Source organism: Sceloporus undulatus, chromosome 3, assembly GCF_019175285.1.
Source record: "Sceloporus undulatus isolate JIND9_A2432 ecotype Alabama chromosome 3, SceUnd_v1.1, whole genome shotgun sequence".
NCBI lineage: Eukaryota > Metazoa > Chordata > Lepidosauria > Squamata > Phrynosomatidae > Sceloporus > Sceloporus undulatus.
In genome coordinates, this window is record NC_056524.1 from 74,754,709 (window position 1) to 74,826,797 (window position 72,089).

Genomic DNA, 72,089 nt, shown 5'->3' on the forward strand with positions numbered 1-72,089 from the left:
TGCTTTTTTCCACCCCACATTAGATTATAGGCTCTTGGTACTTGACCACATGCTAAGCAGAAATTCAAGTGATGTGCATCTTTTTATTCTATGGAGGTAGAACAGTGAGAAAATAAATGTACACTTCATTTATTTCTGCCTGCTATACATTGGTTGAAGGCACAGGAAAGAATAGCCAGTCTAATCTCCTGGTATATATACATTATTTTTATTATGTGTGCAATTAAAATCTAAATGGACTTCCAGTTGGAGAATGGAAGACTGAGCGAGGGAGGCCCCTTTAACATCCTGCCCCCTCCTCCAACCCCAGACCAACTAAGCTTGGCCCATAAAGCCTTGGGCTCCCATTCCCAGCCATGGACTTCCAGAAGGACTGAGAGTAGGAGGCTCCTTTAACATCCTGCCCCCTCCTCCAGCCCCGGACCAACTAAGTGTAGACATCAGCCCGTAAAGCCTCAGGTGATACTAAGAAGAACATTATCTTGTTGCTAATTTTCAGTCTCCTCCTTTTCAGGGTGTTAAATTGTAATCTTTTGTTGCAATTTCTTAACTGTAATGTAACTTGTGCTGTATTTCCTTTATTATTTCATTGTTTATTGGCATCTGCTTTGTTATTTTTTGGAATGAGGGGTTGGAAATGGGGATTTCTTTTCGATAATTATTGATTTGAATATAATCTTCTGTGTTAGGTTTTTGTCATTATTGTTATGATATTATTATTATCATCATTATTATCATTATGTTTTTGCTATGTATTGCTATATTACATTTGTTTATTATCTTATGTTTATTGTTATTGTTTATTGCTATTGCTTTGTATTATCCCTACTGCCCAGATTCCCAGTGATTGGGTGGGATATAAATTATTATTATTATTATTATTATTATTATTATTATTATTATTTGTCAGAGATAACAAACAATGGATTTTATCAGACAGCAGAAAATTGGAAATTTAAATGGGGTTCATCCCGTGAAAATTGCACAATAACTATTAAATCGCAATTAAGATTTTCAGACACAGGAATAAACAGGGAATAACCAGCCTATAAACATCAACAAAGCATTGTTGGGATTTTCCCATACATGATTTGTTGCTGTTTATTGCTTGGTTATTCACAGGTTAATGCCACTTTAATTGCTTTTCACATCATGTGAAAAGCTTTATCGCAATTGCGTGATGTTTCTGGGATATTCCCGTGATAATGGCCATTTAATTGCAACATAGTGTGAAAATCTTAATTGGGAATGTGCGATTTTCACAGGATAATCCTTATTTATACTTTCAATTGTCCTTGTGTGACAAAGTGCCAGGTTTCTGAACTGCTGCACCAAGCACTCTGTCCCAGATGCCTTTTTTCCCTTGGTACTTGTCACTGAAATGGCAGTGCTGACCGTACAACAGTATGTATGAGAAGCAGCACTGTTTGGTAGGTCAATCTGCCCCTGGTGTGTTTGTTTAGGATTTTGCTTTATAGTATTCAGGGTCTGTTCTCATCAAAGTAAGACACATGGCCACACTTTCCCCCTTTTGCTTCAGACAGGGGAATTAAAAAATTGTCTTCTTTGCTAGATAGGGCCCCTGGAGCAGTTCACCTGTCAAGATCCAGTTTGCTCATCTGACTGTATTCCACTTGGCATTCTAATTACACCTTGAAAGGGTCTGATTATAAACAGCCTTGTGTGTTCATACTACCTATCAACTTAAAACAACATGGCAATTAGAATTCCTTTTGTGCCTGTGATATCACTCACTGGCTCTCAGTTGGCAAATTAATAGTCACTCAACAAATCTGGCTGCTGGATAGTTGTCTAATTGTTTTTTAAGCAGCTCTTTCTCAATATAGCATTGTAATTTTTTTTTTTAAAAAAAAGACTAGTAAAATTCTCCCCTCACCCCCCAAAAGTGGGCTTGTTCATAGGACCTATAGGCGGGTTACACACCGCCAAAAAATACGTATTCCATACATATTAGGGTTAGGAAGGGGCGGTGCTTCCGCACCCCCCCTAACCCTAGTACGTATGGAATACGTACAATATGGCAGCGCCCCTTCCACATGGGGGCCACCATATTGATGTAGCGGACGCTGTGCGTCCGCATGTCACGCAGAGGTTATGACATCACGAGTGCGCCATTGGCACCTCGCAGCATCATGAGCGCCGCAGGAAGAAGCTCCATTTTAGAGCTTCTTTTTTGCTCCGTGAGGGAGTCGTGCGGTGTGGCTGCTGCGGCTCCCTCACGGAACAAGCGGCGGCGGCAGCAGACCGCCGCAAAGCGGCAGTCTGTAACCCACCATAGTCATGTTTATCTAATATCTGGATCCTGGTCTTTATTTGGAAAGGAAATCTCTTTCAGATAATACTACAATCATCCCTTCCCTTATGGCGGGGGTTGAGGGGGGATCCATTCCGGACCCGACTACATAAGGGAAAAAACATGGAAGCTCAAGGCCCATTCAAGTGAATGGGGCTTGTGCCCGTGGCGGCAAATGGTGCACATGCCATTGCCTTTTCTGCCACACGGTCTAGCTCAGATTCTAGCATTTGCTGGAAGCTGCATAAGGCATGCCCACGTATGACACGGGCTCACTGTATATGGCTTGAATCCAGGCTATGAAAAACACCATACACACAGCAGGTCTACACATGGATGAAGGAGAAGTGAAGATTGGAGGAAGGAATATCAACAGTGTAAGATATGCAAATGAAACCGTACCACTAGCACAAAGCATCAAAGATTTGAAACAATTATTAAAGTAATTACCTAACTCAGAGAAAAAAGTACTAAAGCAAGCTTGCTGTTGAACATCAAGAAAACAAAAATAAGGACCACAGAGCTACAGGAATTCAATATAGACAAAGAAAAAATTGAAATAATTAAACATTTCTCATACCTTAGATCAATCACTACTCAGAATGGGGATTGTGGTCAAGCAATCAGACATCTAGGGTCTCAAGCAGACTTGGCTAAAAGAGCAGCCAGAAGCTACTCCCACCCTGATAACTCCCCATTTGGTGCAGGACTGCAGTGATCAAACACATTCCTTTTTGTGCAGAGTATGGACTGCCTTAGGCTGATCTGGGGACATATGTCATCTGAACAACCCCCCCCCCCCAAATCAGCCCAAAGGTGACTCTTTTGGTCCATCTTTTTTGGCCATAATAATGGCCCAGGACATACCTCTTTGAAGGTCCAGGCTGGCGGCAGCAGTTTTTCCACTGGAGGGAAGCCGCAGCCACCAAACCGTGTGGTTTTTGCCAACAGAAAAACCCCCTGCAAAAAGTGGGTTCTTTCTACACTGCAGTGGCGACATAACGAGTGTGTCACAGTGCGCCACTGGCACACTCATTATGCAATTGCTGCACGTAACAATGGTGGTGCCTGTGTGTACAGGGCGCTGCCATTTTGACACCCTTGTCATGTGCTAGGGTTGAGGGGTGTGTGGAAACGCTGCCCTGAGGCAACCCTAGCACATGACAAGGGCATCTTAAAGGGCCAGTATGTACCAGGCCAATGCTAGGAAAGGTGAGGGCAATATAAAAAGAGGAAGGTAGACTAAATCAAGGAGGCCACAAGCCTGAGCCTGCAGGATCTGAAAAGAGCAGTAAAGGACAGAGGGGCTTGGTATCCCATTCAGGGGATCGCCATGAATAAAGACTGATTCAAGGGCATTAAAAACAACAACAACCAAGCTATTTGGAGCACCATAGGGCCCAAACAGACAGGCCAAAATAAAGTTGCGTTGGGTCTCTTTGGAGGTATGCTGTCTAAATGACACACACATCTTAAGAGGCCAGAAGCTGCACCAAAGCACCTTAGGACTGGAGCATGGCTTTGGCATGGCTTCCGGCCTCTTGGGATGCATGCATCATTTAAACAGTATATCTCCAAAGTGACCCTAAGCAGCTTTATTTTGGCCTGTCTGTTTGGGCACATAATTTTCCTTTAAGAGTCCATTGCAGCTCTCTTAAGATCTTCAGGAGAGACCCTTCTCTCTGTCCTACCACCTTCTCAGACTTGTTTGGTGTGAAAAGGAAAAGTGGCCACTCCCAGATTTTGAAATTCTTTTTCCAAGGATAACTCCCTTCTTGCTCTCCTTCTGGCAAGTTTAAACAATTTTATGTCATCAGGTGATTTAATCAGGCTTTTAGAAACAGACTGGAATGGACTTTCAGTTGTGTGCTGTTCTTTTTTTGGTTTGTGTGTAGTCTTTAATCAGTTTCAGTTGTTATAAATTTATTGATTGTTTAATTGTTTATTACATAAATTTCATATTCTAATTTTTATTGGTTTGTATAGTTTTTAATCCTTACTGTTTTTATAAGTTATTAGCCACCTTGAACCCCATTGTTGACAGAAAGGTGGCATATAAATGAATAAAATAATTGAATTAATTATATTACCAAGATGTGCCCCAATCAGCAAGAATATTTCAAGCAATGTGGAATAGCCCAGGCTGCTATGTGTGGATCAGCATTCAAAATGTACTAACATGAAAGAAGCACAGAAAAAGAGAAAGGGTTGGTTGCCCAGAAGGTTATTGGTTCTTAGCTCTTCTTTCTTCCTTCACAAAAGGTTCCTTCATCAAACTTGGTGTTTTTTCTCCCACTCTCAGCTTTTTGGCAGTCTTCCCATCACTATCCTAATGACTAAAGAGCCTCTGAAGTGCTAGCTCAGTCTTAGCTCACCCAACCTTCTCTTTCCCTGCAGGAGAAAATAGACGCACCAAACTAGAGGCAATGTTAATAGTTCCTTGTTTATCGAAAGAAACCAAGTTATCATCTCCTCATTCTTTATCCTTTCTGTTCTCCCTTACTTAATCTTCCAGAGTTTTACATCATGGGTGGAGCAGTGGAAATGGAGAACTACAGTTATCCTTTCATATTTTCAGCCATGGATATTATTGCATGCACCTTATCCTGTCTTTTTCCTGATGGGATACATGCATGTTTAACTTCAAAGACAGGTCATTCTTATCTCATTCCCCCCATATGCAGCCCATATACAACCCTTGCTTATCCCACAGCTTTTCAAGGTTGGGATTTTCCCATCCTTGAAAAGCCACGGGATAAGCCCGGGCTGCATACGGGCTGCATACGGGAGATAAGGCCCATGTCTGAATAGCAATAGCAATAGCAAGTACATTTCTATACCACTTATCAGTGCACTGAAGCACCTCCTAAGCAGTTTACAATGTGTAAGCTAATTGCCCTCCAACAAGCTTGTTATTCATTTTAGTGACCTCAGAAAGATGCCAGGCTGAGTCAACCCTGCACCCCTGGCTGGTACTGAACTCACAGCCTTGTGGTTTATGAGTGAGTGGCTGCAGTACAGGCATTTAACCACTGCGCCACCGGGGCTCCTTGAAGTTAAACACACGTGTATCCCATCAGGGAAAAGACAGGATAAGGCACGTAGGATAATCTCCTTTGACTTTTGTGGGTTTGATTATTCATGGATTTGATTAATATGTTCTCCCTAAGAACTTCTAGATCCTCCAGTGTGATTCTGTCATCAACATCTGCCAGAAGTCATGCTGGAGGATGTAGAGATTACTAGAGAGAACACTTCTCTAAGCATTTAAAGCTCCTCCAGTGCAATTCTAAGGTCAATGTACAGCAAATGTTGCTCACAGCTTTGTGTTGGAGGACCTAGAGAGGTGTCCTCTCAGTTTCAAAAAAATTAGGTTTCTTTTTAATTTGGGCTTTTTCCACATTCATGGGTTTCCTGCATTCGCAGGACTGTAGTTCTCTCTTGCCTGCTAAGGATACAAAGGAAAAAGGGGGGGAAAAGCAGAGGTTTCTGTATAGTATCCTCTTGCTATCTACATACACAGAAGTGTTCTGGAGATTTAACATAGGCACTGAAAGCTGCCATTTACAAGCATGTGAGCTACAAATGCATGGGCAATGATTATGGAGGCTGGAGGAGGCTGGGAACTATAGTCCAACAAAATAACTTTTTCAAGCTCTGATTCAAGCAACAAAGGATACATCCAGGCCTTAAGAGTTTGGCCACTGTTGTTATCAGAATTTGCTGCAATTGTTTCCATTTTATGGAAATAAGTATTTGCTTGGGGAAAAAGGGAGGACAAGCAGGGAGGGCTTGGAGTGAGTTACCAGTGCTTGATCTGTCTATTCACACTCTCTCAGAAAGACCCCAAACTTCCTGTGAGCCTTGGCTAGTGAAGCTCAGAAGGAGGAGGAAAACCACTGAGGTGAACTGGGGACAGTTCCTCAATTAGGAGAGTAAGGCAACTCTTCATGTGAGAAGCTGTTTTTGAGTTTTGAAGGATTATTTCCCAAATAAGCCCAACAGGGAGGAAAGAATGAAGAGGTGTGAAGTACTAGCACACAACACTGTCCTTTATCTGTCTTCCTGGGAAAGAAAAACAACTTTTTGCAAATCAAAGAAGTGGGACACAATGCCTTGGCTCAGTAATACAGCTAGTGCTGGGGTGGATAAAGTATGGTTTTTAAACTGTTATTTCACAGGGAAAATAACAGTTTAACTCATTCATAACGTTGCCTCTGACCCATAGCTTCTCTGTCCCCAACCCATCCCTTTTCATTCATGGGGGAAAGACATGAATGACCTGATAATTGCATAAGTCCCCAGGTGCAAAATATCACTCTCAGGGCAGTTGCTTGATTGCCAGTCACATGGTGTCAGTATCTCCTCCTTCTCCATCCCTTTCCCTCTTGCTATTCCAAAGGCCTTGATTACCTTTATTTTTTTTCCTGTATCTCTATTTTTTTTAAAAAAATTTAAGACTTAAATGGTTGCAACAGAGCTCCAGAACTGCATGGGGGAAAGGGGAGGAAGGAATATCTTAAGATATGATACATAGGGCTTAAGGTAGTGTGGTGGGGTTATGGAAGAGGAAGATAGAGTGATAGGGCAGCAGCCTTGGTCACACAATTGAGAGAGGTGTGGTGATGGCTGCCTGGAAAGCAGTATGTTACCATTTTATTGTTACAGTGGGCCCTTAGTATCTGCTGAGGTTTAGTTCCAAGATTCCCCATGGATACCAAAATCCATGGATGCTCAAAGTCTCCATATCTTCAGTCTCTCTCTCTCTACAGGCTCCTTCCCTTCAGACTTCAAACATGCTCTCATTTCCCCAGTTCTGAAAAAAACCTTCTCTCGACTCCTCCTCTTTGTCTAGCTATCGTCAGATTTCTCTTCTTCCCTTTCTTTCTAAGGTTTTGGAATGGGTTGTTTATTCTCGCTGTCTTGAGTTGCTTGAAGCCAACTCCATTCTTGATCCCTTTCAGTCTGGTTTCCGCCCAAGGCATTCCACAGAGACAGCTCTCACTAAGATCTCAAATGACCTTTTACGGGCCAAGGCTGATGGCCTTTACTCTGTTCTCATCCTTCTTGATTTGTCTGCAGCCGTTGACACCGTTGATCACTGTCTCCTAGTTGACATATTCTCTGACCTTGGGTTCTCAGACTCTGTTCTCGACTGGTTTAGATCTTATTTGTCTGGCAGCTCTTTTGCAGTGGTTGCAGGTGGACAGACTTCATCCTCTGTTCCCTTATCTGTGGGTGTTCCTCAGGGCTCTGTTCTGGGTCCCCTTCTGTTTTCTCTCTACACACTGTCCTTAGGTAAACTCATTAGCTCTTTTGGTTTTTCCTACCATCTGTACACCGATGACACCCAGTTGTATCTTTCCACCCCTGACCTTTCTCCAAGGCTTGAACAGCAAGTCTTGTCTTGCCTTACAGCTGTCTCGCAGTGGATGCACCATCGGCGTTTGAAGCTCAACATGTCCAAGATGGAGCTTCTTGTCTTTCCTCCTAAGCCCACCCTTCAACATTCCTTTTCTGTCTCTGTGGACAACATTTCTATTCAACCAGTCCAGCAAGCCCGCAGTCTTGGTTTTATCTTTGACTCTTCTCTGTCGTGTATCCCTCAGATCCAGACCACAGCCAAGGCTTGTAGATTCTTTTTATACAACATTGCCAAAAGCCGACCATATCTCTCTGCCTCTACTGCCAAGATCCTGGTCTATGCCCTTGTGGTCTCATGACTCGATTACTGTAATGTCCTCCTGGCTGGGCTTCCTCTTTCTCACCTCCATCCTTTAATTTCTGTCCAGCATTCAGCTGCACGCATTATCACATCCGCCCCTGCTCTGACCACATCTCTCCTGTGTTGGCATCCCTTCACTGGCTCCCCCTCCCTTTTCGTATTCAGTATAAGCTCCTGCTGTCCACGTTTAAAGCCCTCCATGGGCTGGCCCCTCCTTACTTATCAGACCTTATTTCTTCTCACCTTCCCACTAGGGCCCTCTATTCTGGTAGTCAAGGTCTGCTGTCCCAGCCCAGGATTTCCTCTGCCCCATCTCGGATTTGCCCCTTTTCACTCACTGCCCCTCACTCCTGGAACCTTCTTCCCCCACAAACAAGAGCCATCTCTTCTTTAACCAGTTTCAAAATGGAGCTGAAGACCATCCTGTTCAGAGAAGTGTTCCCAGGCATTGCATAATTGTCACTTGCTTTTTGTTGTTCTTTTGTTGTCTGTTTTATTGAATCATTTCCTGTATTGCTATGTATTTTATATGTATCATCCTACTAGAGAGGCCCGTTCCCCACCACCTTTCCCTTCTCCTTTTGTTTCGTGTCTTTTTAGATTGTAAGCCTGAGGGCAGGGAACCGTCCAATTAAAAAAGATTGTATGTACAGCACTGTGTAAATTTACAGTGCTTTATAAATAAAGGTTAATAATAATAATAATAATAATAACAACAACAACAACAACAACAACAACAATGGCATAGTAAAATGGTGTCAATTGAAATAGTAATAGCAAAAGCAAGTACATTTCTGTATCAGTGAACTAGCACTCCTTAAGCAGTTTACAATGTGTAAGCCAATCACCCCCAACAAATTGGGTATTCATTTTACCGACCTATGGAAGGTTGAAGGGATGAGTAGACCCTGGAGCCTTTTCTGGGATCAAACTGGGCTGCAGTACCAGCATTGAACCACTGTGTCACCAGGGCTCCTTAACACTCCTTGTTAGCTTATAAAATGTTAAAATCAAGGTTTGCCTTTTAGGAAATATATATTTAAAAATGTTTTCAAGCTGTGGATGGTTGAATCCATGAATAATGAATCCTTGGATATGGAGGGCTGGCTGTACTACTGTGACTGCTGTAAGAATAGGGCTTGTGCAGTAAAGACCTAAAATAGCTGGAGGAGGAATCTTGTGAAACTGCCCATTATGCCTCTAGATGGTGCAAAGGACCTTTCCCATCTTAGGGGGGAAAAGAGTGGGGAGGAGGTGTCATGGGTGGGCTTGTGCAGGCCCATACCTCAGGGAAGTTATCCAGCCCTGGTTGTTAAGAGTGCTGGATTGGGAGCACCAAGATACAGGTTCTTGTCTCCCCTAGGCCATGAAACTCACTGAAGTCTCTGTCATTTTTCTTCAGTTCACCCTACCTTACACAGTTGTTGTGAGAACAAAATGTAGAGAAGGAAGCCCAAGTGAACTCACTGGAGGAAATATGGACTATAAATGTATGCAATAAATAAACAAAATATAGGGTGATCATTTACATACTGCAGACAATGCTGCTCTGCCTGGCATTCATATTGAGAAATATACACACTGAGAGTGATAAAACCAATACCATTCTTAGTGTAATTTAAGTATAAATACAGTACATCCAATGGCAGTGAAAAAGAGCCTGACCCATGTAGTGTATGTCTGCTGCAGAGTTATTTGCCAGTTTCATCCTTGCATGCAAGGATAAACAATTTATATTGCTTTTCTCCCCAACATGGGAAAAATATTTCCTAGTATTCCTCACCATCAGCTATGCTGGCTAAGGATAAGGAAAGTGGCATCCAAATCTCAGAATGACTACACAGTTCTCACCCCTGCTATAAAATTTTACTTGATGGACTGGATTGCTAGTAAGTATAATAATTAAGTGAAAGGGGGTTGGAGATGGAAGCTAGTTGATGATGAAGCCAACCCTGATGAGATCATCAGTCAATATTATTAAATATTAATTGTAAATCTAACCTGCTTTCACTAATTCCCTACATAGAAAGCACTCCCTCCCCACTCCTTGTTAGCTTATAACTCAATAATTCTTTACTCACCTAGAGTTACACTGGCCATATGAGGATTTTTTTTAATGACATGCAAATTTGTGAAGTGTGCCATATGAGGATATTAACTAGAGTTTCAAATACATGAAATCTCCCTGTTAAATTGCAAATTGGTGCTGGAGCTATCTATGTTCATGTGTCTGTGGTTGAATCAAATACTAGTTCCTGGAAATGGAAGTGCTAGAGCCACATCATTGTTCATAGTCCCTGGAAGAGAGTGATTATTTCCATCAGTGCAGAGCCATATGCCAACTGTACTTGGGCTGATAAAAACATCCTCAACCAACCCATATAATATGATGTGTAGGGTACATCCTGTTCATAATTCCAGTCAGCCATCTGCTCTTCACAGTACTCCATTTCCCAGTGGAAGTTCCCAGCTTTCCATCTTCCCCTCAATAGTCCATGTTCCAGGTGAACCAGTGCTTGCTAGGCAGTGGGGGCAGTTTCCTTCTTCATAGGATCCCCCCTCACAAAAGTTATTTGCATTCCCAGCTTGCTGATAATATGTCAGTATGCAGGGGCATCACTAGGTGGTGCAGACGATGCTGAGTGCCCCAGGTGACTCTCTAAAGGAGGGTAACACAGCTGCTCCCCAAACATCTGCCTTTTGGCAGAAATGGGCCGTGGTGTTTGCCGGCATACCTATAAAACACTGGAGCTTAGTGGAAGATATGGTCTGAATAGGGCGAGGACCAATGGGAGTAGAAAGGAGAGGCCACAGGGTTGTTGCTTTTTTTAAAAAAAAATTTTTAAATGTAATTTTAATTGTAATTTTAAGGATTTTTTAAAAAAAAAATCTTTAAAAACATCACATCTTACCTATTTTTCACTTTAACCACATGAAACTATGTACATCAAATACATTTCGGCTGTGTGTATGATATTGTAATTTAAAAGTATACTTTTAATTTTGCTAGCTGTGTATGTAACAATTATTTGCCATAACATTCAGTGACATACAGCAATTACAGTTTATGAGTAACATTAGTACAAAAAAACCTTACAAAGGATTCTGTATGATGTAGTATGGGAGGAGGTCAATGGGGGATGACATAAGTTGCTGCATCAGGGGATACCAACCTTAGCAGTGCCACTGACAGTATGGATAACACTGTCTTTTTGGCTACATCAAGACCCACAATCCTAAATAAGGCTGCCATTAGTACACTCTACACATGTGTTTTGCAGTACCTGTACTACAACTCCCAAATGACCTAACCAGAATGACCAATTGTTAGAGATTCAAGTAGTTGTACTAAAGCAATACATGGTGAACCAAGTTTAAGATGTGCTTAAACATACAATCCTGCCTCTGCATATCCTGTTGCTGAATCCCCTTCTCTGACATCTGCATGAAACCCCTGCCTGGAACTCTGTCTATCTGGAAATAGAATGCCATATATATCGGAAAAGACAATGCAAAAATTTGCTGTATCATGAGCAATGGCTAGTATCAGAAATGGTGTTCATCAGGACAATGCAATGCCTGCATGTTCAGAATGGCTTTTCATATTGTATTTTAGATGCAGAACACATGCATCTGAAACTTCATCTGAGCTCACACCTTCAAGACAGTCTCCAGAGCATTTTCCCCTCTGAAGCTTGGAACAATGTGCATAATAGTCAGATTTTTAGGAGTGCATACCTCAAAATTGGAGTCTGCCGTGTCAAACAATAGTATATGATAACATGCATGTACAAGGACTAAATTCTTTCTAAATGTTAGGACACAAAGCAAAAGATTGAAAAACCATATCTCTATTTTTTCAAAGAAGCACACCATCCATATTGATTTTATCTTTCCAACCACAACTGATAAATACTGAACAGCATTTTTCTTACATTTTCATCCTACAAATTGCTATCTCTGTTTCTATAGCAACTCCTTTTGTTTGTCACTTGCAAGCCACACTGGAAATAGCCTATTTTGATGAGGAGGGGGAAGTCTGACAAGACTTTGATATAAATAGTTATAATAATCCTACAATGAATATAAATCCCACTACAAACTCGAATGAAGAAATCATTTGTCTGATAAGGAATGCAGAATGGAATCTTGCAATGGAGTTTTAAAAATATAAATGGACTTTTATACAGTATATAGATTTCATTTTCTTCCCTGCCATTTGAACTGTAGGTAAATTACATTATGGCCTGGTGTTCGCACATATGTGTTTCAGCTTAGTAGTGTAGATAGACTGTACTATGAGAGCAGTTATGCACATCATACAGCTGTGGACTGCCAGCTGTACATGCAGGCCAGGTGCAGAGTTTCTGGGTACCTAATGCAAAATTCAGCTAGACTGAATGTTTTCCTTAATGCCATTGCATTTATTGCATAACCCAACCTCCATTAATTAATCTTAACAATATCTTAATTATACTCAAGGTGGGCAGTGTGGTAGGAATCAAAGAATCAAATTCATGGCTTTCTTTTCTTGTCCTTTGTATTCTATTATATGTGACTTCTATTTTTATGCTGTACTATCAATGAAAAAATTAGCTTCTGTTCTGTCATTCTGTTACTGGAAAATGAAAGAGGTTGTACATAGAAATCCTCAACTAATTCATGACTTGGCCCAGATGGCCTTCCAGCAATTTATTCTAAAAAGATGAAGGGAGTTCTCATAACACCATTGAAAAACACCTTAAATAATATTTCAATACATGGTGTCCTGGAATCATGGAAAGATGCATTAATTACATTAATTCCGAAAGAAGGGAAGGACAAACACAATGTTAGAAATTACAGACTAATTTCCTTAATCAATACTGACTACAGGATCTTTGCTTCAATATTATCAGAGAGATTGAAAGAGATTGTAAAACAAGTAATCCATAAAGATCAAAATAGATTTATTCCTAATAGATACATTAAAGATAATTTGAGAACAGTTTTAAATATCATTGAACATTTTGAATATCATAGCAATAAGAACTATGATATTCACAGATGCAGATAAAGCTTTTGACAGAGTAAGTTGGCTTTTTATGAAGGAAATAATGAAAAGGATGAACATGAGGGAACAATTTATTAATAGGATCAATGAAATTTACAAAGATTGAAAAGCTCAAATACTAATAAATAAGGGAAAAACAGAATATATCAAGACAGGAAAAGGGACCAGACAGGGTTGTCCACTGTCGCTCTTGTTATTCATAATTAGCTTGGAAGTTGGAATAATAGAATAAGGGAGGAATCTCGAATAAAAGCTATTAAAGAATATACTTTCAAGATTAAAGATTTCATGGATGATACTGACAGTTTTTTGGAAAATTCCCTAGAAAGTATAAACCAATTATTAACTATACTTAAAGATTATGGTTTAGTTTCTGAATTAAAAATTAATCATGATAAAACATCACTTTTATCTAAAAATTTATCACAAGCAGAAGAAAATGAAATTAAAGAGATCACAAGATTTAAAGTAAAAAACAAAGTGAAATATTTGGGCATCCATTTATAAAAAAGTAATATAGATTTGTTTCAAATTAATTACGTTAATTTGTGGAAAGATCTAAGTGGAGATATGGAACATTGGACAAAACTATGTCTCTAATTCTTAGGCAGAGTGGCAGCCATCAAAATGAGTATCCTCGCAAAACGTATGTATTTGTTTCAGAACCTTTCAATAATATCAGATTTTAAGTGTTTTGAGAAATGGCAAAGGGAATTATCAAAATTTTTATGGGAAGGGGGGGGGGGAAGCAAGAATAAAATGGAAAGTTTTGACAGATGAAAAGGAAAAGGGTGGCCGTGCCTTATCCGACCTTTGATTATACTATTACGCTTCCTGTCTAAATTGGATTGAAAATTGGGCAAATCTAGAAAATGAAAGATTGTTGAAATTAGAAAAGTTTAATTTAAGATTTGGTTTCCATGAATTCATGTGGTATAACAAACTAAAGTATAACAAAGATTTTAACATCATTTTATAAGAAGATACTTATTGAATGTTTGGTTTAAGATAGAAGAACAATATTATAAGGAGCTACCCGCATGGATTTCGCCACAAGAAGCCTTTTTTGGCAGAACAAAAATAAAAATGAACCATGGTTAAAAAATACTGATATTCTATTGAAAGTGAACAACAATGAATATAACATGAAACCAATAGACCAACTATATAAAGAAAGATCAAACTACAATTGGTTTTTGCATCAGCAGTTAACAGAAAAATTTAAAGTAGACAAGAAAAAACGAGAATTACAAAAAATAGGAATGAAATAGACAAGATATTTATAGATAAAAAAGCACAGATATCTAAGTATTATATCATTATTATTATTATTAATATTATTAACCTTTATTTATAAAGCGCTGTAAATTTACACAGCGCTGTACATACAATCTTTTTAATTGGACGGTTCTCTGCCCTAAGGCTTACAATCTAAAAAGACACGACACAAAAGAAGGGGAAGGGGATGAGGGCCAACAGTTCTTCTCTACCTCTGAGGCCTGGATCAGGGGAGATGGACTGGAAGGAGGACATAGCAATACAGGAAATGATTCAATAAAACAGGCAACAAAGGAACATCAAATAGCAAGTGACAATTATGCAATGCCTGGGAACGCTTCTCTGAACAGGATGGTCTTCAACTCCGTTTTGAAGCTGGTTAAAGAAGTGATGGCTCTTGCTCGTGGGGGAAGAAGGTTCCAGGAGTGAGGGGCAGCAAGTGAAAAGGGGTGAATTCGAGATGGGGCAGAGGAAATCATGGGCTGGGACAGCAGACCTTGACTACCAGAACGGAGGGCCCTAGTGGGAAGGTGAGGAGAAAGAAGGTCTGATAAGTAAGGAGGGGCCAGTCCATGGAGGGCTTTAAATGTCGACAGCAGGAGCTTGTACTGAATGCGGAAAGGGAGGGGGAGCCAGTGAAGGGATGCCAACAAAGGAGAGATATGGTCAGAGCAGGGGCGGATGTGATAATGCGTGCAGCTGAATGCTGGACAGAGATTAAAGGATGGAGGTGAGAAAGAGGAAGCCCAGCCAGGAGAACATTACAGTAATCAAGTCGTGAGACCACAAGGGCATGGACCAGGATCTTGGCAGAAGAGGAGGAGAGATAAGGTCGGATTTTGGCAATATTGTATAGTAAGAATTGGCAAGCCTTGGCTGTGGTCTGGATCTGCAGGATACACGACAGAGAAGAATCAAAGATAAAACCAAGACTGCGGGCATGCTGGATTGGTTGAATAGAAATGTTTTCAACAGAGACAGAAAAGGAGTGTTGAAGGGCGGACTTAGGAGGAAAGACAAGAAGCTCCGTCTTGGACATGTTGAGCTTCAAACGCCGATGGCGCATCCACTGTGAGACAGCTGCGAGACAGGACAAAACTTGCTGTTCAAGCCTTGGAGAAAGGTCAGGGGTGGAAAGATACAGCTGGGTGTCATTGGCATACAGATGGTAGGAGAAACCAAAAGAGCTAATGAGTTTACCTAAGGACAGTGTGTAGAGAGAGAACAGAAGGGGACCCAGAACAGAGCCCTGAGGAACTCCAACAGATAAGGGAACAAATATACTAAAAGAAATAGATTTAGAACAGGAAGTTCTTAAACATTCATTGGTGAAACGGGCTCAAGATTTTGCAAAGGCAATTAGCTTGGATTTTTGGGAAAACACCTGGAAAAACACAAATAAATGTACCTTATGTCAAAATTACAAAGGCCTGATCCAGACGGCCAAAATAAAGCTGCTTCAAGTCACTTTGGAGGTATGGTGTTCCAATGATGCATGCATCCTAAGAATCCGGAAGCTGCACCAAAGCTGCACTCCAGTGCTTAGGAATGGAGTGTGGCTTTGGCGCAACCTCTGGACTCTTAGGACCCATGCATCATTTAAATAGCATATCTCCAAAGAGATCCGAAGCAGCTTTATTTTGGCAGTCTGTAACAGGCCAAAGAAAACTTTATTAAGATGATGTACGAATGGTACATGACTCCGAAACTTAATATCATTTACAAAACAGGAAATATTATTTGTTGGAAGTGTAACAAATCACAAGGTACTTTTATACATAGCTGGTGGAACTGTTATATAACTCAAAATTATTGGAAAGACATACATACTAGCAGGGACGTAGCCGGGATTTTGGGAAGGGGGGGTCCAGAATAAGTGCCACCATTTTAATGGGGCTTGGGTGCAGCAGCGCAGCAGCACTCACCATTCATTTTACCTAACGGAAGGGGGGGTCCGGACCCAAGGAACCCCCTTGGCTACGTCCCTGATGGAACGATGGAAATTTTACAAATAAAAATTCCATTTGATCCACAACTATTTCTATTAATTATGACAACTGTATTGGATATTAAGACCGAAAAAAGTACGTATTATTTTGTACATGGTAACAGCGGCGAGAATTTTATTCACTAAGTACTGGAAAACAAATCAAATTCCAACAGTAGAATAGTGGATAATAGATACTATGAATACAGACATTTTAATTGCAATAATAAAAGATAAACCAAGGCAAAAAATCTATGAAGAATGAAGACTCGTTCATATTTACACCTGATTTGTAGAAGAATCTCGTCCAACATATTTAACAGGTAGATTTCTGGCCTCAATTCGAATTTAATGTTCAACATATTCTCAGTTTCTCTGTTTGTATTTTTCGAATATAACTTTAGCTCCGGGCATCTCCACCATGGATGAATCCACGATCCTGAGGCATTATGACACTTCCAACAGAAAAAGAGCCCTCCCTCCAGTCCATCTGCCTTGGTCCAGACCTCAGAGGGAGAGAAGAATGCTGGACCTGATCCCCTCCCCCCCTCACCATTCCCTTCTCCTTTTGTGTCGTGTCTTTTTAGTTTGTAAGCCTGAGGGCAGGGAACCATCTACTATCTCCTCTGTTGTAAGCTGCCCGGATTCCCAGTGATTGGGCGGCACATAAACAAATCCTATTATTATTATTATTACAGTCAGCCCTTCTTATACACGGATTTTTTATACACGGATTCAAGCATACATGGTTTGAAAATGTTCCAAAAAAAGTATAAATTTCAAATATCAAAGCTTGATTTTCCATTTTTTAAAAGGGACACCATTTTGCTATGTCATTATATTTAATGGGACTTGAACATACACGGTTTTTGTTATACACGGGAGATCTTGGAACCAAACCCCAGCGTATAACAAGGGTCCACTGTGTTGTTGTTGTTGTTGTTGTTGTTGTTGTTGTTGTTATCTGATCCTGCTTTGTAAATTTTTGCTATCTTATTGGGAGTTAGGTACCATCTATGCTCCGTCTTCCAATGATTCTCTCAAAGATTTGGGGATTTCATAAATTTCTTTGTTTTTTCTCTTGCTTGTTTCCAACTGTCCAATAAAATGTTATGTCCTAGATCTGGTGCCCATTTAATCACCACATCTGTTACTAGTTCTTTCTCTTGCTCTAAATTCCTCAATTTTTTTTTATTTTTTATTTTTTTTTATTTATTTTTTTTTTTTTTTTTTGCAATTTTGTGGTTTTCTGTGTTTTGTCTTCTAATAAAATATTGTCCAATTCTGTTGCTTCATCTTCAAAATCTTGTGGTTTTTTTAAAATCTATCTTGAATTTTTCTTTTAGTTGTAAATAAAAGAACCATGGTACTTTTGGGTCAAGTTGTTTTAGTGATTCTATTGGTTTCAGTTCATAGCTTTCTGTGTCTTTCTTGTATAGGATGTCTTTGTAAGTTAACCACGACGGGATACAGTCCGCCCAAAAAGGGCAGTCTCCCGCCGCCCTGGTTTGCTGCACGAGGGAGCCACAGCAAACCACGCGGCTCCCTCGCGCAGCAAAAAGTGGGTTCTTTTTGTGGTGCTGTTATGATGCCGCAAGGCGCCAATGGCACCCTTGCGGCATCACAAAGGCACCGGGACATACGAATGCTATGCATCCGCCACGTCAAAATGGCAGCATCCTTTTGTACAGGTACTGCCATTTTGACACCCTTGTCACATGCGAGGGGTGAGTCGCGTTTGGAAGCACCACCCCTCGCACGTCACGACGGTGCCCCATAGGGCCCGTCTATCCAGCACCCACATATCCAAAGATCTCCATCTACCTATTATTGTTGCTTTATAAAGGCAAAATCAGCTAGTATAGATAGTAGTAGCTGTACCCGGCCACTCATTGCTGTGGCTTAGTCTGGTTAAATGGAAAAGAAAGAAAAGAGACAGTGCACATTTCTGAAATATTTAATTTTACAGTACTTGTGGGTGTACAATATTTGTGTTGTTCCATTCTCTGTGTAGATATAGAGATTGTCTGATTTGCCGACTCTAGAACACGCAACATATAATTGTCCATGTGATAATCAATCCGTGTCTAGATCTAAACCGCAAAATTCTAAAGATTGGCCCTGAGCTTTGTTGATGGTAACTGCAAACGCCAATCAAATTGGGAATTGCAATCTCTTAAATTGAAATGACATATATGTTGGAATCATAGGAATGCAAGGAATGAGGACATCTTCATATTTGAAAAGTCCTGTCAAGATTGCTGCTTCAACAACAATGCCCATTAATTTTCTTACTGCAAATCGTGTGCCATTGCAAAGCTTTGGCTGGTTGATATTGCACAACATGATAATTGGAATGCCGATTTTCAATTGCAGTATGTGCGGTGGCATTCCTGGCAGATGGAGTGAATTCAAAAATTCTGTTGGATAACTAACCACTTCATCTGCTTCCACAATGGTGTCAATGGACTTGTATGTGACTGCTTTGCTTTGAATGTTAGACTGAATAACATTGTTAAGTTTGTAGATGTCTTTGTTCTTAGCCGTAAGAATAGCTTATTCACTCAGCCAATCATGATTCTTATAACTGGTTTGAATATTGGGAAATATTTTTTCAACCAATTCTTCTTTTGATGTCACTAAACTGCAGAAGTTATTAGGCAATGAAATTTGTCTTGAGGTCACATCAACCGGCATCTTTCCATTCCCAATTTCCAGCAATTAACGTGAGAATATTTCATCTGATCTATCCTTTTTCAGGTGGACACGCATATTTGTAGTTGATTTTAATGTCTTTACGGTAAATTACTTCCTCCACTTTTTTTAATCTACCCAGCTAAGAAAAACTGTCTTCTCTGTCAGAGGCTGCGACTGCACTACAGAAATAATGCTGTCTGGCACTGCTTTAACTGCCATGGCTCAATTATGTGGATTCCTGGGATTGATAGTTTGTTGTGGCACCAGAATTCTCTGGGAGAGAAGGCTAAATATCTCACAAAACTTCAAATCCCAGAATTCCATAGCACTATGTCATGTCAGTTAAAGTGGTGTCAAACTACATTATTACCGAAATGAAGATTACGCCTATGACACCAAATTATGCACAGCACACAATAGCAATGGTTGTGCTAGCAAAGGATGTTAAAAATCACAAGGAACTCAGAAATATTAAATTGCAGTTTGAGTGCAAGAGAGAAGAGGTAAGCCTGTCATTGTTTCTCTCTCCTAAAATATCATTATGTCTAAGATCTACCATATTCTCCATGACATGCACCTTTCTATTCAGAAACTGCCTACATATGTATAATTTCCTAAGTATTACATGAAAGTCTTATAAAGACAATTATTGGTCTCAAGAAGAGTAAGCTCACTGAATCAAAGCAGCTTGTTGTCAGCCCTTGTTTCGGAGAGGGGGCTGTCTATTGTAGTTGGGATTAACAACTCGTTTTAGTTTGGGAGTGGAAATTACACAATTCTCCACATGTTGGACTACAACTTTCAGCTTTCCTCACATTTGCTATGCTATGTAAAGATAATAGGAAATGCCATCCTGTAATATATGGAGGTCTGCATGATTCCCATCTCTGATTTAGGTCTAGGTTTCTCTGATCTTGAAATGGCTTGATTTTAAGTTTAGGGAAAGTAACTTCAACTGCAGCACAGAAAGTTGCAGTTCAAATGGCAAAAATGGGAAAGCCCATGCCTAAAACTTGCTCTGTGGAAGTCTTGAAAGTCACACAATCTAACTAAATAACTTGATCCTTTTTAATGGAATCTTTAAGGTGTACAAAACAGATGAATCAGCAATCTTCATGGTCTATGACTCATTTTAAAACATAGACTTCACCTATGAAAATGGCCCGCATTAAAATAGTTGTGTGATTTTTAAAAAAAAAAGCTCTCATACATCTTTTTATTTAGTTTCCTCCATATCATTGGGATCCTTTACTGTGACAAATACATTTATAAACTGCCTCAGGAATGTTTTGTTCAGCCTCCCAAACTAGTTAGCAATTTAATCTTTCCAGAGAGGACATCATTTATATTCCAAATATAGGCAAAGTTAATGCTATTGTAGGTATTTGTTTGGAAAAAGTGATACTTGGTATCCCATTAAGATACATTCTGAATATGTTCAGCAATATCACCCAAGTTTCCTTCAAATATTCAGAAACAGCTTTCTTTACCATTGCATGCTGTGGAAGAATCTTTGCTGACCTGTGGCCCCACCAGATGTTTCAAACTTTTCAACACCCATCCACTCCAGACAGATTAACTGCCAGTAGTCTAGAATAGTGGCAATTGCATCAAGATATATGAAGGCAAAGGCTGGAAAAGGTAACCACAGAGAAAAGAAAGTAGATTGATGATTGGAGTATAGCAACTGAAGGGTATTCCTTTTTGAAAAAAGAAAAGAGTGACTAGAAAGGAGGCTAGAGTAGTGTTCCATACTTTGAATTTTTTTTAGATTAAAGCTTGCACAATTCCCTACCCAGTTTGGTCTCTGGCCACCACTTCTAAAGAATTCTGGGAGCTGTCATTGTTTTTGAGGCTCTAACAGTATCATATATAATAATATACACAGATAAATGGAAACCTATGGCCTAAATTGTTGTGTTGGTGTATACCTTCAAGTCATTTCTGACTTCTGGAAACCTTAATGCGAATCTATCATAGGGTTTATTGGCAAGATTTGTTCAGATGGGGGTTGTCTTTGCTTTCCTCTGAGGCTGAGAGAGTGTGGCTTGCCCACCTGTGGGTTTTCATGGCCAAGTGGGGTTTTCATGGCCAAGAGTCCTAGTTTAAAGATGAAACACTACACCACACTGACTCTCATAGCCTAAATATAGGCTATTTCAACTTGAGTGGGAAAGCTAAGGTCAGACAGAAGTAAGCAGTTGAATGATGTGATAACAATAACCATTTGCCTATTTTATTAGCTTTTATTAAGTGGATGAAAAGAAACAGCAATGGGGAGGGCTGAGAAAACACTTGCTATATTTCATACGAAGAGACTTTTCAGGCCAGCAACTGAGTCCAAGGCTGCATCTGCACTGCAGAAATATGGATTTGACACTACTTTAACTGCTATGGTTCAATGCTTTGAAATCCTGGGATTTATACTTTGTTGTGGCACCAGACCTCTCTGACAGGGAAGAATATCTCACAAAACTACACGCCCCAGAATTCTACAGCATTGAGCCATGGCAGTTAATGCAGTGCCAAATTGCATTACAGTGGGCCCTCTTGGTTTTGGTTCCAGGATCCCCCATGAATACCAAAATCTGTGGGTGCTCAAGTCCTATTAAATACAATGGTGTGGTAAAATGGTGTCTCTTATATGAAACAGCAAGATCAAGGTTTGCTTTTTGAAATTTATATTTTTGGAATATTTTCAAACAGTGAATGGCTTAATCTGTGAATAAAGAATCCATGGATATGGAGGGCCAATTGTATTTCTGCAGTGTAGATGCAGTCTAAGCAAGGCTGGCTCCTTGTTATGTCAGTAATGTCAACTAATGGTACTTTAAAAATGCTGAAATGCTGAAAATATAACACAACATAAAACAGTTTAAAAACCAACAATCACAAAGATTGAAATGAAGCCATAAACTGGCAGACCGCAAATTTGCCCAAAAATGCTTACATTGAGAGCAACATTTTAATGTTGTGCCAAAATAAGGCCAATGTCAGCAAACAATTACTATATATACTCATGTAGAAGTCTAGACATTTTAGTTTAAAAATTGAACACCCCGAAACTTGGGTCTACCTATCCATGGGTCAGTGTAATTACTGTACTGTACTTTAACTCTTATTTTAAAAGGAACCATCCCCTTCTCTGGTTGGCAAAAGGCAAGAGTTTAGTGATGAGGTTGATTTATAGCCTACCACAATACTTCTAATCTTTTTGAATGTCTGGATAGTAAAATAACAGTGTGGTGGCAGTTTTTTGGTGCTTACCCTCAAAGGAGAGCCTAGAGGAATTGCGCTCTGAAGGATCTGAATAAGACATTTGTATTTGTCAGTTGGTCTGAGTTAAAATCAGGCAAAGTTATCATGTTAAATCTAAAGGCTATAATCTGCTAATTAAGATCCGATACAGACGATACAGAGGACTAAGCATCCTCATGCTCATGGTGCCTGGGCACCATCTTGGCACACGCTCATTCAGATGGCGCACACCATGATGATGTCACTTTGGCACAGCACTCAAACGGCGCTGCACCAAAGGGGTGTTATCAAGCCACCTGGCAGCGGCTATAGCACTGCTTCGCAAGTACAAAAAGGAGCTGGAAAAACAGGCTCAACAGGTACCTCTTCATCCAGCCAGCCTTTAGGGTGAACACACAGTTATGTCTGTGGCAATTCTGTAGATTCTTAGGCATAATTTTCCTTTGTTTTGTCCTTTACATCATTTGTTACATGCCCCTAAGTTCTACCATCAAGTTATCCAAGAGTCATATCCAAATCCACAATTTTGGACCCAAAATCTGCCAATGATTTATACATAGTCAAGTATATATGGTAGGTCTCCCTAGGGAGAACCTTCCACAATCAGGAGTGGTGGCCAGGAAAACAATATACTGTGCCACATGCTATAATGTCCACAAACCTTTTTGCAACATAAATAGAGACATCCACTAACACTCAATAATGTGTGTAGTTATAACAGCTATTAAAGGCACAAGGCCAAGGGCAAGTATTTTGTTTTTATTTTTGTTTTAAATAAAACATTTGCAATGATTTGATTTTCCCTGTCATGCAGCATAGACCCCTTGCTAGGGGCATGGGCAGGATGGGTATTACAGATTACAAGGAGGGGATAGAAGAACATGAAATACCACAGGAAGAAAAATAAAACATCAGAAATCCACAGGTGCTGTCCAATATTTATAAGGCAGCTAAGTATATTTGGTATTTCAAGCTGGGCCTCTTCATCAGGGACAGAAAACCAATGCCATCTTCATTGTTCCAGCCAAATTCAGAAGGGCCTTTTAATAGATTCTTTTTCAGTGAAGTGAGGAAACTAACTTCAACCACAGTATATGTGTGTGTGTGTGTGTGTGTGTGTGTGTGTGTATGAATGGATAGCTAGCTAGCTAGCAGAGAAAGAGATAGATAAAGACACACAAACAGGCACACACAAGCTTTCTTTTGCTGCAAAGAAATACATATCATGAATGCAGAAGATACCTCAACTACAAAAAAATTCCCTCCATGTCTTTTTAGCCCCATTCATGGTATACATGGATTCTGAAGAGGAACAAGACTAAAATACATGCACATAGAATCCATGTTTGATATGATATTTCTGCAGGTTTAATAGAAGTACTGGATCTAAGGGTCAGACTACAAAATACAGTAAATACATAGGTCTGAATCCAATCGCTAGTCCCACCTAGAGGAGATAATATTGATTCAGGGGCTAGACAGCCCGCCCCGAAAGGGAGAGCTGGAGGCACCCGTTTTTGCTCCTGAGGGATACCTCAGCAGCCAAACCATGTGGCCTCCCTCCGCACCAAAAAGAGCCCGCTAAAAGTGGGTTCTTTTTGGTGTGTGCAGTGAATGCCATGAGTGTGCCATTAGAGCACTGTCATGTGTCAATGTTGCAAGCACGGCGCCACGACGTGTGGACACTGCACCACACTTGCATCATCATGGCGGCCGCCATGTGGACGGGGCTGTGCTGTGATGTCACCACTGCCACACAGTAGGCTTGGGGCATCTGGTCGCTCCGCAATCCTGAGCCCTAAAATCAGCCCCAGACTGCCGCTTTTCGGCAGTTTGTACCAGACCCCAGTTCTTAAAAAGATGGTAAATGCTGAAGGATTCAGTCGGTGCGCTCTAGGTTTAATTAGCAATTGGATTTATGCCATAGTGGACAGGTTATAATTATGTTTAGTCCTGATCTGGACCGGGATCACCATAAACAAATAGGAGCCATTTTATAGCTCCCTCCAGCCCTCTACTCATAGTCTCCCTCCTGTTCATGCATGATGATTAAAAAGAAGAAGAAAAAATCTCCACCTTCACCTGATACTTACCTCACCTTTAAAACTAAGAGTGGGATAAGTGCATCCCCATTAGATTCTTGGGCCTATTTCCAGAAATTATTTTACCTAAAAACAACCCAAATGCCACAAACTGCTCACAAATGTGGTGATTTATCTCACAGCAGCTAAAAATGGCTGCAGGAAGTAAAGTGGCTACCAGTACACCTGGACACACAGGCAGAGCCTATGGGGAGCGCGGCAGCAAATATTGGAGCCTATCTCAACACATACCTGTTTGAGACCCATACACTGAGGGGGAGCATAACCTTCTCTACAGTCACATGCATACCTGCAGCTATCCCAATATGGCAAGGACAGTCCTGAGTAATCTCTGTTACTGCCTCCCCCCCCCTTTCAGCTGCTTTTTAAATATCTCAATTTCTCCTCCTCTCACTTCCTCCACTGTCTTCAGCATATTTCAATTGCTGAAAATTGAGTTCAAGCTGCACTCAGGGGCTGTGCACACTGGCCATAAAAGGCTGCCTGAGGGTGGAGTCTGCGTGTGGCATCCACATGATACACCCCGACTCCACCCCAGGGTGGCGTGATGCCACACACCACACGGTGTGTGGTGTGATGGCACTGCTCTGGTACTGCATCCACATGACGCAGTGTCAAAGGAGTGCCCTAAAGCTATCACGCCTTTTCCAGGGCACAAAAAGGAGACACTTTTTGCGGCTTCTTGTTGCGCTCTGGAAAGGCCAGATTGTGGCTCCAATCTGGTGCAGTTGGAGGTGGCAGCAGGCCACCCCTTAGGGGAGGTCTGCAAAGCCTCTCAGTTAACATGAGAGGACTGCCTGAAGGAAGAGGCCCCTCCCTCTTCAACTGTCACCTGGGCCACAGAGGGAGCCATCAGGCAGACCCAGCAACATCGGGGACTGCCTGAGAGCTGGTGGAGGACTACTTCTGCCGCTGCCCCCCCCCATGTCACCTGGGAAGAAGCTCCCCAGAACTGCGGAGGACTGTCTTGCCGCTGTGGTGGCTTTTTACCAGGGGGGAGGGGTCAGTGAGAGAGGGGTGTTTTTATGTATTCTTAATTGTTTTATTGATATTTGCTGTGAACCGCCCTGATCTATGGAAGGGCGGTATAAAAATAATAAATTTATTATTATTTATTATTAACTCATCTGAAAGGAGAACAGAAGGCAGAACTTTTCCCTTCCAAGAGGCTCTGGACAAAGCAGGAAATAAGAGACTGCAGTGCATTAGGTATGAATAGCGGTAAGTATGTAAAAAGTGCACTTTGGTTCTTCACTTGTTTCACTTGCCACTGGCCACTTGATGAAGGACAGCAAGCAGGCAGGGCCTACTGAGTGTATACATGATAAAGAAGTTGCCTGTTCTCTGTGCATTTATTATGTCTTTTCTCATATTAAAAATATATGCTGGAGAATAACATTAAAAGAAGAAGAATTCTGAAAGATTTAAAAAAATAGCTCTGCCAATAAAGAATACTGAATCTCCCCTAATCGGAAATGTGTGGTGTCATAGTGAAAATTTAACTCTTTCAATTGTAACTTCTATACTTAATTAATCTCTGTCTAAAGGCTATGCTCTTGTTACTGAGATGTATTCCTTCATGTTACTAATATTCTCTGGAGGTCACCTGAAGACTGTTAACTATTATCACTGTATAGTAGTCTAGCCAATTATCTCCAAAGGTTTTAGGAAGGATTATTTATTATACTCTGTTCGTGCAGTTATTAAAGAAAAAACAAGTCTGCAAATTAATTTAGTTTCCTTAGGGAAAATTCTAATTCTATGCTCAAGCACAATGAAAATTGGAATTGATTATTTATTTATTTATTTATTCCTACCCTTTCTCTCTCTCTCTCTCTCTCCCTCCCTTAATTTTTATGCAAGATTATTGGTTTTTCAATTTACAAGACTCTATGTAAAGTAAAAAATACACAATACAGTAATGCTGAGTGGTACAACTGCTTTTAACATGAATGTATACTCAAGCAGTTTCATGTTCATGATTCAGAGTGCAGTGTGGAGGAGCTGTATATAATATACAATGCATTCAGACAACATAGAGAATTCTAAATGTTGTGAAGAAACCATGATTGTTTACCTGACTAGTCAGGGGAGAAATCAGCCAGAGTGCCATGTTTCAAGGGACCTTGAAACAGTGGTACATGCACTGGTAACCTCTCGTCTAGACTTCTGTAATGCAGTCTACTTGGGGCTACCCTTGTATCAAGTTCGGAAGCTTCAACTAGTACAAAATATGGCAGCCAGACTGGTCACCAGTTCTTCAAGGTTTGACCATATAACACCTATTTTGAAAGATCTTCACTGGCTCCCTATTAGCTTCCGGGCACAATACAAGGTGTCGATTATGACCTATAAAGCCCTATATGGCTCGGGTCTGAGTTACTTGCGGGACCGCCTGTCCCCATACAATCTGTCCCATACCCTTAGAACATCAGGCAAGAATTTATTAGAAACTACAAATCCCAAATATGCTTCCACTTCACAAAGAGCCTTTTCAATAAGGGCTCCGAGATTGTGGAACAGCCTTCCTGAGGACATCTGACTGTTGCCCTCATTAGAGATATTCAGGAAAGCAGTGAAAACCGAACTATTCCATCAAGCATATACAGATATGTTATAAGATAATGACTGACATGGCCCTGAATGAGATGCTGCTGATTTGCCGATTGTATTGTATTCTGTATTGTATTGTGTGGTTATCTTTAACCATTAGTTAACATGCTGGATCTAATCGTCATATTGGTAAGAGAATTTTAATTATATGTACGGTGATTTTTTTAGTCTGTAACCCCGCTTCGATCCAATTGGGAGAGGCGGGAAAACACAAATAAATATTTTATTTATTTATATTTATCTCCTGCTGGATCTGGACACTATTAAAAAACTATCCCAGGAGAAAGATGGGGTATCAATTTGATAAATAAATAAACTACAGAGAAGACCTGCAGTCAGAATTATTTGCCAGTATATTATTGGCACATGGACTGTAGTTAGAAGAATTTTCAAGAAATCTGGTATAGGATGACATGCAGACCAAGGCATACAGTCACAAGAGTCACAATCTATCTGCTTAGAAGATGTTAATGCAATTCCATATTTACTCAAAAGTAAAAGCCAGTATGATGTAGTGGTTCGATTGGTTTGGATTACAACTTTGGAGGCCAGGGTTTGAATCCCTGCTTGGCCATGGAAACCCAGTTGGTGACCTTGGGCAAGTCACACCCAGTCAGTCTCAGAGGAAGACAAATGCAAACCGCTTCTGAACAGATTTTGCCATAAAAACCTCTCGATAGGTTGACTTTAGGGTTACTATATGTCCAAAGGGACTTGAAGGCACACACAAAAATAACAATTCCAGCTGGGTTCAACAGACTTATTTTCAGTTTAATGAATCTATATAACACTAGGCTACAGGTTTATTTCCACAGAAATAAAACATGTTCAAGTTTTCCAGATTGTTCTTCCTATGTGTCAAAATGTACTCAAACATGTATCAGGAATGAAAATTTACTCCTCTTTTTATTTCTTAATTATTTATTTGATAACAGGGTTCAAATTATGGGGGGAGGGGACTAATGGCAGTTTAATGAAAATTGCACATTCAGTATTCCAAATTCTTCTAATTTTAGCCTTACTCTGCCCCAATTTAACCTTTTGAATGGTTTTAAAGTGAGGCTGGAGAACTGAGGAAGGCTAGGCTAGCTAGACTCCTGAGGTCTGCAACTCTTCATCACAATCTGGTGCAATAAATGAAATTTTGCAAATGAAAATCTGAGAAATGGATTTTGCAAATAAAATCTGAGATAATGCATCTCATCAAGGACCATCTGTTAGAATTCCAATACATTGTAAAATATATACACAGCTACATTTAGGAGATATTTCTGTGATTTCATAGCCAGAGCTTTAGGGTGTACTTGCTGATTTTCTAAAAGGGATAAACAATTTATTCTAAGAATAGATTTTAGATCAGAAACTGTCTCAGCACAGGCTGCTTAGTAACCCAATCACAAAAAAGGCTAATAGCAACTTAACAGATAGTGAACAGGGTGGGAGAGACAAAAGACAAAAGAGAAATAAATTGCAGCAAGGCAAATGACTTGAACAGCAAACCTTCCTGCAGCGCTGATATTTTCATGTCCCTAGACTCCTAATTTATCTAGCTGCTTCTATTTTATTCACTTTCATGCTTGTTACAAGAGCCTGTCACCAAATCTGCTGAGTTTTGTTTGGCTGCTTTTGCAGTGAAACATCTGACATTGTGAATTTAAGATGTTGAACTTCGTGATCAGAGCCCTAGATAATTAGTGAAAACTAGTAATTTTCTAATATATCACCAGCTCCACACAAGCAATTTAGCTTCTTTAAAGAAATACAGTAGTCATGAATCCAAACATGACCCAAATGGCCCACACCTTTGCAAGTTTTCATCACTCCTTGATCCATAGTTTAAAAGGTATCCCAGTAGCAATTTTGCCTGAACATTCATACAAGTGAGTCACCAGGTTCAACTGCAAATTAACATTTTGAATAAAATATCCCTATGGCCCCTCTTTCTGCTTTAATGGCATTTTCAAAACAGAAATCTATGTCTGTTCAATGTTATCCTTTCGGCAGCCAATATAATCTAAATTATTATGTCCTAATCTGTTGCTCCTGCATGTTGGAATGGACTCCCTGAGGAGATCCGTCTCAGCTCTTCCTTGGAAGTTTTTAAGAAAGCGTTGAAGACTCACCTATTCCGCTTGGCATATCCCCCTGATCCTCCATAGAGATAATTATCCTCCTACCCCATCATGTTACGAGTATTTGTGATGATAATTTGTAATTATGAGATTGTAAAATGTGAGATTGTGAGATTTTAATTTGTTTTTATAGGATATCTTTATATGAGGTTTAGTGGAATGTTTTTACTGTATTTTATGCTGTAATACGATGTGCTGTACATCTGTATTTGCTTGTGAACTGCTTTGATCTCCCAGGAAAAGCGGTATAAAAATAAAGATTTATTATTATTATTATTATTATTGTTATTGTTATTATTTCCAGTGGCTCATTCTGTTGTTTATGATGATTAATGGTTTTGTAGAGGTAAGTTAGCTAATAAACATTGCTGGTCTATATTTGTCTTATTTGAAGTGCAATCTTATATATGCTGATTCAAATGTTAATTCTCACTGCATTCAATGAAGCCTACTCCCAGAAAACAGTTACACAATGTATTCATTCATTTATCCATCTATGGCACAGTACAGACCACCCAAAAAGGGCAGCTCTATTTTTCCACCAGAGGGAAGCTTCGGAGGCCAAATGGAGCAGCTTCCCGCTGGCGGAAAAAGAACCCTCAAAAAGTGGGTTCTTTTTCTGCTGCGGCAGCAGTGTAATGAGCGTGTATACAGGACACCACCATGTATACAGGGCACCAACATTGTTAAGCCCTTGTCGTGTGCAAGGGTTGCGGGACATGTGGTCACTCTGCCCACAAGGCAACCCTTGCACATGATGAGGACACTTTAAAGGCCCATCTGTACCGGGCCTATATTTCTCTTTTTCTCAAGCCAATTTACAAAAATGAAAACAAGTGCAGTTAAAAGCATTTTAAAATTGGTTAAAAGAGTATATATAAAACCTCATTAAAATCCCATTGCAGTCAGTTCCTAAAACCCTGTTGGATTAGGAAAGTTTTCACTTGCCGGCAGAAGAACAAGGACAGAACTTCCCTAAAGAGGAAGTCCAAATTCTGGGAGCAACCACCAAGAAGGCCCCTCCCTTATATCCACCAAATGTGCTAGAGAAGATAGTGGGACTGAGAGAAGTTCCCCCTGTAAAGATCTGAGAACTCAGGTAAGCTCATATAGGGAGATACAGTCCTTCAGATATCTTGGAACCAAGGTGTATTTATATAAACATGAAAAACATAAGAATACTGGCCAGAAAGCTTCCAACATATAGATAACAGATGGCAAAGTACAATGCGCCCGCGTCATACACAGGCGTGCTAGATGCGGGTTTGAGCATACGCTCAAACTAATGGAAAACCATGCAGGAGTGCGCGGGGCGCAAGGGGCAGCACATCCCATTGGAATGAATGGAGTGTGCACCCATGCCTGTGCCACCACCACATGCACGAGCCCCATTCACTTGCGCTATTTAGTTTACTTGGGGGGGGGGCGGAACAGATCCCCCGCATAAGCCAAGGGTGCACTGTAATCAATCAGTCAGTGAATTAATCAATTGATCAAATGTCAGAGAGCAACAAATGATCACTGTGACATACAGGTAAATGTTTACAACACCGTTAATAGATACCACTTTAACTATCATGATTGTATCCTATGGGATCCTGAGCTATGTAGTTTGGTCGGGTAGTTTGAGGTCTGGAGCTTATGGGGCAGTACAGAGTGCCCCAAAGGGATGGCCTGCAGCTGCTTCTTTTCATGCTGGATTGGGGCCAGGGCAGTCTCTCTGGCAGCCCTGTGGCCCCAATCCGGCATTTTTCTGGGCCATGGACATGCCGCTTCTTCATGGCTTAGTTGCTAATTAGCTTACTTGCTGTTCACCGCTATGATCTTTGGAATAGCGGTATATAAATAAAACATATTATTATTATTATGGCCTGGAAAAGGGGTGTCCTTGGGGCTTCATGCCCCCCACACCCTGGCCCTACAAGGGAGAAAGGGATGGCCCCTTTCTCCTCAGGATCGTTCCCGCGGCCATGCGGTTGCCACAGGAATGATCTGTTCCCCAAGAGGAGCTCCATTTTGGAGCTCCTTGCAGAGACACCACCAGGCCACCATAAGCTGCCTGGAGCAGCGCAGAGGTGTCACGCTCACATTGTGCTTTTTGGACGTGGCATGTGTGTGATGTCATTGATGCGCACTATGTATGGACAACGCCATGTAAAGATGCCACTGTCCATATGTATTAGGGTTGCAGAACATGCAGTTGCCACACGCTCTGCAATGCTAATTTTGGTGCCAATACGGTGTTTTTGGCCTGTGTGTACTGGGCCATAGTTAAGAGGACAGTAGACTAGAGCTCTCTAGCAGAAAATTCTAAATATCTCACAAATTCCAAGCTTCCACAAGATGAAGCTATGAGTGTTAAAACTCATATCAAACTGCTACAGCTGGATAGAGTGGATGCACTTTAAAACCATAAGGTGGAAATTACATGCTTGTTAAAAAAATCCAGACAGGAAAAGAAGCAGAAGATACCAATCTGTAGTTCCTGGTAAAGTGATACAGAGTGACCACAGCCATTCATCATAACATTTGAGTAGAGGTTTCTTTTTGCATGGGAACTGGAGAGTTTATTAATTGCATTTATAAGGTCACCAAACTCCAGTATTTGAAGGAGGAAATGCTGTATAACCATTTGAAGATCAAAGCGGTGGTCATGTCCCCCAGTCTGATTTTTTGGGAGATTAATCTTACACAGAGATATATCCAATCAAGGAGCTGCAGCTGTGACTAAAGTAGCAATTGAAGTTGGGAGCCTTTGATTTCTTTAGAAGATTTCCCATTTCCCACCCACCCACCCCCACCCTCACCACACAGACAGCTTTCTCAGAATAGCTTCATATAACACTCTGTAGTTTGAGTTTTGGTCATTTGAGTGAGATTTAAACTGTCACAAGTCCTAAAGACTTCATCATTCCAATTTTTCTTAAAAATGGAAAGAACAGTGGCAGCCTTAAGCCCTTGTGAAGATATTTTCCCCTGACATTTCTTCAGCAGCATTGAATCAAGTGCTCTTGCAAATTAAATAACATAATTAGAGCTGTGTTTCTATCAATGTAAATAACAATATATGTAGATTTGCATTAACCTACACTTATGTGTGCACTGTATCTTCCCTCCTCATTTCTTTGCTTTACACCTGTTAGATTGCAGGGCAGAAATTTTGTGGCTGTTTTATACACCACTTAGAAACTTTAGGTGCATTGTGAGTAAATAAATGAATAATCCATGTGCAAATAACATGTGCCACTTCTGAAAAGAGTGCATGACATTACCCTGTAGGCAGGATAAAGGATGCACATATTTCTTTGTTACACAAACCCAGTTCCTTTATGCCTGCTTTCCGATATCCAGATGGGATGTCATCTCACTTCAAAGAAATAGCTCTTTTGCCACTGCATTTATATGTGAAACAGTTTTCTGTATTTTTTAAGCTATGTGTTGAAGAAAAATGCAGTCTCGAGTTACACCTAGAAATTCTGTGTTTCAGAAACAGTGGCACGGACATTAGATCACCAAGAGAAAACACACTATAAACACAACAACTGTATATAAGATATAAGAAACTTTCCCTGATGGCCCTCATGTCTTCTCAAGCATTTTTGAACAGTTTATGGTCAATACAGAATTTTCTGAGGGCCTGGAAAGGGCTATGCAGACCGGCCATTAAAGTTAGCCTGGGGGTGGAGTTGGGATGTGGCATCCATATGATGCACACACACACACCAACACCACTCCCATGGCAGCATGATGCCACGCGCCACTCCACTTGACACACAGCATCACGGTACTCCTCTGGTGCTGCATTCACACAACGCAGTGCCAAAGGAGCCCCTTAAACCCGCGGTTGTACAGCTATCATCCCCTTTCCAGAGCGCAAAAAGGAGCCGCTTTTTGCAGTTAAAGTGGGATAATAGTGCTAAAATTATATAGTGAAAATAAGCCTCCTTTTTGCACCCTGGAAAGGCCAGATCTGGGCTGCAGCGCATGGTTGCCATGGTCTCGATCCAGCGCAGCTGAAGGCAGATGGAGGCTACCCCTTAGGGACAGTTTGCAAAGTTGCCCATCCAGCAGCCAGCACCTGGATTGAGCGGGCCTCAAGGCCACCCTTCTCCAATATATGTATGGCTTTTCTGTTTACATTATCTTCAAATTTGCAGCTTATCTATATAGATGCAAATTGAGAAAGAATTACTATAGTTTCAATAAAAATCAAATACATCTCACTATACCACAGACAATTGGCTAGGAAATCTAGGTGCTGTTGACAGGCAGTCTTCAATGTCATATTCTCTCTTTCTTTTGAAACTGAAACTAGATAGCCCTTCAAAAGATGACCTCTTCAAACAGAAGACTGTTCTCTGTAGGACATATATCCACTCTAATGCCACCAAAGATTAATGTGAATGACACTGAGGTCTGGTCAGGGACAGTGCTCCTTATTTGGGAATACTACTTCACACACCCTAGTGAAGATCACAGAACATGATGTTGACATGTTAGAAAATTATGGCGGGATACAGACTGCCCCTTTGGGGCGGCCTGCACCCGCCCCTTTCCCTGACGGATCAGGGCCTCAGCTGCCATAGCAGCAGCCCTGGAGGCCCCAATCTGCCGCTTTTCCTGATCTCGGGAAGCAGCAAAATGCCCCGTGGCCTGGAAAGGGGTGTCCTTGAGGCTTCATGCCCCAAGGACACCCCGACAGTGGCGGGGAAAGGGAGAAAGGGGCTGCCCGGCCCTTTTCTCATTGTATCGCTGGCTTGGCCTTTAAAAGGCTGCACCAGCGATACTCACGGCGTAAGGAGCTCCAAAATGGAGCTCCTTCTGGCACCACTGAAAGGGCGCCATAAGTCCGCGCCACGCCGTTTGACTGCAGCACAGCTATGATGTCATAATGTCGGCGCCCATGTAGACAGGGCACCGCCATTACAATGCCACGGTTACATGCTAGGGTTGCGGGATATCTGGAAAGGATGCCCCAAGGCAACCCTAGCACGTATCCAGGCCGGCACTTTGCGCCAGTCTGGATACCGCCTATGTTTCCCTTATTAGCACTTACCAGTAGATTGTTCTGGATTAGCAGGTGGAGGTTAAGATTAATGATAGCAGTTTTTGCTTCTCAGCTCACTGATGTATGTCAGGTCACTTTGCTCTGACCAGTCAAGAACAGTGTATAATGTTCTAATCCCTATTGGTAGCTGGGAAATTAGCCAAAAGTAGGTAACTACTAAAAAGATGTTTGAGAAATACCCAGGGCCCATTCACACTACACAATTGTAGCACTATTATTCCACCTTTACTGCCAGGGCTCCATACTATGAAATCTTGGGACTTGTAGAAATCCTGAGGCTTGAGGTACTACAGTGCTCTGGCTGAGAATTTGTAATGCCTCTCCATCCATAGGATTGAACTATGGCAGTTAACATGGGATAATAGTGCTAAAATTATATAGTGAGAATAAGCCTCCAGAAAAGCAACTGAAGACATTGTCCCTATTAAAATCTCCCTACACAGGAGAAGGCCTTCTTAGAGGCTACTCCCAGATTCTGGAACTCCCTTTCTAGACAGGACTGGTTCCTTCCATGGTGTCTTTCAATTTGCTTTCGAGAACAGATTCTTTGTGAGGAATGGACTTTGAAGAATTGTGCAGTATTGCTTTTAAGTTTCATTTTTTTTTAAAAGAAGGGTGCTAAAAATTGTTTTAATGCTATTAAAAATTCAATCATATGTTAACTGCTTTTTATTCTATTTGTTGTAATTTTTTAAAGATGCCTTGGACTGGAAAAAAAGGCAAGATGATTGAGAATGATACTGATGATACAAGAAAAAAGTAGCTCATATGTGAATGAGGTAGCTTGCTAATCCAAGTGCTTCTCTGGAGTGTGGCATACCATACCTACTACAGACTTCATCTGTAAGGAAACTACAATGTACTTCCCTTTCACTTTGGACTAGAGCTGTCTTAGCTCTATGTGCCCTCAGCAGCACGTAGAAAGTCCAAGTGCTGCTGTGTTTAGTTTCCCATAAAACTGCAGGGAGGTTATGATACCCTCTTAGAATTGTGAGAGTGAAGTGAACATACATGTAACTTAGAAAGAGCACAAGCCCCATGTCTTCCTAATCCTTCCCTTTACTACATAATGTTTTCACCAGGTGCCATGACAAGACTTAACTGTAATGAGACTATTGGGGAGGCTCAACAATTTTAGTGTTCCTAATAAGGGCAGAATAGATACAGAAGAGCACTAAATGTTTTATGACACCTTACCAAGTCCTGCTTCTTCCTGGCTTATGTTTCTTTCAGTATTGTGTCCAATATTTTCTTTCCTCACTTGAATTGCTATTACAGCTGAGCACAGGATGAAATCTGATCTGGTTTAATCTCTCCTCTGCTCTCCAAAGTGCAAAGGGCTAGTTTCACTCTCCACATCAGAAAAACACATACTTAATTCCCCTGGTGCTCCAGGATGGTCCTGTAATCATAAAGATAGTGAAAACAAATTGTTTCACCCCAAAGTGCCAGGCATGTGATTGTGTTACTGCAGCTGATCTTTCAGGAGAGGATGTTCTATGGGTATTGAAAGCACAGCCGAGGAAACGTTTTTTAAAGCTGCTGACGCAGTGCCTCACAAGACAGGAATACAGAAACCACAAAGAAAAGAAAACCCAGCTATGATTGTAGATTGCCACAGAGAGCTTGATCAGTGTGTGTTTGCACATGCTATCTCTCTCTTTAAAAGGATGAAGGAAAGGGGAAGGAAAAAGGAAATTTGACAGCACCTTTAAAACTAACTGGTTTTTATTTTCCCATGGGTTTTTGTGGATATAAACCCACTTTTTTGCTGTCTTGACACCTATACTACACTGTGCTGAGAAAGATGATGCTGAAAATTGTGACTGACATCCTATTAGTGAATTATGATAGTGTAACAACAAGTCCGATTTACAACTCACATTTTTGGTCCCTTGAGGCAGTCTGTTCTAACCAGGAAATAATCAAAATCTCACCCCATCCTAAATCCTATATTGTAACCAGCACAGCCCCAATATGCACTTCCGTGTTGTTAGAGTATGGGATTGATCATGGGGGCTGCCTCAAGCTAGTGCCATGCAGCTGGATGTGCTGCAAGCATATCATCTACAGAGAGTTTGTGAGGATTACCAAAGACCCTGTCCTTTATTTGTTGCAGCACATTCAGCTACAAAAAAACATTTGAACACTTCCTCACCAGTCCCACTGCTCTCTGATAACATGGAAATGACTATGTTGAGAGGAAAGTATGCTGTTTACAAAATGTGTTGCATGTACAGTGGGAGTTACAGCTTTATGGTAGTAATAGCTTCTGATGCAGAGTCTTGGCTAGCACCTTCTTAAAAAAACCCGCAAAAATATTTTTCCTAACCAGTGAAATTTATCCTTCTAATAATAATAATAATAATAATAATAATAATAATAATAATAATATTTATGTTTCCCCACCGCTCCCAATGGATCCAAGTGGGGTTACAGACTAATTAAAATCAATACATATAACTCTCTTACAAAAGCATAAAAATAGTTACATCAATATTCCATCAATCAATGTTCTGCTAGGATTTTTTTTTTAAATGACTTGTCCGAAAGGCAAAAAAGTACCAAATGAAAGTTTTTTTCCACCTGACAACTTTGAACACACTCAGTATAATCTGGTTTGAGAAGCAGAGCAGCATTGGACCTAGCTAGTACTTGGACTGGAGATCACCAGGGAAAACTAGGAATCTCCAGTTAGGGCTAGGAAACAATCTTGCCTGAATCCCTGGACAGTCAGTTACAATTTAGAGTTTTGGACATGATGAACCAATAGCTTTATTCAACGTAAGGTAACATCCTAAATTTCAAATTCCATACTCCTCTGAGTCACACATATTTACTTTCTGGGCTGTTTGTCTGTTTCACCTTCACAGAAATTTCCAAAGAGAAAACACAATGAAAGTCAGCAGTTCAAGACTGCATATGTGGATGTTTGAAACAAGGTCAATGGTCATGGCCCCATGTTCTTTTTGTTCTCAATGTACCCTATTCAGCATAAGGTTTAGAATCATAGAGCTGGAAGAGACCACAAGAGCCATCTAGCTGAGCACCCTGCCATGCAGGAATCAAAGCACAGATGGTCATCCAGCCTGTCTTAAAAAACCTCCCAAGAAGAAAACTCCACCACACACCATATCATACTTAAGTCTTTTCTTAAGACTTTTCCAAGTTCATGTGGTAAGGAAGGTCTGAGCCTTGCTTCCTTTCTTCAGTGCTTGCAGATTTTTTTCAACAAAGAAGCCCTACATGCATACATTTTTTCTTGATATTTTTGTCTAAATCAAATTCATGTCCAAGGTGTTGTAAATCTGAGGACAAGTTTTATGTGGCATTATTATTTATAGTATGATGCTAGAACACACAGGCACCAAAAATAATCAGACCACCTCTGGTTGTATATACTCAGAAGCAAAGTTACTGTGGGAGGGGGGAGTGAGACTACCCTCTCCTTTTCTGTGATTATACACCTTTTCCTTCCATTGTTAAATGCCTCCCCATGGCTTTACTTTCAGCGATTTTTTTTTAAAAATGTGTAGGCACTGATCTATCCATATGTTCTTTGAGACATAAACCTGCTTGTTCCTGACATTTAGTTTTCTAGCCAAAAATATGTTCAAATCCATTGGGATGGTTGATTTACATTATTTGTAATTATTTATTACCTTTCTGTTATACCTTGCCCCCATGCACTTCAAGAAGACATATGCAAGCTGGTTTTTCTTCCTGACACTGAATACACAAAGACCTGCTTAAATATAGTAAAACTGTTATATCATCTTCCTTCATACCTTCTCCTGGGAGATTAAGTGATCTCTCTCGATCTATTTAGATTTTTGCTGTTGGTTTTAACTGTCTGGTCAGTGTATCAGTAGTCCATTTGCCAAATGGTTGGAGAGAGACTGGAGAATGTGCATCCCTCCAGATGTTGCTGGATTGCAGCTTTCATCATCCCTGACCACTCACTGTGCTGGCTAGGGCTTTCAGAAGTTGAAATCCAACATCAGGACAGCCACAACTTGACACCCTTGAGCATGGACTGAATGCTTTACTGAAACAGGAACTTGATTAGAATATACATTTAACCAACATGTTTTAAAAGACTTCTGAACTCCCCGATGAGAAAACAATTACAAGACACCTCTTTTTGTAAGTAAGATTTTTAAAAAAAAATCTATACATTTGAATCATTCGAGAATCTTTAGCAAATGGTCCAGGACTCTTCTTTCTGCTTTTCCTATTTCTCAGGCTTTATTGAAAAGAAAAAAGAAAGAAAATGCACAGACACTTGTATTTGAACAGTTTGAACAGTCCTGATCTGTTACTATTACAGAAAATATGGGCTAGAATCCAATTACATTGACGCCCAAATCCACATAAAAACAGCCTCAGTGGGTTTATTTTCAGACTAGGAACAGCATCCTTTAAAGAAGAGCAAATAACTGTGTTTAGCTATATTCAAGCACAATTCTCTTTTGCCTGACTACCTCTCCCCTCCATTTCCTGGCAGGCAGTCCAAGGGAAGAATGCCAATAAAGGCAAGAGGCTGCCAGTTCACAAATCTGACCTCTCTCTCTCTCTCTCTCTCTCTCTCTCTCTCTTTCTCTCTTTCCTTCTCTCTTTCCCTCCCTCCCTCATTCCCTGTCAGGGTCAGTAATCTATGGGCTTTAATTCCACAAGGAGGTGCCATAAAATCTTTTATTATATAGAAAAAAGCAAAATTGTCAGCACATTCAATATTGATCTGTCAGTCTCAATATTGACCTGTCAATCTCATATACATAATGGGAATCCAGTTTGTACATTCTTTTAAGAGGAAAAAATATTTGTTTAGCAAAGTTATATTAAGTAGGTAGTAGGTGATAACACTGATCACAATGTTCAAAATCCCTTCTGTAATACCAACATACCTGGTTTTATATTCAAGCAATATCTGAATTTTCTGTAACTGGAAGATTATCAGTGCTAGAATTTGACAGAAATGATCCACAATGAAGTATTTCTGAGCTTTAAGATACATTTGCTGTAGTTAGAGCAGTAATTTCTAAAATAAAAATTTAAAATCCCTACTTTGTTGCGCTTTTAATAACCAAAACAGAAAAGATGCTGCCATCCTTCTACCAGAAGGAAAGATCTGTCCAGCAACTGGATGTACTGAATGTTTTAATATATGTTGTTGTTACAAGCCTTCAAGTCATCTCTGATTTATGGTGACCCTATCATAGACTGTTCTTGGCAATATTTATTTACAGGAGGTTTAGCCTGAAAGATTGTGAGCTACCCAAAATCACCAGTGGGTTTCCATAGTTGATTAGAATTCACAACCTGTCTTCCCACAGTCCTAGTCCAACAAACCACTACACCACCCCGGCTCTTTTTAATATTTATTGCTTATTTATTATTAGTATGACACTTCAAAATTGTTCAGGTGTCTGAATAGTATAATTAGTTTAATTTGTATTTTAACCTGTATAATTTATTGTATGTTTATTGGAAACTGTTTTAATTACCTTGGAAGTTTCCCTGCATCTCAGTTCCAAAAATAAATAAGGAATATAAATAAAAATAAATACATAAACATTAAGAGCCAGCATGTATCTACGCTATAGAAATAATGCTGTTTGACAATACTTTAACCGCTATGGTTCTATCTTAGATTCCTGAGATTTGTAATTATGTGAGGCATCAGCATTCTTTGGCAGAGAAGACTAATGAACTTGTAAAAATACAAATCCCAGAACTTCATAAAATGGAGCTATAGCACTTAAAGTGATGTCAAACTGCATTGTTTCTATGGTGTACATGCAACACAGCTATTTATTTATTTATTTAAAGAAGGAATAGTAGGCAGAAAAATCATACCTCCCATTAGCCCTATAGCCAGCCTGCCTTATTACTTAGGGCATCCCCATATCTAGATACTGGTTTTGGGGATGGGGAGGCACATAGCTCCATCCAATTCACCCACTCACCCATCCAGTGAGAGAAAGGACATGAATACCAAGCCAGGGCAGCAAAAGGCAGTGACCGTCCTCGGCACTTATGGTTGCCATTCGTCCCAGAAAACCTGGAAAATCCTAGATTAAAGGGACTGAAAAAATGTCCTGGCTGACAGGGCCAGTTAAAGCAGTAAATCCCAGATTTTTCTTTCATCATAGGATGAGGGGTAGGTTAAAATGTGGCAAGGGCAATGAAGTAGGAAACTGTGCAAGAAGACAGGTACTGGTGGGAACCTCATCCTGCCCTGCAAGCTCCTGTTATTACTAGTGTTGCCAACAGGCCTCGAAGATATTCCCCGGAATGTTTTATCAAAATCCCAAATCCCCGGAATTCCCCAATATTTACCAAAATATTCACTCAAAATCCCCAAAAAGAAATTCTCCGGATTCTGGGGAATTCTCCAGAAATTGGCAACACTGGTTGTTAATGAACAGGCATAGTATTGCCACCTTATTCTTAATAATAAATAATAATAAAATAAATTTATTATTTTTATACCGCCCTTCCATAGATCAGGGCGGTTCCATTTCCTCCCTGCTTTCCGTGACAGTCCCAGAGGGTGAGAAGAGAAATGAGACAAGTAGAGACAATCTTGTGTTGTGTGGTAACTGTTGGTGGTTTGAGTTTAGGGCTAAGAAGCATGGTGGAATTTAGCTTCCAAACAGCCTCGAGAGACTAAAGGGAGTCCCTTTACTCTCTGGTGCTTCTTGGAAGCCTTCCTCTCTTCATACCAGCTAGGCAGGGAAAGAAGAAAAAAGAGCTCTTAGCTTGGTACTGGTACTGAGGTTGGAACATAATAGTAGAAAAAGTGTAATGATTAATATGTTGAATTTGCATAATCAGAAAAAATTAATAATATGCATAATTACAATAATTTGCATAATATTTAAATTAGATGCCCAGATGTGAGGGACTAGAATATGGCAACCCTATCTGCATTCTTTATCCATGCAGTGAGTGCAGTAACTTACAGAATGAGCTATGTAAAGGTCAGGTTAACAGGAAATTTAGTGTGAACACCAGGAATTAAAGAACTGGCATTTATTGTCTGTTTCATAGGTGGAAAGGGATCTTAAGAATAATGTGAGGAATTAATTATTTGAAGGGAGTAAAACAAAACAAACATTTTATGCTATTACTAAAGCAAAATCTAACGTGGAGCTTGTTTTCTCAAGAATTCATTTTCAGTCTTGTTCATGTTGTGGTGGTGGTGGTGGTGTGCCTTCAAGTTGTTTCTATCTTATGATGACCCTAAGGTAAATGTATCATGGGGTTTTCTTGACAAGAATTGTTCAGAGTGGGTTTGCCTTTGCCTTCTTCTCAGGCTTAGAGAGTTGTACTTGCCCAGGTCACCCAGTGGGTTTCCATGGCAGAGCAAGAATTTGAACCCAGGTCTCCAGAATTGTAATCCAATACTCAAATCACCACACAACACTGTTTCTCTTTGTTCATGATGACATCAATTAAAATAAAAATAAAAATCTAGACACAGAGTAAGACTATATTACAGTTCAGCCACAGTCAAACATTTCAACAGAATAGCACCATGAACATATCTTTCTTGTTGAAGTCAAGGAAATCTGACTTCTTAACTCTGTAAAATATTTACTGCATAATAGACTCTTTTCAGAAACTTAGAAGAATGCTTAACCAATCTGCAAGATAGGTTTCTGAATGATAATTTTGGTATAGAACCATTAAAGCTTTCAATTTTCCCTTGAATTAAAGTGGTGTAAACATTTGTCTAAATTTGGGTTAGCTCTCCTTTCCTTTTCAAAGGCCATTTTAAAAGAAATAATTTTATTAAATACATGTAAGCTGCTGGAATCTTCTGTGGTTGAGTTAGAGCCAAAACTGTTCTCTGCAGTAACCAGAGATTAGTGCTCCAAGATCCTATATCTTACTGGGGAGAATGTCATGCTCCACCTGCATAGCTCTTCCAAGGCTACGGCTGCCCAAGTGTGCAAGTCTAATTGAAAAGGCAGGTGCATACTCTCTCAGCCATTTAGTGCCTGGGGAAGGTGCAGGGCACTCAGGCATAACCTGTGCTCTCTGAGTTGCAGAAATGCAGTTGGCTGCTGCCCAGGTGCCACACACTCTTCCTGCCCTATTAAATGGCTGAGGGTTTGTAATTTTCAGACAGACTTGCAAGCTTAAACAGCAGCAGCCTAGGTAGACAGAGCAATACTTTGCACCCAGCAGAATTTGCATAGCAGTGCATAAATTCTTGTAGGGTTAAACCTTCTTAACACTTTTGGCTCAGTTCAGCCACAGTGCATTGTTTACCTCTTGCAATATTTTAGGTTTTGGAAGAACTATATGAAAAGCATCATGGTTTGAAAAGTGCTTAATTGTTTGCATTACTGAATTGATTGTGACTACAATGTCATTCAGCCCTGTTTCTTGGACTTTGGTGTTGTTCTCTGCCTTGCAGTAATTATGTGGTGGCTCAAATGGTTAAGATGCTGACTCTGTTGACTGCAAGATCAGCAGGTTGGCAGTTCAAGGCCCGGGTGCCACATGATGGGGTGAGCTCCCATCACTAGTCCCAGCTTCTGTCAACCTGGCCTTGAAAGGATCCAAATGCAAGTAGATAAATAGGGACCACTCCGGTGCGAAGGTAAACAGCGTTCTGTGCAATCATGCTGGCCACATGATCACAGAGTAGTCTCTGACAACGCAGGCTCTTCTGCTTAGTAATGGAGATGAGCACCACTCCCTACGGTCAGATACAACCTCTTTGTATTTGTGTAAATACAGGAAATACCTTTACCTTTAAGGAAAAACTATCATGGGATTTTCTTGGCAAGACTGGTTTTGTTTTGTTCTTTTACCATTTCCTTTGAGAATGAGAGAGTGTGATTTGCCCAAGATCATCTACTGGGGTTCCCTGGTTGAGTGGGAATTCAAACCCTGGTCTCCAATATTCAAACTACTACACTATACTGGATCTCTTCTTTTGTTGAGCTTGCCAGAGTCTATCTGTAGGTCCTAGAACATTGCACATTTTCTTTGTGAAAACTAAAAAAAACCAGAATTCAAGTGTTTTCACAACAGCAAGTACGTAGCCTTTCAATTTGCAGCAATGTCAGAGCTTATCAGATGAACTTTAAAACTGTCCCAACCCTTCCGAGCTGCAGCCGGAATGTGGGATGGAGGCGGGGATTATCGCATGCTAAATCACTACCTAATCAATGCCCGCCATCAGCCCAGATCCCAGCCATGGTCTGCCAGCACTTTTTCAAACTTGGAAGCTTTCTGGCTTCAAAAAAGTGCTGACTGAGCACAGCTGGGACCCAGGCTGATGGTGGGCGATGATTAGGTGGTGATTTAGCATGCAACAATCCCCACCTCTATCCTGTGTCCTGGCTGCAGCCTGGGAGGCTTGAGATGGTTTTAAAGTTCATCTGATAAGCTCCATCATCTCCATTAAACTTTTAGTTTCCAATGCTTAAAAATATCAATCATGTATATGTAATTGGCACAAATGATTCTGATAACTGCCAAACAACCTAACAATATTTCAATGCTTTGACCTTCATACAAATGTGCACTTTTTCTGTGCTTAAAAAAGTGCATGAAACACAGCATACGAATGGTGGGGGGGATGCCTGCTAGGTTTTAAATTGTCCACTGCTTTTACAACAGCCATATGGAGAAAGAAAAGGTGTGGGCCATATGGAAATGTTGATGATTACTACATGAGGTTTTTCTTTGAATCGTCTATTGGAGTTTTCACCTCTCTTTTTCTGCTACATGTAATAAGTGCTCCATTGCATCATTGGATTGACAATGTTAAAGAGTTCAGAATATTTTCTTCATACACCTTCAGTGTCAGCTCTGAAATGGTTGTGGCAGCATCAAAAATGATAATGGCTGATATGCACAACAAAGTTTCATAAACTTTGCCAATCTGATCTCTAAAATAGCATTTTCACAATTGGTTCATATATCTTGAGACATCTGAATAATTAGACTATGCCCTTTTCAAGAACTTGTGGCCCCTTTCTTTGAACCAGCATTGGGTGGGCTTTTTAAGTGGAAATGTCAATAATTTGAGAGGGGACTATATGCTGCATTTTTATTGATTTTCTTTTTTAAATGATTTTATAGTTCTTTTCTACTATATTTGAATTTGTGTTATGTAAAAATATAAAATAAAAATGATTTTATATTGTTTTAAAGTACTGATACTTTAATATGATATCTTATTTCATTTTTAAAACTTTTTTCTTACTGGATTTTAATTCCAGGACCTTGCTGAAATTCTTATTGTGAGCCTTCTAAGATCTATTTGGGAGAAACACAGGATATAAATTTAAATGCTTGTTTGTTTGTTTGTTTGTTTAACATCCTGCCTTTCTCCCAAAATAGCTTACAGCACAGATTAAAAGCTAAAAAACAACTTATACTAATAAACTGAAAAAGCAAACAAGCTATCCTATTAGAAACAGCTCTAATTTTGAATAGTGTACAACCACGTAAAAAATGAGCCCCCTCCCATGCTCCCCAAAAGTCTCTTCTCTATTGAACATTAGCTAAAATGTCTGTAATGCATTTCCTTGAATCTCGGAAATATTTTGTGTTTTGGAGAATATATTCAAATAAATTACCTTTAAATGGTTGTGCTTCTTTTTCTCTTCAGTGTGACATGTTCCCTATATCACTAGCTCACTACTGACTAAAACAATGATTTCAAAAAACTATTTTAGATAATATCTATGATCTTTAAGAACTTTAGTGTTTACTAAAGTGGACAGAGCAGTTACAGCAGAGAGTTGCCTTTCTTTTTCATGGCATACAGACACTACTGAAATATGGAGTGTAAATGTAGCCTGTTTGTTAAACCCTCTTGATTTTTCAAGTACTTTCTTACAATTCTTGAAATCTCTTGGAGTAAAGATACCATGTTTGGTTGGAAATCATATTTCAAGAAGTATAGCTGAAAGCTGCATAAAATGATGGAGGGTACTCCAAACATTTATGTTTCTGAAACCATTTTTGTTGGAAGTTACAGCTCGCACTATCTGATGGATGTGAATGACTTTAGTCTATTGATTTTTATCCATCTTTTTGAAGTCATTCTCAGGAATATCAGATTCAAAAGCTTGGCTTTGCTTGTAGCTACAATCCTCTTTCACCTGTGGTCTGTCTCTTTGTTCTGATTCTTTATGGACTGAATTGCTTTGGGAATGACAGTGAGCTCCAGAGTTTGGCTTTGTTGCTGGATTAGATATCTCAGTTTTAGATTCCATGCCAAAATCAAATTTGTTCATATTGGAAACTTAGGAAAGGGCAGAGATAAAATGAATACTTTTAGATAGGTTTCATAACTATTTCTTGAAGTTCCCTTGACCTACTCTTGTTCTTGACCTTTAAACTCTCCTTCTGGTTGAAACGTCAATGAGGAAAATCAACTGTAAAAAGAACAAAGTGATTAGAAAGTAATTGTGGAAATCAATTAAGATTTTTTAAAATACTATGTTGATTTTTCTGTCTAGAAACCAAGAAAAGCTTGAGAGACAGGCAAGATTGCAAGTTTGCAGACCAAGGCACAGGAGAAAACATAGCAAGAGCTGTATTAATTATAGCTGTATAAACTTGGACTACCAGGAGGCAGGTTTGTCACGCGGGGGAAGCAGGGGGTGTAGGTCGCACCAGGTGACACACTAAGGGGGGATGACATCCACTGGTCCCAAACATCTGGCTTTGGGCAGAAACAGTCTGTGGTGTTTGCCCATGTCCCTTTAAAATGCTGAAGGGATGGTGTGAGTGGGGCAAGGCTTAGTGGGAAGATAAAGTAGAGACCCCAGCTTTTTTTTAGAAAAATAAATGTTAAAATTTATATTTTTACCAAAAATTAATTTTTTAAAAAAATATTCTTTAGTATTTCTTTAAAAAACATCAAATGTTACCAAATTTTTACTTTAGCTACATGAAACTATGTACATGTGTGAATGATATTATAATTTAAAAGTATAATTTTAAATTTTCTAGTTGTTTTATGTCACAATTATTACCATTACATTCAGTGATATATGGGAATTACGATTTATGAGTAACATTAAATACAAAATGCATTACTAAGGATTCTGTATTGTGGGGTATGAGAGGAGGACAAGGAGGAGTGACACTATTGCAGATTCTCCAGGAAACAGTCAGGGAGACCCCAGAAGTTTGCAAGAAAGTTAACAAGTTTATTAACTGGCTCGCTTCAGAAGAATAATTTCCAAAGCCTGGCATTTTAGGTATTCCCCATTTTGGCTTAAGATAGACATTTAGGTGCCAGATATACCATGAAGAGGCCATGAAAATGTATCTTTAGTAGCTGTGCTCAGTTATCTATCTCAAAAGCAGTCCTTTGCCCTTATTTCACGTTCATGCATTCTCGCTATTAACGTATTGACTGTATGTACTGGCCACTTCTAGAAATTAGAAACCATGGTGACACCACTGCCATGAGGCCAAGACTGAGAGGTTAGACAATCCAACTGTTATTCAATATACCCAGTCCCAGACGACCTGCCAAAGAGTGACACCTGGATTGACATCATGGAATCCATGTGGGCATCAGCCAGTGTGTGGTCATCTTGCCGCCTGGGAGTGAGGCAACTCAAACTGAGCTAGGTTTACAAACTAGGCCTGATTGTATTAATAATCTTGATCTTTTAAGTCCCTTCAGGGGATTCCCCACACCATACAGAGGAGAATATACATATAGGTCCTATTCCCCTGAACAGGACTTGACCCCATGTCATTTATGTCTTTTCAAGGAAAAGGCCTGAACCTTCATCTGTCAATTGGCCAAATCCACAAACAAAAATAGCACATAGGTCTCTGGGTAAAAGCTGGCACTGGGGAAGGTGGTGCTACTCGCATGACCACAGCTACTAAGTTGAAGAGCTAATGCTTGCTGAGATACACATACTGGAAAAAAAATAGAAATTAGGCCTTAGGGTACTCTTGCCAGAAAAACCCCATGATAGAGTTGCCTTTGGGCCACCATAAGTTGGAAACTACTGGAAGGCACTCAGCAGCAGCAACAACAACAACAGCAAGAACAAAAAAATCCATGTATAATGCCCAGCACTTCACAGATGAAAACTGGGATACAGTATGTGTGGCCAAGCAACATCAGAGTGTGGTCAAGATTGCAAAAGTTATGAATGAAGAAGAACACACAAGCTAGGAGATTCTGCCCATCTCCCCTGAGTTAATTGAATGCCAACTACTTTTGCACTTTGAACTCAGCAGCAGTTGACATAAGCTGAGAACAAAAGGGGAACATGGGAGGAGGAGAAAGAAACAGGGACATTTTTAAAGCAACTTTAAAGAAAATGTGGGCTAACAAAGAATTAATTGGAACTGTTCCTGCCAGGCTGGACTAGTTGGAGGGTATAACATTAAAAAAAAAAATTAACAAATCAGTTTACAAAAAAGTCAAACAAAACACTTGTAAAATAAACAAAATGAATTTCCACTCTCCCTGCTCCCATTCTATTAAATCCTGATACCTTCGCCAATCTTGTACTATACCTAATTTTCTTCCTTTTGGTGATATCCAATTAGGTAATTTTACACTAAACCTTTCCTGGTATTCATTCCAGACTCTTATCAATGCTCTTCTAATAATATTTTTTAAATCTACATTCACCCGCACCTTCCCATACCACAATACACATATCACCCAAATCTCAGTCCATGTCCTTCTAATTCTAACATTCTAGTATTGTCCAATAAAATTCATTCCTTCAACCATGACAGGCATGCTGACTCAACATAAAGTTTCATATCTGGCATGTTTCTAAGTTATCTTTTTTCACACTTTGGCAATGAGCACTTGACCCTTATATATTCATCAAAATAACTGAAAAATAGCCAAACTCTTTAATGCAGGCGAATAAACATGGCTCTTTATTTCTAGCTGAGTAGCGAGCACAAATGAGACAGAAACAGAAAAGCAAAAAATAAATCTTAAGGGATGGGATCTAATTCTAATCCAATTTACAAATTCAAATATTTGTTCAGAGATCATGTTATTATGACGGCAATTTTTCAGGATCAGTTAGGTAATGAGGACAGTTGTGATCATGTCAAAATCCACTCTCAGTCATCAAAGGACTAGTTGTGGGGAGGGGGGGGTTAAGGATCTTCCAGCTTTTGTTGTACACCCTTCATCATTCACTTAATTTTTCAGTGGGTCTATTGTTGTTTCCATTGCTACACTGGTAAATAAACATTGTTCCCATTTTAAAAGAAGCTTTCTTGAGACTGAGGTTGTCAATGTATGTCATAACACAATTTTTAAAAATCCTAGTGCGGCAGAGAACAACACCTCCAATGAATTCAGTCAAAGCAAAACAGCAGCTGAGAGTAGCCTTGACATTTCATGGGCAGGAATCCATACCAGTAGCTCAAAAATTCCCACAGACTTTCGTGCCAGCAATAAATTGCCCTTGGTCTTTGTCCTATGATGACTTTTCTTCTGCAGTGTTGATATTTAATGGACACAATCACATTATCATGCAGCATTTGAATAGGTTCCAGTAAAAGCAATAGATTAGTTCAACATGTACACACAAGTAAAAGTGATACAATGGAAATGACTTGGCAACGTCTCATCTTTTCAGTATTTTCAGTAGAGAGCAAGCATTCTTTCTGTTTGTTGGTCAGTGGATGAAAGAAAGTGGTTTCAAGCAATGTCACTTTGAACTTTTGAACAGAGCAGATACCTATCTAAATATAGCATATGTCACCAAAGCAAGAGGGTTTTACCAAGTTAGCAGCATTGTACCATGTTTTGAATGTGACATATTTTTACACATGATTCAAGATGAATGAGATGGTATGCCTGATATTTATCTTAAAGTCTCTTGCTGCTTTTTTGCTCTTTTCATCAGAGAAAATTGATTACTGTCTATATTGTAATAGTTTGAATGTTATGATCCTGTCAGATGGGATTTTCATTGACCACCGAAAAAGTGTACTATCAGTTCATCTAAAATGTCGTATGCTGGACTGTTTCTTCTTAATAAAACATGATGTTTTTTGGCAATACATTTAAAACCCCGTGTAAACAAAATAATGCCATATGAAAAGATAAGCATGGAATAACAGAAGTGACAGAGAAATTTTCAGCACTAATGCTCTGGATGGCTGGTGGCCCAGACATAAGTTAGCTAATGGAAGAGTTCATCAATTGAGTTCCCGTCATTACCTCAGACAATAAGATCCAGCCCAAATGGCAGCAATGAAACAAGCTTGATTTTATTTTTATTTTTTAGATAAATGTTTATTATTTTCTTATTAAAGGACAATTAACTCATACAATCTGTTCTTAATATAACAACTCTTTCATATCTGTAACAAAATATAAAAAACAAAAAACACAAGTACATAAAAAAATACATCCACATTACAATACTTACATCCTTTACAACACTCAGAACTTCTTAATCCCTTCCTTCTACCAATTCATATCTGAGTTTTATTTTTCCAGTATACCCTTTTTTAATTGACCAATCAAAAGAAGTTTTGAAACTAAAATTTACTGTAGCTTCTTCTTTGTCTCATATCAAACCTTCCTTATCAATTTTGCTTATTCTAACAAGGGAGAGATGCCACCTAAAAAAAATTGTAATTTTTTTTGACATCTTGACTAACTGAATATTTTATTCTAGTGTTCCAGCATTTTTCCCATTGGCTTAATTGTATTGATTTTCCACATTTTTTGGCCCATGCAATTATGTTTTCTTTTACCAGATCTTCCTCTGTATTTATGTCTAATTTTTTTTTATATATCCTGGATAGAAGTGCAGGTTTCTGTAACCAAACTGTTTCTTTTAGATCTGTTTTTTTTTTTTTTTTGTCTCTTATTCCTATCAGGTTTTTTTAAATTGATTACGTATCTGGATCTTAATTGCTGATAAAGAAACCAGCTGCATTCCTATCCTTCTGTCCTCATTTGTTCTAAAGTTTTCATTTCATAATTACCATTGGACATCTGCAGCACATCACCATATTTTATCCAAATTTCTTTTCTCAATGGGTCCGAACTATGTGGGGATGTCCATGTTGGAATTTTGATACATATTCTTTTTTATATATATTTTCACACCTAAAATATCGAAATCTCAATTAGCTTGTGTTTTGTTGTAAAATAGAAAAGCATATAGGTTCTAAGTTCTGCAGTTTCCAATTTTAGCAATTTCTTATTTCCTAATTTCAGCCAATCATTCAACTATGTGAAAGCACAAGCTTCAAAGTACAGTTTTAGAGTTGGAACTGCAAAGCCTCCTCTATTTATTGCATTTTGCATGTATCTTTGGTTTATTCTGTGTTTCTTTCTGGCCCAGATGTAATCTGATAGTTGTTTTTCCCAGTCCTTAAGTAAATTTTCATTCTTAATTATTGGTATGGACTGGAAAAAAATTCTTGGTAAAATATTAATCTTCACTGCTGAGATTCTGCCTAATAGTGTTAAACTTAAGTCTTTATAATTATTTATATCTTTTTAAATTTCATTCCAGATTTTCTTATAATTTGTCTTTAATAAATCTGTTTTTTTATTTGTTAATGTTATTTCCGAATATCTAGCTTTTTGGTTTATATTAAATCCTGACAATTCTAAATCCTGGTTTTCTGCTTTAGTCATATTTTTTTGTGACAACATTTGTTTTTTCTTTATTTATCTTCAGATCTGATATTTATTCAGATTTCTCCAGTTGTTTTAATAGATGTTCCATACTACTTAGTGGATCTTCTAATGTTATTGCTAGGTTGTGTGCAAAGGGCCTTATTGTATATCAATCCCCCTTTATCCTAACCCCCTTAATATCACAATCTTTTTATGTATCTTAACAGTTTATCCAATGTCAATATAAATAAATAAATGTCAATATAAATAATAGAGAATTTGAGTAGAAGAGTATGACGAGAAAGGGAATAAAGTCTGAAGGTATCCACCACCATCTACACACAAAATGCTCTCTCCTTTTGTTCTCATTTATTTTTCAAAGCAAAGCTGTAGGCAAAGATGGGGGAGGATATCACCCTCACAAACCCAGTATGAATGGTAGCTTTACTTACACAAAATATGCAAATCCTGGCCATCAAATTGTCAGTTGAAAGGTCCCATCCCTTCACTTCATTTGGAAATGATTACAAAACAAAATTCTTACTTGTTAATCAAGAAGTGCTAATGGTTTCTTCTCTTTAAAAACCTTACGAAACCATCAAATAACAGATATTTTGTGTGTTTATCAAATTTTGATGAGAATTCTTTACATCACTAGCCTTGAATCTCTATACTAGGAGAAAGATGGGAGGAAAGGGAGGAGGAGAAGTCACCGAAACTTTTAGGATTTCAAGATTTCAGGATTTCATGCCTTGTAAAAAAAATTGCCCCTGCATCCAGTTGTGCCCTAAATGGTCCAGAGTCTTTCACATTTGTTTATTTAGTAATAGTGGTGAAGTGTTAGATAACTTTAGCTTTAGCTAATGTGTCAAAGAAAATTAGGGAAAATGTTGAATCTGGTAAGTAGAAACCTAACAAGGGAATGAAGATCAGAAAAAAACCTCTGTAAAAAAGGTCACATCTCCATTCGAAGTATCATCAGTGGGACTGCCTGACAGTACCTTGCTAAGAAACAAGACAAATGGATTTAAATGACTGATGTTCACCCCAACCCATAAAGGAAACTCCCAGGACTGCGGAAGGACACCCCATGGTGGCTTTAAAAGGTTTTAGTGGCTGAAAATCACAAGAAAAATGCCAGGACAGGGGAAACGTTGTATACATATCAGAGAAAAGCTACAATTCCTGCCAAATCCCAGTCCAAAAATATTGTTGTGATTATTACTTCTGAGGAAAGAATTGTGAAAAACATCTTATGCACCTTTGTAGGAGCTCTTCCTTATCTGAAGCATAGATTTGGGGGAGAGGGCCATGTTAACATCTATTCAGTATGCCAGCCAAGTGGAACAGCAAATCACAATACAATTCTGTCAAAAACAGATGTTCAACTCTTCGGGATGTTCTTTTTTAATGGAGACGATGAATTGTGAAATGAGTACTGAACCTTTTTCAAAGAGCATAAACACCTGACCTGTCTTTCTTTCTATACTCTCCAGCAATAGTACTATAAATATGACGTAATTCCACATTTAGATTTTATATATGGCATAACTTTGTAGGTTCCTAGGATCAAGCGGCATTTGCTAATATGTTGAAAACTGAACACAACAGCATCAATTTGACACTTGCCAGCCTTACATATGCATAAACACTGCTAAAATGTCTTCTTAACTAACTGCTTTCTCTTTGCAATAAAGCTATTATTCAACTATTAATTAATAATAATAATAACAATAACAATAACAATAACAATAATGCTACCAAGAAAAGGAAGTAAGAAGGTGCTAGAACTAGAAGATAAGTATTTTAGGATGTATTTCCCCAAAGAACTGAAAGGAATTTTACAAATAAAGACTTGTTTCACTGATTAGAGTAACTACCACTTTTCATAAAGAATCAGAGAGCAGAACAATTCTTCATATAAGGCATATGGTAGGAAACAGTTTCCAAAATATGGTGATATATACATCTGATATCAGTGTCAATCTCCAATCAATAGCTTACTCTTTTATCCTAACTTGGGGGGAAATTGCCCCTTTGACCTACAACTCCCAGAGTCCTCAGCCATCATTGCCAGTTTAGTCATACTAAGAATCTGCTATAGTTGGGAAGATGCATTTTACATGTCTTTTTATTATTTATAAACATGCTTATGTATCTGTTTTGATACCTAAGAGCCTGCAGAGCAACTGATAGAAAATAGCTCCAGCAATATATAGTTAAGATAATACAATTAATAGTTAAAGTGGAGCAAGATCAGTAAGGCACAATCACTCAGGCATAAAAAGACATGGGGAAAAGAAACAGAAAATCCTGTACACAGAGAGAAGAAATTTAATTCCTTTATTTACAAAAAAGGGGGAAAAAGAAAGTATTTTACAACCTAAATTATTTATTTGCATTTAGAAAAAACACTTTCCCTTTTTAGTCTATTGAACTAACTGTAATGCAAGCATAGAAATATATCTCATATTACATTAAAATAACTGTGCTGTGTAAATACCAATAAAACCACTTCATTTTTATTCAGAACATTTTTAGTGTTTGCAAACTGGTTCCTTCATCTCAAAAATGACAGATATGACACCACGTTCATTCTCATGTATAATATGAAAATATTTAAGTACAACCCATGAACAAATAAGCAATAAGAAGGTCTTTATTTTTAACATAACCATACGAACAGAAACTGGTGCATTTTTAAAGATGGCTCTTCAGCTGAATAGAATATATCAATGATGCCTCCTCTCTGCAGAAGAATATAAAAACTTGCAGTATACAAAATTATATCACTACGATTCCATTTTATGGCCATGGATGCACCCTATGGAATCCTAGGCTTTGTAGTTATAGTTTTGCTTCACAGCTGTCTTTACCATTAGTGCTGGATGTCCAGAAACTTGGCATTGCAAGGACATTTGTTAGGGCCTTTCTACTCAAACCTATTCCAGAAGAAATGGTGAGAAAGACAGTGCCTTTGAACAAGTATGCTTCTCAGCTAGTTTCTATGCATATGAACTTGGAATCTTTCACAGAGTAAGCCTTTCTGATAAGTTTGATCCCAGCCATTTCCAGTCCCTGTCCCATTTTTTTTAAAGCCTTCTGGATGTTTCTTCAAAAAAAAGACATGAGGTAGAAAAATGATAAATCCATTTCCCTTCCCACAGAATTCACCTGGTGCCTGTGGGAGGCTCTCTGACATGGCTATTCAATAGCCAATAGGGAGCGGGGGTAGCCAGACATATTGCTTTATCACACTAGGGGGCAAACAGGATTTAAATGAGAGTTTAGATTGTAAGCCTGAGGGAAGGGAACCGTCTAACTAAAAAGATTGCATGTACAGCGCTGTGTAAATTTACAGCGCTTCATAAATAAAGGTTAATAATAATAATAATAATTAAATTAGAGAAAACCAGAAAATGCCTGATGTTTATCACATGACATTTCCTGGTTTTCTTTAGTTTAACTCTCGTTTAAATCCTGTTTGCCCCCTAGTGTGACAAAGCATCCTTTGGAACCTCCTAGAGATTATCTTCCAGAGATCCCAGAGGTTTATGTTATCACTGGCGGGTTACAGACCACTGAGAAGCGGCGGTCTGGCTCCGCCTCTGCTTGCAGCGTCTGGGAACCACAGCCTTTAAACGGCGCGGCTCCCAGTCACTGCAGAGAAGGAGCACGGAAATCGCGCTCCTTCTCAGGCCCCAGAAGAGGTGCCACAAGTGCCAAAGGGTGCACTCACGTCATCACTTCTGTTGTGCGACGTGCGGACGCAGAGCGTCCGCTACCTCAAAATGGCGGCAGCCATGTGGAACAGCCGCAGCCATTTGTCACGGACTCTGTCCGTGATAGGGTAAAGGGCGTCTGGAAGAGACGCGCCTTTTTCAAAATGGGACATCCTAAGGACGTCCTTTATGGCAGTCTGTAACCCGCCTAAGTGTCCAAATATGGGGACATAGCTAGACTGTTCTCCATCTCTCTCCCTCTCCACTGGCCTCTAAAGGCTGCGGAGAGGGAGGTACTGGCAACCCATGTTTTGACTGAGTGGAGGTTGCCAGAACTACAGCAGAGTATTTCTCTAACAAGATGTCAGCCAAAGGATTGATCTCTTACAAGAAAACATCTTGTATATGTTGGAATTGCCCAATGGAAAAGAATCCCTGCTTTTTTTCATACAGATACAGAGAGAGGTAAAATCTTGTGTTCCAAACCAACATTTCTACTTAACTTTGCAAATTATTTGCTAAAGAGATAATTGAACAATTAAGAAGGAAAACACAAATATCTGTATGAGGGAAGCAATAAGAAACATATCACCATTTGCACTGTGATATATTTCAGTCTTATGACACATGAATGTGGTAAGAACATTTTGCCATATGTTCTCCGGAACACTGATTTTTAGAAATACTGCTGAAGCATGACATTTCCCCAAATTCAGCTGTAAATGTAGGGGTTCACAACCTCTCTTTTGACAAATTATTTGCAGAAAACAGCAGACTGAATCATTAAGAGAGCCTGCCAATTTGGATCTTTGGACCAAAGCAATGTTTTAATTCAATTTGCTCCTCCCACTCCTTATTTCAGGCAAAAGGATACAATATTTTAACAGCCAGCAATATTATATCTTTTCCAAGTGCTGAACTTGGAAAATTTCCATCTAATCTTATTGCTATTTACTGGAAATATCTGAGTGTAGGTGAATGCCAATGTTCTACATGTCCTATATGTGGTAGGGATAGATGAATGTCTCTCAGTCTGCACAATTCAAATGTGTAAGTATAATTATCTTTATAGTTGATTCTGTCCCCCTTACATGTCTTACGTGTTTGCTTCATTAGATTTTGTCTGTGTGAAATTATCACAGTACAACTACTGAAAACAGGCATTTGATTTGTCCATTTGGCTATGTCTAATCCAAAAGGGTAGAATGCTCAAGGCACATTTTGGTTCATTTATGGCCATTTTTGCTCACTATGTAGGCTGTGATATTAGATGGGTGGTGGCCAATTCCCTCACTCCCCTCCATCTTTGTGTTTGTTTCTAGATGCATGTTCAGTCTGAAATCATCCCATTCATCTTCTGTTTCTTCTCCAGTTATTATTTTCTATTTTATTTTCTATTTTTATATAAAAAACACACTGCAATAAGTATGCTAGTACAGTCCACCCTCAGTATCCACAGACTTGCCATCTAAGGATTCAACGATCCATGGATAGCAAGCCCGTGTGGAGGAAGTGGCAGAGGAGGAAAAGATAGGAGGAAGAGGAAAAGATGGAAGGAAGAAGAAGCAGTGGCGGCGGCAGCCCCCAGCTGCCAGCCACCCACCCACCCACCCAGCAAGGATGAGAGCCAGGAGGGAGGAAGGGAGGGAGGACAAAGACTGGTGGAAGAGGAGGAAGAGAAAGCAGAAGGAAGAGGCAGAGGAATAGATCCCCCACAGATACTGAGGGCCAACTGTATGGCAAGATTTAACGGTGCATCACTAACATCAAATAGTGTGTGTCACAAGAAACTATGCCCACAAACAAGAGAAATACATCACCCTTCTGAACCACACTAATTGAACACTACTCAGAAAATACTGTTGGTCAAGAGGAAAATTGTAGCAGTATTTGGAAGGGCCATGGCAGAAAATGGTAAGAGATAATATTAAGACTAAGATTCTTTTGGACCCTGGAATAAAGCTTGGTTATGTTGGTATTTGTACTTCAAGGAATGTCACAGAAGGTCCTCATTGCCCTTGCCTCTAACTATGCAAAACCAGCTAGAGAGGTGGGCATATTCTATTGTCATGCTTATGGGATCTAAGCCATAGGGCAAAACATTATATGGTAGAGATAGAAAAATGTAGTAGAGAGGGAAAAAACATTCAAATGCTAAAAGAAAAAAAACCACTAAAAAGGGTCCCCCCCCCTCTTTTGTCTGAAAGTCTTGACAAGGAGAACCCTCCTCAAATCCCATTCACAGTTTTTCCACAGTGCTCAAATAGACTACTCCCACCCACACCAATCTCCGACTCACATATTTTCCGTCCCTGCCCCAAGCTTGGAGTGTGAGTAGAAGTCTAGTGAGGAGATTCATAATTGTGAGTGGTATTCTGATAAGCTGGTGTACAATGAGGATGTCTGCATCATCATGAAACAGCCAACAGAGTGCTAGTGTTAAGGTCACAACCTATCAATCTTTGTTGGACTCCCCCCTTCCAGATGTTGTGAGTTGGGAGCCAGGATAGAATCCTGGAAGGCTTTTTTTATTATTATTAAAGAAGTTTTATTAAGAATTGTAACATTTAACAATACATTTAACAAAACATAATACATATAAAATAGAACACAAAACACAGCGTTTCCATTAACCCTAGTAGAAAAGAGAGAGAGAGAAAAAGGGAATAAAGAAAAAGAAAAAGAAAGAACAAAAAGAAACAGGAAAAAAGAAAAGAAGAAAGAAAGAAAAAAAAACCCAAAGAAAGAGAAAACCCCCTGTCTTTCCCATTCGTTCCTTCACTAACATCAAAAAACATCATATAATTAGACTACACATAACTAAAACAATCCTTCCGATCTCTGCATTTAAGCATTATAATTAATAATTTCTTTTGTGATCCTAATTCTTAATAGTTCTGTTTCACCGTACCTGCTACTTTATCTATAAAGTCTATTTCTAATGTACTCTAAGATCCGTATTTATTATCTTAGCTATTTTGTTTAGTATTAATGTATACATGTCTAAATTCTATATAATTAAACCATTGTTATTATATCTTAATCTTTATCAATTTTCAAATCATTTTTTAAATCCTTCAATAAAAAGTTCATTTCTTCCTTGTTGTAAAAAGATCATCACTTCTTTCCAATCTTCATAAAATTCTTCCATGTCTTCGTTGTTAAGTAGTCTTGTTAGTTTGTCCATCTCCGCTAATTCAAAGATTTTAACAATCCATTCTTCTATAGTTGGTATGTTTTGATCTTTCCAATTGCGTGCCAATATGATTCTTGCTGCAGTAATCAGATAAAAGATTATTTTACCATGTTTTTTTTCTACTGTTTTTTCCAATATATTTAACAGATATAATTCAGGTTCAAATTTGAGATTTATTTTCAATATGTTACAGATTGATTTATGAATTAACTGCCAATATTTTTTGACTTTGGGACAGGTCCACCAACTATGAAAAAAGGTGCCTTTATCTTTTTGACATTTCCAACAACTATTATCTATTCCATATATTTTGGCCATTTTTTCCGGTGTTATATACCATCTGTAGAACATCTTATAGTAATTTTCCTTTAAATTTTGGCTTCTTGTATATTTTAATCTTCTGTTCCAGGTGAACTCCCATTGTTCCAAATCAATATTGTGACCAATATTTTGTGCCCATAATATCATGTTGCTTTTGATTGTTTCATTTTCTAATTGTTTCTTCAGTAAAAATTTATATATCCTTGATAGCAGCCCTTTATTTTTAGATTTTAGAATGTTCTCAAGTTCCGAGTCTTCTATGATTGTTGAGTTGTTTTTTAAGTCTACTTTAAATTTTTCTTTTAATTGTAATTTTAGGTACCAATGTATTTTATAATTTTGATTGTTCAATTCGTCATCCGTTTTAAATCTATAATTGTTTGATTCTTTTATTAATAAATCTCTATATCTTAGCCAATTTTCTACTACCCCTTTTTCTCTCCAAAGAAAGGCTTCTTGTGGTGAAGTATCTATTGTAATTTTCTCTCCAAATTTCTTTCTGACTTTTTTCCAGACCCATAACAATGGTTTTCTGATACAATGATTGTTAAATTCTCTATCAATTTCTGCTTTATTATAGTATAAGTAGGCGTGCCATCCAAAACTTAAATTTTCTCCTTCCAATTTTAATAATTTTTGTTCTTTTAATTCTAGCCAATTTTTCACCCACGTTAGACATGCTGCTTGGTAGTAAACTTTTAGATCTGGAACCGCCAAACCTCCTCTTTCCTTGGCGTCTTGAAGGATTTTCATTCTAACTCTGGGTTTTTTTCCTAACCAAATAAACTTTGTCAGATCTCTCTGCCAATTCTGAATTAGTTTTTCTTTTATTATAATTGGTATTGTTTGGAAAAGGAATACTATTTTTGGTAAAATATTCATTTTTATACATGCTATTCTTCCTAATAAAGAGAGTTTTAAAGATTTCCAATTGTCGATATCTTTTTAAATTTGCTTCCAAAGTTTGGTATAATTATTTTTAAATAGATCTATATTATTTGTGGTAATTTCTATTCCCAAATATCTAACTTTTTTTGTTACATTATAATTAGAAATTTCCATCATCTCTTTTTCTGCAGTTTTGTTCAAATTCTTCGTCAATATATTAGTTTTACTTTTATTTATTTTAAGTCCAGATATCATTTCAAATTCTTTTAATTCATTTAGTACATGTCTGATACTTAATGTAGGGTTTTCTAGGAAGATAGCTAAATCATCTGCAAAGGCCAATGATTTGAATTCGATCCCTTTATTATTAACACCTTTAATTTCCTTGTTCTGTCCTAATTTTCTAATTAATATTTCCATGACCATAATAAATAATAGAGGAGATAAAGGACATCCTTGTCTTGTGCCTTGTTTTATTTTTACAACTTTAGTTTTTTTCTCTATTTATAATCAAGTATGCTTCTTGTTCTTTGTAAATGGCCTTTATCCAATTCATAAATTTATTTTTAATTCCTACCTTTTTTAGAATTTCAAAAATCATATTCCAATTAACTTTATTGAATGCTTTTTCCATATCAATTAGTATAATAGCTAATTCCCTATCTTTTTTGTCTTTAAATAGTTCAATAATATCTATCATGGTTCTTATATTTTTCTTCAAGTATCTTTGGGGTAAAGGCTTTAGATTTTTGATCTTTACCTCCTCCCCCGATGACATTGGGACAGGTACAGGGTGACCCTAGCAGAGGATCTCTGTAGCTGCATATTCTTTCCCTCCACTCCACCAGAGTTTTCAAAACTACAGAGTTTTCAAAAATGTCTGGCAGCCAGGAGAAACTTGATAAAATTATTTGTGTCCCCCTTGTGGGAATGAATAATTTACCACAGCGTATCCCTGAAAATTACTTTACACAATACTCCTTTTGGAAACGCCCTCAGATAGCTTCAGAAGAGAAGATCCTTCAGAATATCTCCTTCAAAGTTCAGGAAGGGCAAGAATGTTGTGATACTATTTATTGGCCATAGTCTTGCTGAGAGGCCGCATGAAGGCAAACTTGAACAAGGAGAATAGTTTCAGCTGTCTAAAAGTATTAGTGAGACAGAAATACTTGCACTTATATAATCCACTATGGGTTCAGCATAAAGTGAACATGAGTTCCCTTCAACCATTGCCCAAAGCCAGTGAACAGTTGCCGAAGATTATTAAGTTACAAATTGATTTAAATGAAATTCAGATGGTATAAATAGCCAGTAAGCTGCCTTAAGTGGTTTGAAGAATTAAATAAACTTACATCTCTTCAGTGTTACTTATGTTGGGTGGGTTCCAGAAAGGCTAAGTTTTGTTCATACAGTCTTCTTGCGTATTTCCCCCCCCCACACACACACTCCACTCCTCAAAAAGCTACTCCAGAGAGTTGAGTACATACTGTCCACTTTAGCATGGGACTTTCTTTATCCTGCCCATGGTCATATGGTCTTTGTAAACAACTGATATATCAACTTCTGTTATCTTGTATTTGATCATGTGTAGCTGTTGATTCATTTCTGTATCTGATATGTCTGATTGTTATATTGTAAAGAAGGTTCACAGATATACTTGTTCTTAGACTGAGCATTCTTTGTTATTAAATAGTTATATGACCAAGTTTGGCAAGCAAGGAGCAGCCAATGGAAGATTGCTATCAAATGTGGACTGAAAATCTATTGTTAAACTCATTTCCTGCAACCTTTAACATCAATGTCAAATCTAGTGGAACAGAATTTAAAAATTAAGGGGTTAGGGTATTGATGCATCTATTACATTTTCTGCCATAAAGGTGATCCAAAAGCCTCCTTAGAGAAAAAGATCATGACTCAAATCTTATTATTGTCCCAACCAGAGTTGGCATAGTGGCTTGAGTGTTGGACTAGGAATCTTGGAGACCTGCTTGGCCATGGAAAACCACTGGGTGAAGTTCAGCAAGTCACACTCGCTTAGCATCAGAGGAAGGCAATAGCAAACCCCTCTGAACCAATCTCACCAAGAAATTCCATGATAGGTTGCCATAAATCAGAAGACTTGAAGGCATGCAACAACGATTACAACTACAACTACAAGAGTAGATTCATTGAATTAATGGGATTTATCTATGGTTGACTCACCATTCAGCAGTTGATTCAGAGTATCTACTCCATTTGGGACTAACCAACAGGAATACTTACTACTGAAATATACAATATAGAGATTGAGCCTAACTATGGCTATTTGTCATGATGACTATATCTTACCTTCAATATGGGTGAGGGACATACTAGGTGATAAGGAAGATGCTATTCCCTTATGTTCAGGAAGATGCTATTGCCTCATGCAGTAGCAGGTAATATATCCCAGTTAGAGGAATTGGAAATACACTCTGGGTCTTAGTGCAGAATTTAAAGAAGCGACCCAATGTGTTGAACCCTAGCCTCAAAATAAATTCAGCACCTTGGATAACTCCTGGACACTCTGAACTGAATCTGAATTCACCACCCAGCTAACAGGGAAGCTATTACCAGCACAGCCCTCACATCCCACCTGAAGGCTTGTCACAGGCATCTGGGTGACCACTGTAGAAGCAAAATGGTGGACTAAAATAGCTCCTTGGTTTAATGTAGCACTTCTTGTGTTATGTTTTTATTAAAAAACTGGAGCCATCCTTTGAGTGAATGTTGAATCTACATTAAATTCACCATTTTTCACCAATGCTTTTAACTCTATGTTCACATTTATCCTAAAGAAGCAGTTTTCCTTATTGCAATGCTTCTGTCTATTGATATAAAGAAAAGAATCATATGTATATTGACTTGAAGGTAAATCACACTGTGCTGCCATGGCTCCATCCTATGAAATCCTGGGGTTTTTAGTTTGTTGTGGCACCAAAGCTCTCTGATGGAGAAGGCTAAATATTTCACAAAACTACAAATTCCAGAATTCCATAGCATTGAGCCATGGCAGCTAAAGTGGTGTCAAATTGCATTAATTCTGTGGTGGAGATGTGTCAGTGGAACTTAGTACCAAGTAAATGTGTATACGTTTTTACTTTTAACCCTACATTATGTTTTCAATATCTGCACTATTGCATTTAATCAAGCCATCTGTATTGTTTCTGTATTTTAATCATTTTGTTTCAAATCATCTCAGGCAAGTTTACCAAATATTGTGACTTCAGCATATTTGCCAAAGCTGAATGTGTGTGCATGAAATTAGCTATTGGGCTAAACTGATTTCAGATTACAAATCACACACAGGAGGAAACTGAAGTAGTGACTCTATATACAATGAGATGTAATTCTGTGTAATTATACAGAGGATTGTGCTAGGAGTGAAATGTTCACATGTAATGAGTGCAGGTTTGTGCAGCTTTAAGTGTACAAAACTAGCATGATATCCTAAAAAATGTAAGTAAAAATTCATGTATTATACCATTCAGGATCTAGATTACATGAAGCAACTGAGGGTATGATTTTATGGGGACCTCATAGATATGGGAATGGGAATATTTCAACAAAGTCCATGGGTTTGTAATATTTGAGGCTGGGAATTTGGAAAAGATCATGCATGTCTCACAGATGATGTGAGAGCAATTACAAAACAGTATTTTGCTATTTTCCCTTTTATCATTGATTCTGCTTTGATCTGCAAATAGTTCCCATGCTTACCTCTAAGAGATTCCTTAATATTCACTCTGTAGCATATTAAAATTCAGCTTCCCTATTTCCTTTCCTCCTTTCATCTCTTTGTTTAGGTTACTTATGGCTGTTTGAACAGTTTACATTTACCTGAGTAAATCTCATAATTATTACTTTGCCTCAATAAGTAAATATTTGTGGTTTTTAAAAAATATATATATTGTATTTTAGGTTTTTGTGAGTTAAAATTTCTAGTTTTAATATTTATTAGCTTTTCTGAATTTTAAATAGTACTGGAAATACATTTCATTTAACTAAAAATAACATAAAATGCCTTATGTATACATATTCATAGCCTATACTTATATCACTGTTGAGTATTGAGGCCAATTATTTTGCAGCATTTTGCAGCCATAGATTAACTCTTGTAGAGATGAGCTATGGATAATGTGAAATGTTTCATGCCAGTGGTTACTACATACATTTTGTTTACAAATAATCTAGTGAACTACAGATTGCTCAGAATCCAGCCATAGCCTCATATGTGAGTTGCATATTTATCCTCTATGACAAACATGCTTGTATGAATGACCCAACAACTCCAGAAATACTATGAACAAAATATCTCAATGGAATTTGCCTTTATGGTACTTTTTTATAACCTGGTAATGAAACCAAAAGGAAACTTCGATTAATTAAATTACTGCATTTGATACAGTCTGTTGTTTAATTACCAATTTGGTGGATAATACAAACAGGAAAGTACCATTTTACCGAGGTCCTGCTTGTGGACTTTCCTGTCTAACATTCTCTTCCCATAATGGTTAGACAGTGTGATCTGATCATAGCCTGAATGCAGGCAGCAGATGGGGGGGGGCAGTTTTGAACTCCCCAGGCGGACTATACAGGAGATTTTCTTCTCCATGTCTGCCATGTCTGCTTAAATCACAGTAAACTCTTGGGCACAGTCCATCTGAAATTAAGCATTGTTGTTGTTGTTGTTGTTGTTGTGTGCCTTCAAGTCATTTCTGACTGATGGCAGCCCTAAGGTGATCCTATCATGGGGTTTGCTTGGCAAGATTTCAGGGGAAGCTTGTCATTACCTTCCCTTGAGGCTGAGAGAGTGTGGCTTGCCCAAGGACACCCAATGAGTTTCATGGCCGAGCTGAGAATCAAACTCTGATTTCCAGAGCTGTAATCCAACACTCAAACCACAAACTACACCATGCTGGCTCTCATAAGATCCATATCACTGTACTTTACATAATTGTTAAGTGTTCATCCCCAGGGGATTCATGGATTCATAATCTTAATTTCTTTTTTCACTTATTTTTGTATGGCCAAAATATGTATGCATTTAAGTTTCTTTTCATAAGGACTGCAACATGTTCAAAAAAATGAAGTGCTGTTCCCATGGTCCAAGAAGCACAGAGGGGTTGAGGGCTGCAAAAGTTGTGGTGCCCTAGAAGCCACATTTTAGCCACATTTAGCATACTGGCTTAGTTGCTACTGACCACAAACACCAGAATTTCTGGCTAGATTATCGCATTGCACTCTTACAGTGCTGCTATTCCATGTTAACTGCTCTGGCTGCCTCCTGTTGCATGCAGGGGTTTGCAGTTGAAGGAGTGGCATTTGGAATTCTGAGCCAGAGAGCCCTTAGGCCTCACTGAACTACAAGCTTCAGAATGCAACAGAAGGCAGTCAGAGCAGTAAAAGTTGAATAGCAGCACAATAAGAGTGTAGTGTGTCTAAATTAAAGTGTCTCTTCCTCCTCCTTAGGAGTGTGTGTGTGTGTGTGTGTGTGTGTGTGTGTGTGTGTGTGTGTATCCTCCCTTTCCTTAAAGAATGCACAAATAGCTCTACTCTCCACATGATCATCACAGGAATCCTGTGAGGAAATTCAGGCTGGGAAAATATAACCAGACCCAGCTCAGTTTCATTGCTTAGTGAGGACTTGAACCTAGACCCCTCCCCCCCCCCCAAAAAAAAGTCCTAGCCCAACATTCTAACCACTACACCACTCCGTTTTGCACCAGATACTTCAAAATGTAAGACTATGTAGAGAATTGACAGAGTCATCACCAGCCCAGTGCCCTCTTCTTTTGATAGCAGTAGCTGGTAGACACACACACACACACACACACACACACACACACACATGATTCTTTGCTACTGGCTCATATTACCTGCCATAATGAAAGTAATTTGAGAGCAAATCAATTACGAAAACAATTGAAGTGCAGAAATGCAGGGAAGTGGGCAGCAAAGTGGTTTTTCAAGCACTCTGGAGCATGTGGCCAGCCAGCCACCACTTACTCTCTCTTTGAAGTACCTAAATATGAACTGGTCTGTGACAAGGAGTCTTTCAACCCTCAGACCTGGTAGATAATTAAAAGGTTCCAAGTGCTCAAAGACCATCAGCAACAATTTGGCCCAACCTCTGTTACAGCTTAGAGATAGCCACAGTTAAAATATCTGCTCACTGTTACTGCATGTGATTCAGTCTTTTCCCTCTTCTTTTAAGTGTTTAGTATTGCACATATGTAGGGGAGGTTGGAAGATGTTTAGATATACAGTGATATATTAATATTTAAATAAATAAGTACACTTCCCCACAAGTTTTACTAAATTCATCATTCTGCCCCCAACCCACCTCCACTGTGCATAATGCCAATGGAGAATTCTTTTTCACTCTGATGTTTATCACACTATGCTCTTAAAGAGCTACTATTCCAGTGTGACTCCTCTAGCAGCCTCCTGTTGCATGCTGGGATTGGCAGTTTTAAGGAGCTGAACTTCTCTGCCTGAGAATTCTAAATACCCCTCCTTAAAACTGCCAATCCCAGCATGCAACAGGAGGCAGCTAGAGGAGTCACACTGGAATAGTACCTCTTTAAGAGCTCGTCTGATAAACACCTCTGTCTTTAGGAAAGCAAGCAGGTTAGTTGTCCTGGTCTTGATTAGTGTCCCACAGCTACACAGGAGAAAGAAGAAAATGGTTGAACTACATTAAGTATTTGGCATTTTTATGTATTGTAGTCTCCTGAGAAGCATTTGGGCCAGATGTACACTTAGAAGGATTATTGTTCTGGTGGCTCCCATGTCAATGGAATGGTGAAATCACTCTGGGTTTTAGTTCAAACTTTATAGGAACTATCCATGATGCTGGACCAACTTTTCAGACTGGTTTAAGCACTTTGGATAGATTCTTTAAAGTTCACACTATAATTCAAAGCAGATTCACACACACACATACACATACACACACACACACACACTGACGTTAAAAATGTTTTACAAGTTGCTGATCCAGAAAAATCTGCCCACCATTGAGAAACAGCTTGTAACAAGAACACCAGAGAGAGAGAGAGAGAGAGAGAGACTCAGTGGATTATGATACTTTGTAATGTCAAAATACTATCTACTGAACTGTCAGCAGCTGATATAGAGGACAACTTTGAAATGTTTTCCATGATCTGTGCACTTGGCCACATTCCCATTCTCTGGGAATTACCCTGTCATAGAATCGCTGCTTGGTTCCACAAAACAGGTCCAATGGCTACAAGATTAATGGTGTTTCAATGGACTGAAGGTGGACTTAATAATACTGTGCCTCTTTCAGCTGATGAGCAGTTGACATTCTGTAGAAAAGCTGCACTACAGAAATGTAGAGATTTAACAGTCTCTTTTCTTTTGGTTAAGGATCAGTGGGCATGAGAGGTGTCATTCTTTGTTGCTCTTTCTTTTTCTGCTGACATTTCTCTCAATGCTGCAACCTCATGTTTGGGTCTCAGTCTGAGTGTGCAGCCAATTTAGCCTTATATTTCCCAAACATAACACAAGTTATCTAATACTCAGGCCAAGTAAAGTCCCTTGGACAGACAAAAATGAGACAAAATGTAGGCAGATAGTGTGCACCATGGAAGGAAAAGCTGGTAGCCTTTCTCAGTTACAAGATGTCCCAACTGAATGAAGGCAACTGATCCAGCAGTTTCATGACAGATCTCAATGGTTACAGAATAGACCTAGCCTTCAGCCAAACCGGGAGGCAATAGGAAAGGAAATGCAACATTAATGCTGTTATTGTGTACCTTCAAGTAATTTCCAATTTATGGCAATGCAAAGATAAATCTATCACAGGGTTTTCTTGGGAAGATTGTTCAGATAGTATTTGACAATGACTTTCTCTAAGGCTGAGAGAGTATGACTTGAACAACATTACCCACTGGGTCTCCATGGCTGAGTAAGAATTCAAACCCTGGTCTTCTGGAGTCCGAAGTCTGACATTTGAACCACTACACTTGGTGGCTTAGGACATTGGTGCCCTACCATGTCTTCAGTCCTGAGGGCTGCTTCCCTCTTGCACGTGCAACTGTAGTTCTGCCGTTTTAATGACTAAACAATCTATTCTCCAGCAAATGTCTCAGTAGCTCAGTAGCTGAAGGAATAACAAATTAGATTCTACTGGTGCCGTGTCCCAATGGAACAGTCTTCTTCGAACTGATAGTTTACTTGAATGTTGCACAATATTGAAGAAAAAATATAATTTGAAGCTGTGCAATGTTTCTTTCCTGTCAGTTGTTTTTGAATCAAATAAAATCAGCTTTCTAGAAGAAAAAGTCCAGACATAAATAGCAGTTAAATTCAGGGAAACTAAGGAAGCCCAAGGAGCTAAGTAACAATGACAAAGAATGCCAACATAATTCTGGAAGACAGCAAGCTGAGAAAAGTAACAAGCTTGTTACAACTGTAAAAATGTGCAAAGATAAATGGGAGACGCAAACACTATGGGGAGTCCTGTCAGATGTGGGCCTTAGGCAGGTACAAAGCCAGGAGATACAAAGCCTTGGGATTGCAGCCTGAAGGGAAATGCAGAGAAGAAAGAGAGCACATACTTCTTTGGGCCAAGACATTGAATAAACTGATCTGCTTTGATTAGACCTCATCTGGAATCTTGTGTCCAGTTCTGGGCACCACAGGTCAAGAAGGAGATCAACAAGCTGGAATGTGTCCAGAGAAAGGCAACTTGAATGATCACACATTTGGAAACCAACATCTTTGTCACACGAGGCAGATACATCAGATTTATAGCAGAAAGTCTTCAAAAACCACACCATTTTTTAAAACTATTCACAATTCAAAGCTCATTCTACTCAAAATTCATACGCAGTTCTTTTGCACAGAAAACAGCATGTTTGTGCAAGGAACAGAATTCTCTGTGTGCAAAGCTATATTACAATGCAGAAATATCAATTCCTGTACAGAAAATGTTTTCTATACAAATCACCCATACAAATTTAATACATAGAATAAATCCTCAATTACAGCAGTTTCTGCACAGAAGACAGCACATTCTGTGCAAGAATTAATATTTCTACCTAGAAGTATAATTTTCCTCACAGAAAATACTGTTTCCTGCTCCAAACATGCTTTTTCTGGACAAAACAACCACATGCAAATTTTGTGCAGAATAAGTTCCAAACTGTAAAGATTCTCATGAGTCCAAGATTTTTCTTGCCAGTGTTTCTCAATACTCAAAAACAGGTGTGTGTTGTTGGTTGTTTTGTCGTGTGTTTTTTTACCATTTTTCAAAACTTTTAAATATTTTTACATCCCTAGATTGCACTTAAGCATTGGCCTCAGCAAGACTAGCTTAAAAATAGATATTTATAGGAGGGAACTGAATAAAATGCCAAGTTCTTACTGGCAGGCTGAAAGCTCCTATACCCTTCACAGTTATATTTTTGGCAGAAATTAAGCAAATTTGTCACATGTAGTTTTTAAACACATAGGAACTGTGTCACTGGCAGCTGGCCTTCCATATCTACAGATTCATGTATCCACAGTGTGAAAATATTTCAAATATATAAATTCTAAAAAGCAAACATTTACTTTGCCATTTTATATAACGGATATCATTTTAATATCCATTATATTTAATGAGATTGAACATCCATTTTGGCATCCAAAAGGGATCCTGGAACCAAATCTCAGTGGATACCAAGGGCCCACTTGTATCGACCATGAAACTATATGTAGAGAGTGGAAGACAAATCAGTAAGCTAAGCAGAAATTCTGGATAAGGAACTTCTATGAGGATGGTTTTTGTTGTGACATCATTATTAAAAAGTAAGTGGTGTGCTGCCTTGGCCCTCCAGTTTGGTGGGATGAGACTATTTCATATCATATGTACATTGTTATTTTAATACGTGTCCAGGGAGCCTTAGGTCTTCCCTGCTATATCATCTCCATTATGTCCTATACCGTATATAAGTCAAGAAATTTATGCCCAAAATTGACCCCAAAATCCCAAGTCAACTTATTTATGGGTCAGTATGGTAATGTGATAACAGCTCTTTCAGATTTGGCCATGCAGTCGGCAGAGCAGTTTATTTCTCTCTTGTGCCAAGCAGAAAGAATCCTGATTGCTTTTAAACAAACAGAATCCCTCTCCCACCTGCTGTCTAAGGAATGAAGGATGAAATGAAAGCTGAAATGCTAAAGCAAAAAGCATCAGTTAGAGTCTCTCTTGCCACATTCACACACAGGCACAGTGAAGAAGCCTCCAGGTTTTACCCTTGACTTATCCATGAGTCATGGCAAAACCCACAATTCTGGCCCCCAAAACCTGCCCTTGACTTATATATGACTTATATATATGACTTATAGGAAAGTATATATGGTACAGTAGGCCCTTGGTATACAAAAGGTATCCTTCCGGACTCCCCCCCCACGCATACCAAAATCCACGTATGCTCAAGTCTGATTGTCCCCAATGATGGCACGCGTGCACACACGCTGCCATTGGGGACAAAAGTCCCTCTCCTCCCCACCTCTTTCCCTCCCTTCTTCCTTCCTTAATTCCCTCCCTGCCTCCCACCCTCATTCTTTCCTTCCCTACTTACCCCCTCCTCGCCACCACCACTGCAGGAAAGGTCGGGTGGTGGTGTTGGAGGCCAAGAGGCCTCCAGGCCACCACCCGGGCCTTCCACGATGATGGCAGAGGTGGCAGTGGCGGTGGCAAGGAGGCGAAGCAGCAGTGCCAGAGGCCTCCTCACCGCCTCGGCCTCCACGCCACTGCTGCCACCACCACCACCGCCATGGAAGGGCCAGGTGGCAGCCCAGAGGCCTCTTGGCCTCCAACACCACCACCTGGCCTTTCCCATGGCAGTGGCGGTGAGGAGGCAGGATTGCAATGCTGGAGGCCTTGAAAGCCTCTGGCGCTGCTGCTCCACCCCCTCACCAACACTGCCGCTGCTGCGGAAAAGCTGGCTGATGGTATTGGAGGCCCAGAATCCTCCAGGCTTCCCCCCGGCCCTTCCGCAGTGGCAGCAGTGGCGGTGAGCAGGCCTAAGCTGAACACCGCCACCCGGCCTCCACGCTGCCGCCGCTGTGGAAGGGCCAGGTGACAGTGCTGGAGGCCTCTTGGCCTCCAAACCACCAACCGGCCCTTCTGCGGTGGTGGCGAGGAGGCAGAGCAGCTGCACCAACCCAGAGACCTTCAAGACTTCCAGCACCACCACCTAGCCTCCTCACTGCCACCACCATGGGAAATACTGGGTGATGATGTTGGAGGCCAAGAGGCCTCTGGGCCTCCACCCAGCTCTTCCATGGCAGCAGTGGTGGTGGGAAGGAGGCCGAGGCGGCCCCTGGCCTCCTCGTCACTACCACTGCCACCACTGCCGCCGCCGCCATGGCTGCCGCCGCCACTACCACTGCCACCGCTGCGGAAGGGCCAGGTGGCGGCCTAGAGGCCTGTTGGCCTCCAACACCACCACCCAGCCTTTCCCGCGGTGGTGGTGGCGAGGAAGCCAAGGCGGCGGTGGCGGCAAGGAGGAGGTAAATAGGGAGGGAAGGAATGAGAGAGGGAGGCAGGGAGGGAATTAAGGAAGGAAGAAGGGAGGGAAAGAGGAGGGGAGAAGAGGGACTTTTGTCCCCAATGGCAGCATGTGTGCATGTGCGCTGTCATTGGGGACAATATGGGTTTGCCATCTGCAGATGCTCAAATCCGCGCACGGCAAAACCACGTATAAGGAGGGCCCACTGTAGTTATTTCACATCAAAATTAATGTAAAACCTCTGGTGTAATTCAAGCCAGCAGGTTACTGTGACCTAACCCTTTTGTAATTTCACAGTATATTTATCAGCCTCCATGCAATATATACATATTGTTCATTTACATCTTTCACTAAAGTAAATTTATTTAGATCCCTTTACAGCCTTAATAATTCTAGTGAGGGTCTGCACATGGCTTTAGCAGAAATCTAATTAAATCAAGAGGGGCTTCCTCTTTCTATCCAATTATTGAGCGTCTGATAGATATAATGATAACAGCTGCAAGAACATTGAGTGTTGAGGAGGTTAAGTCTGAAAAATTATGAAGCTCATTAGAATCCAAGAGTGAAATTATTTGTGTGACCCACACAGATAGTCCTTTGAAGCTGGATGAAATCATTCCAAGGCTGTGCACAGACTATAATTTTAAGAGAGCAAAATTAGAAATTTTGCCTTTCATGCCACCAAGACACTCACCTTGATCTGACATCTGGAGTGTTGGAACACTTGTACAAAAGTCAGAACATTGGAAGGGGGAATGCTTGTTCAAAAATAATGCCACAACCATATCTGGTGAGGGCTTCTTTTCTGGAGCTGGACTCCTCAGGGATATTATTTATTTTTTTATGTACATATTCATTTACTTATAGGATTTAAAAAAAATTCTCTTAATGGGTAGCAAATATCTATTTTATTCCAGGCATAATCCTTGAATAGTTACACGCACATGCACACACACATGATAGATAGCATAACCTCCAACTGTTCTGTTTTGTCAGGAACAGTCCCAATTAATCTTCCATTGTCCTACTTTTAACTACCTTTAAAATGTCCTAATTTCTCTCCCCTCTTCACTTTTCACCTTTGTCTTTAGCTTACTTCAGCTGCTGCCAACTGAGTGGAAAATGCAAAAACAGTTTGCACCCAGTTAAGTCATTAAGGAGAGGGGAGAGAAGGAGCAGAATCTTGTCTTTGCCTGTAGTCTCAGGAAAAAGCAAACTGCTGCAGCCTCTCCTAGCTTGTATGTTTTTCCAGATTCATCACTTTTGCCATGTTGACCACACTCTAATGTTGCTTGGCCACAGATCTCCCCCTCTCTGCAGGGCCCCAGGGATGGCAGCGGGCCCCCGCAGAGGCCCCCTGCCGCCCCTGGGAGCCCTCCTGCAGGCCCCAGGGATGGCAGAGGGCCCGCAGAGGCCCCCTGCCACCCTGGGAGCCCTAAAGCAGGGCCCCTGAGAACGGCAGCGGGCCTCCCAGAGGCCACCTGCCGCCTTGGGAGCCCTCCTGCAGGGCCCAGGGACGGCAGCGGGCCTGCAGAGGCCCCCTGCCGCCCTGG